The sequence below is a fragment of the Lepidochelys kempii genome, chromosome 3 (assembly GCF_965140265.1).
Source record: "Lepidochelys kempii isolate rLepKem1 chromosome 3, rLepKem1.hap2, whole genome shotgun sequence".
Taxonomy (NCBI): Eukaryota; Metazoa; Chordata; order Testudines; family Cheloniidae; genus Lepidochelys; species Lepidochelys kempii.
In genome coordinates, this window is record NC_133258.1 from 28,424,146 (window position 1) to 28,496,234 (window position 72,089).

The window sequence follows — 72,089 nt, forward strand, 5'->3', positions numbered from 1 at the left end:
CTGTGTTTGTAGAGCACCTAGCACAATGGGATCCTGGTCCATTACTGGGGCTCCCAGGCACAGTGGTGTGGAAATAATGAAGTGACTTGTCGATGGAGTTACACCAGTGTAAGGCAGAGCAGAATCTGGTCTCAAGCCTCTGGACTCAGTCCCCTGCTCTACCCACTAGAGCTTCCCCAAGCTACTGTATCTCTTTATCTCTACCTAATTTTGTAAAATATTGTTTCTTTAGCAGTTGACAAGAGGCACAAATGGTAGGATAGGGCAGTGTGATGGTTCTTGAGGTACCCAGGACTGTGAGTCATCCTGTTGTCTCCTGCCTTCAGATAGAGGGTTTTCCTTGTGGTAGTGGGTGTCCCTGACACTGCCAGCCCTTCAGTTGCTCAAGCACTTTTCTCTGGATTTATGTCAGCCCTTCCTTCACCTTGCACTTTAAGAATAGGTGCACCCCAATCCCTGAGTTCCCCTGTGATCTCCAGCCCCTGACACTGGCTACTCATAGAAATTCCAGGTGCCAAAAGTTAATGGAAGCCCCCCTCCATGAGGGGTTTTCCTTAGGCTATGTCTACACTCCACAGCTTTTAGCAACATGGCTGTATTGCTACAGCCATGCCGTGAAAAGTCATGCAGTGTAGCTGCTGTTTGTCAAAAAACTTCCACCCCCAATGAGCGGGTGTTTGTATTGTCGGCAGGAAAATGCTGTTTACACTGGCATTTGTTCTGACAAAACTTCTGTCTTTTGGGGGTGGGGGGGGAGGGTTAACACCTCTGAAAGACAAAAGTTTTGTTGTTCAATTGCCAGTGTATACATAGCCTTAGTGTATGAACCCAGGGTGACTTTCTCTACACTCTGTTATACTGAAAACAGTCTTTTGTTTCTATTCACAGGTAGGGCAAACCCAGGCCTTCATATAGAGTTTCTTTGCTACCTTTAAGTGGTTTCAATTGTTTGTTTTTGTCTCTGATGGTTTTCCAGTGACTGTGGCAAGGGTAGACAATAGAACCTTGCATTACCTCCCCTGCTGACGAGGAAGGGGTGAGAACTCCCTCTTGCTCAAGTGGATCATGATCAAAACACATTGTCTCCTGGTGACAAATTTCCACTCTGTCCATAAAGCGGCCTTTCAATATAAATGCATTATCCCTTAAATATTATCCACACATGCATCTTCCAATGATTGAGTCTTGACAAGTTATGAGCTTTCTGTAGATACCTTAAATGTGACTCTTTATAGATAAATATTTTGTAAGAGATATTTGGTGTCGTGAGTTGGTCAGGTCTTAAGTGAGAGCTATTTGTAAATAACAGGGGACTCTTTGCCAAGGGATGTATGTGTCACAGCCAGTGAAACCTTCTTTATTACATGTGAGTTCTGTTATCTGTTAGGGTCTGTAAATAGACCAAACAATGCTTATCCACAGAAACTGAAGTTTAAAAAAAAACAACACTGTAAAGTTGTTAATGCTGAATTAAGAATAAATGGCAGACGAAATGCATTATATGGTATTGGACAGAATAGGAAAGTACACGGTTACATCGTGGGAAATGGAAAATGACTTTTTACTTGGAACAAGGGCTAAAGCTGCCACGTGCAGGTGTGGCATTGGACTAAAGCACATCAATCTACATTTTGTGCCTGACTTTTTAAACAATACAGCTCCCAGTGGGTACAATTTGTTTCAAACATAATTACTAATCTTTTGACTGAAGTGTGCAAAACAGGCAGTTGGAGACCTAAAAGCTAGAATATGAACCTTCAATTTAGTTCTCAGAATTGACTGTGGATTCAAAATTGTTCACTTGCAAGGGCTACTGGCCCTCTGACACCAGTTGTTAGCATGTTTTTTTAAAAGATGCGGCTGACTTCTGCCATATCTACACTACCACTTATGTCAGCAAAATTTAGGTCAATCAGGGGTGTGAATATTCTACCTCCCTGACCGACATAAATTATGCTGGCATAAGTGGTAGTGTGCACAGCACTATGTTGGCAGGAGAGCTTCTCCCGTCGACATAGCTACCGCTGCTCGTTGGGGGTGGTTTAATGATGCTGACAGGAGAACTCTCTTCCATTGACATAGAGGGCCACACGAGATCTCACAGTAGTGCAGCTGCGTCAGTACAATTTAGTCTATGTCTAGCGTAGACATAGCCGTAGGCTATGCCTACATTGGCAGGGTTTTTTCGCCGACAGTTTGGTCAACGATCGAAAAGTGTTTTAAAGGAAACCATTGTTGCATGTTCATACTGTCATCTCTGGCAGCGTAGCGCATCCACGCGTGGGGTAGTCGGATCGACAGTGAGAGCAATGCACTGTGAGTACCTATCCCACCGTTCAGCTCTCCACCTTCTGCTGCTAGGTGTTGTGGGAAGGTGGAGCAGATTTCAGTGCATTATGGTTCTGGGCTCAGTGTCCCATGATGCATTGCTTTCTGTCCCAGCATTCCATGTGCTTCTGTCTTCAGTTCATGGCATTTTTCAACATCCCTTGTTTTCTGTTCGCCCCGCCATCTCAATCTGCAGGAATGGATCCCGTGTTGCTCTCCAGTGCTCTGCTAGCTGTCATTAGCACATCATGAATTGCAGTGGAATTATTCTTGAAGTTACGAAGACAACGGCAGTCACAGTTGCCTGATGTGCTGTCCAACATGGATAGCGGCAGCATTAGATTGCTTTTGGCATTCATGGAATGGGGGAACATCGCTTCTGGGCTCGGGAAACTAGCACTGAGTGGTGGGATCACATTGTTATTCAGGTCTGGGATGATGAGCAGTGGCTGCCGAACTTTCAGATGTGGAAAGCCACCTTCCAGGAACTCTGTGCTGGGCTCTCCCCAGGCCTGCAAGAACAAGGACACCCAAATGATTACTGCCCTCTCGGTGGAGAAGTGTGTTGCGATCTTCAGATTGCTACTGGTTGGTCACAAATCAATTTGGAGTTGGGAAGCCGACCATTGGGGCTGCATTAACGCAAGTGTGCAAGGCCATTAATTGCATCCTGCTGTGAAAGACTGACTCTTGGCAACATGTATGAAATTATGGATGGCTTTGCACAAATGGGTTTCCCTAGCTGCGGAGGGGTGACAGAGGGTGCGCATATTCCAATTTTGGCATTGGACCACCTTGCGATGGAGTACATCAGTGGTTTTACAGGCACTTGTGCATCACTGTGGACGTTTCACTGACACAAACATGGGGTGGTCCTGAAAGGTGCATGACACATATGTCTTAAGGAACATCAGCCTGTATAGAAAGTTGCAAGCTGGGACTTTCTTTCCAAAGTAGATTACCAGTATGTCATGGCTCATGAAGCCGTACATGGGAAACCTAGATAGCAGTAAGGATCGGTTGAACAATAGGCTGAGTAGGTATAGGATGACCATGGAATGTGCATTTGGAAGATTAAAGGCCCACTGGCAATTCCTTTATGGCATTTTAGACCTCATGGAGGAAAATATTCCCATGGTCATAGCCGCATGTTACATGTTGCATAATATTTGTGAAGGGAGGGGTGAAAAGTTTGCTCAGGAATGGTCTGCTGAAGCAGAACGCTTGGCTGCTGATTTCAAGGAACCAGATACCAGGGTTATTAGAGGGGCACAACGTAGGGCATTTAGAATTAGGGAGGCCCTGAGACAACATTTTGAAGATGAAAACTAATATTTGTTGCTATGCTTGGGACTGCAATGCTTAAGGAAGTCGAATTTTGGTAGGGTAAGAAGCCGTTGTGATTGTTCAGACCTAGGATTCAATGTAAGCAACTGATTAAACTGCTTGTTTACTTGCCACTCCCGTCTGCTATCATAACTTGCATGGAAACAAATAGAGTGCTTATGGTTCAAATAACTTTGCTTTTATTGCCAAAAAAACACAACACCACACACACACGCACACAATCTTGGGGGGAGAGGAGGTACCAGGGGAGGGCTGACTTTCAGAGCTGAGCATTAAGTCCAGCTTTCATTTGAAAAGGTGTCTGTGGGGGTGGAGTGAAGGAGACAGTGCGAAGTCCCAGAAATCGGAAAGGAATGCGCAGATGAAGTTTGGGGAGGTGTAGTGGGGGGGTCACCCTGCTCCGGCCCTGAAGGGCTGCAGCTGGGGAAAACAGTAAATAGGCTGATTGGGGAAGCAGCCACAGCAGGGCCACGCCCCAATCAGGCCACAGCTGGCCCTATAAAAGGGCTGCTAGGCAGGAGCTAGGTCTGTCTCTCTTTAGTTGTGGAGAGAGACAGACAGACCTGGCTGCCTGGGAGCTGAACAAGGTACCTTAGTAGAGCAGCACTGGGGAAAGGCAAGAGGGGCTGGGGAGTTCCAGCTTGGCAACTCCCCAGGCTGAGGCCTTGGATAAGGCCCAAAGCAGGTACTGAGGCTACAGAGGTGTAGGGGTTAGGCGAAGGCAGCAGGTCCAAACCCTCCTTGCCAATGATGAGTGGTTTACAGACTGCAGTCTGCCCCACTGAGCGGAAGGCCAGATAGTGACTGGCAGTAGCCACTGAGGCAAGGTGGGGATAGAGGGGTGGGGGTTCCCCTGGGAGGGGAGACCCAGAGTGTGGGGGCACTGTCAGGGGCAGCACCCTGAGGTAAAGGGGCATCGGGGTCCAGGAGGGACACGGGGCCAGCAGAAGGTGAGACACCAGCCTGCAGAGGGCGCTCCATACGCTGGAGAGCTAATTTCCTGGATGACCAGCAGGAGATGCCACACCGGTGAGTCTTGCCTCGCTACAGGAGGGTATGGGAAAGAGTTCTGAATTCGCTGAAGGGGAGAGCGCATGTATCTGCTCAGTCTGGAGCATTATGAGGGACTGCAGCCTGTCTGTTTGCTGCGCCAAAACGTTTATCAGCCTCTCCATGGCATCCCTAGTGTTCGCCTCACTTTCTTTTCGTTCGTGCTTGTCGCTTTCTCTCCACTGCCTGAGTTCTGTCTTTTCTGCATCTGACTCCTGCAGCACCTCCCAGCATATCTTCCTTGATCGGTCTTGGGTGCTTTCTTAGCCAGCGGAGATGCTCTGCTGGTGGGGTGGGGTGGGGGGGCGTTTTTCAAGGATATAGCTGCAGAAGCACAAGAAACACAATAAACAGAAGCATTATTGTTAAATACACATACAGCATTGAAACACTACATTAAAATGCTGGTAGTAATACACTGCTGGTAACATACCTATCCCTTTCTCACTGACCTTTCACAAGCACAGATGCCAGTGATCACCCCAAGCATGGTGAGTGTACCCAGGGGTGGGGGGGGGACATTGTGCATGTGAGAAAATCAATGCGAAAGGGTCACAAGGCACTTATCGGGGGGCAGTACTGTAAACTTTCCCACCATTTTTCACAGGCAGGGGTCATTGTAGCAGATATCTTACTACTGAGGGGAAGCAAGGGTGCATCTACTATACACCTGAAGCTTCTGCCCCGGTCCCTATGCTGCTCACTTGTGTGCCGCTCTAGTCCCTGCCCAAGTGATTGCAGCATGGTGTGGGAAAGTGTCCCTCAATGGGGTAAGGAACAAAGCAGCTCTGCCAAGGAACCTTTGGCAGAAAATTGCCAAGTACTTTCAGGAAAGTTACCTAGAGATCTTTCTGGAGGATTCCTGTGAAATCTCGGTGTGCATCCACACCCTGTTCTACCTAGCTGCACGGGGAAATGCCCAGCACACAGAAACAAAGCCAGCCGTGTACATTTCTCTGCCCTCAACCCACCTCCGCTCTTCACAAAGCAAAACCACTTACCGGGGTCTCGTTTTCTGCTTCTTGCTTGCCGGAGAGCGACTGCCAAGACTGGATAGACTCCTCCAGAGTGGAGAACAGCTCCTGACTGCACGCAGCACTGGGCGACCCCACCATGGATCCACATCTTCTGTCTCCACCTCTTCATCCATGACTTCCTCTGGGTTAGGTCTAGTTTCCATTGGCTCCAGCCCCACTGAAGTATCCATTGTGCTCTTGGCAGTGGAGGTGGGGTTGCCACCCAGGATAGCGTCCAACTCCTTGTAAGAACAGCAGGCCTGGGGCATAGCACCAGAGCAACAGTTTGCCTGTCTCACCTTCTGGTACATGTGTCTCAGCTCCTTCACCTTTGATCTGCACTGCACTGCGTCCCGAACATAGCCCTTTTCATGCAAGCTGCCAAAATCTGGCCACAGGTATCGAAATTCCTACAGCTGGAGCATAGCTGGGACTGGACAGCCTCCTCTCCCCATATACTGATCAGATCCAGTAGTTTTGCATTGCTCCAAGCGGGAGAGGGTTTGCTGCATGGAGCCACCATGGTCACCTGGGAAGATGTTATGTGAGCACTCCACACCAAGCAAACAGGGAGTGGAATTTCAAAATTTCTGGGACTTTAAAGTGGGAGGGCAGAAATTTGTTTACCTGGCTGCAGGGCAGCGGAGTTGGAACTGCCAACCAGAGTGATCAGGATGGGCATTGTGGGACACCTTCTAGAGGCCAATTACAGCAATAAAATCAAGCACAGTGTCTACACTAGCATTACGGCGATAAAAGTTTTGCGTAAAAAGCCTTATGACTCTCATCGGTTGGTTTTATTATGTCTTTGAAACGTAGGTGTTCCGTCAGCGAAAGTGGCTTGGCAGTGTAGACAAGGGCTTAGTCACTTTAGTGAGTGTATGTTCCTTCTGCTGCGTCCATATAATGAAAATATATCATTATTACTGATAACTCTCTTTGATTTTAACTGTTTTCCTAAAAAACCTGCCAATTTTTTGTTTTCGTTTTCCTTTAGTGAGGTTAAAACCAAATGCTGTTAAGAGTTATGTAATGCAAATTCAGCAGCTGCAGAAATGTGGTAATCAAGTTTGCCATTGTTGAACAGGTAGTAAATTTTGAATGCACATATATCTTTCCACACACGTACACCCCTAAATCTAGTTATCTCTGAATATTATATGTATTCACAATTGTATAATTATTTACTGTTCCACTGGAGAAGGGAAGGTGACAACTATATTTACAGTGGAAATGATTAATCGTAGTGGAAGGTTTTTCTGTATCTATAACTGACCCATCCTACTCCCATTGAAGTCCTGGGATCTTGTATGACCATAAATCTAGTTTTGAGAGCTAACTGCACTTGAGAGTGAATGAGGGGGGAAGAGTTACACAAAGGGGTCAGCACTGGAAACAACAAGCCATTAATTTTTTTATAGAAAAAACATTGCAGGCAGAAGTGGAAAAAAATAACTAGTTATCCTAGTGAGTTACAAAAAGCTAAATAAATGTATTTGCTGTTTACAAGCAAAGGGCCTGATCATGCCATAGAGATTCCTGGGTGGATCTTTCCCTGCACCTGATGGAAGTGGGGAGTCGGCTACATCTGTACATAAAGCCCTTGCCTCCCCCATGAAATCCGCAGGGTTTGGGGTGAGAATTGTACCCCATTATGCCTGGGTTTTTTACCTTTAGCTCCTTGCCCTGGGTTTACCACAAGAAGGGATGGCTTGCCCCATATTACTGGAGGGATGCGAGATGATGATGTGTGAATTATTACACGATACAGTGAAATGGCAGCAATGAGGATAGTGCATATAGTGAGAGTGTGTTACACATACCTAATGTAGTGAGATGCTCATGCCTAGTGTAATTCATCTGCTTCAGATGGCCTGCACCAATTAAGCCCCTACCTTTAAAGGTAGCCCTGGGAAGTATGTTATAACACAGAAAGCATAGTGTACACACAGCATAATGGAATACTAGTGTGTATACTATAGTGTTGTAGGAAACTAGCAGAGAGTATATGGCATATGTAACATTGTGGGATCCTAATATTTGCAAGTCAGTCAAGTGATTATTCGCTCTAGCAGGTATTTCCACAAGCTGTTACTATTTTTTCTTTTTAAACTGCAGCTAATTTGCACATACAAAGGAGAGAAATTCTTTCTGGCCTTTGAAAACATCAAAGAAAGGAAAGTGGCCGGTTTACAGGACAGATGATGAGAAAGTGGTGAAAGGAGCTGCCACTCATTGGTTCAATCCAAGTCCTGGTTATAACAAAAAGCTGTGAGCATTCAGGAATTCTTTTGTGGTCCTTGTGAAATGACTTCATAGCACCAGTCCAGTCCAGTTCCTGGCTGATTAGGTGTAGGCATCCCAAACACCAGAGTCTCAGCTGGCATCCTAGTTGGCTTTCTGAGCAGAGCGGTCAATGACTTAATAATCCTCTTGTTCCACATGTGATCTCTCCATGGATATGGATCACAAACAAGGGCAGGACTCTGAAACCTATAACAGTTAAACAGGTCCCAGCTGGTCACATGGCTGCTTGGAGGGGAATAGAAGGAAGGATGAAAGCTGGGTGTATCTTCTCCCCGTTCTAGCTGTCTAAAGCAGCGAAAGCCTCTGCAGAAATATTGCCTAGTCATTTTTCAGTTGGCTTGCCATTTGTTTTGTGATATGTTGATGGATTAAAAAGGAGCAAGTCTTTTTTATTTAAAGTCAGTTTTATTTCCATTCCTTGGCTATGGAAACTGCCCACCACCTTGCACTCTCTCTCTAGGGCAGTGGCTCTCAACTGTGGTCCACCGTTTGTTCAGGGAAAGCCCCTGGCGGGCTGGGCCGGTTTGTTTACCGGCCGTGTCCGCAGGTTCAGCCCACCGCGGCTCCCACTGGCTGCCATTCGCCGCTCCAGGCACATGGGGGGCGCAGGAAGCGGCACAGGCCGAGGGATGTGCTGGCTGTCCTTCCTGCAGCCCCCATTGGCCTGGAGCGGCAAACCGCAGCCAGTGGGAGCCACGATCGGCCGAACCTGCAGACGCGGCAGGTAAACAAACCGGCCTGGCCCCCCAGGGGCTTTCCCTGAACAAACGGTGGACCACAGTTGAGAACCACTGCTCTAGGTACTTATATGGTGCCCACTCCTATATGAGCAGTATTGGTACCAGTGTACCAGATAATTTGGATGGCTAATTGTCAGACTTTGGGTGGCTTGTGAATGGCACACATGACTCCTTGCTATTTCTATCTTACATTTGGTCACTTAAGTCACACTTAAGTTTGGCAGAATACAATTTTTATAATCTTAAGCATTTTTATCCATTGTATGCACAACTGTGAACATTTAATATGGGTATTAAGTATTTTTTATTTGATTTAATTTTTAAGTTGTGGAAAATTATGGGGCAGTGGTCAGACAATATTTTTTAAAGACAGTAGAAGTTGAGATTCAAAAAATTAAAGCTTTATAACTGTTAAAACACAAATTATCAACATCACATATCAAAATACACAAAACTGCTTAAATGAAACTCTAATAAGCTTTCAAGCAGCACATTTCTTTCTTTGCCTACCTGAATATTTTTATTGCTGAAAATATTTTTATCAATTTGTGTGTTTACAGTGAAATCCTGTTTACCAACACTTACTGATTCTTCCAAGCCTAGTCATATTGTATTGTTTCTGCTTCCTGACTGGATGACTGGAACTCTTTAAACCATAGAATAATAAACCAGGATTAGTGTGTCTCTGATATAAATTTACAGGCCAATAATCATTAATACTAAATCATGAATTTCAATTCTCTGCATAAATATGAGATTCCATAAATATAGCTAATCAGACTCATGGCTCTGATTCATTGATACATTCACAAATCAGTGATTCTCAGGAAAAGGAGTAGGAAACTGATTAAGCTACACAGACTGTCAACATGACACTGATGTGACAGCTTGAGAAGCTGATGTCAGAAACAGGTTGTTTTATAACTGTCATTTTTTCCTGTGAAAAGCTCAAGAGCATACAAGATTGCACCCTCTCTCTCGCCTGGTGAGTACTGGTAAAATTACCCAGGGCTGACAAAGGGTAGCCAGTAACAGGTGCAGCTGAACCCAGTTTAAAAGCAATTATAGAACTGGCCAAATCTGTATTCAGCACCATTACAACAGCCATGGATAAGAGGTGCTTGGAGCATTTTGCAAAAGATGCTGAGCCCTATTTGTCCAGGCCTACAATTGCAGTTAAACTCTACTCAGCATTGTTCCAGCAGCACTTGTGCTCATCGACTGCCAGCAACCGAGAAGACCCCTCTCTCTCTCTGATTGTTTATTTGTATTACCATAGCAGAGTTCTACTTAAGAGCTTTACTCATGGACCAGGACCCCGTTGTGCTGGGTGCTGTCTGAACAAGAACATGGTCCCTGCCTCCAAAGATTTTATACTCTTAGTAGGAGACAAGAGAAAACTAGACAGATAGGGGAGTACAGGGAAACAAGTATTAGACAATATATAACTTGTTATACTCTGTGGGTAATAAGGTCGTATTCCTTCACAGAGTTTTATCACCTCCTTTGAGAACCTTAAGACCTTCGATTACCATTATTAACTTTAGGGGATGCCTACAGTATAAGTGGATGTATGACTGTAGTGTGGGCAGGCTTATCCACGCTAGCTACCATGGGTAAAAATACCAGTGTAGATATGGGCTTCTGTATGGGCCAGCAACCAGAGTACAAACCCACTGAGGAACCTGGGTGTGTACTCTGACCGCTAGCCTACGCGGAAGCCCGTGCCACCACTTCTATGCTACTGTTGTTACCCAAGGCAGCTTTAATCTAGCTCTGATGGTATGCCTACCTGTGCTACGATCACACCTTCACTTGCAGTGCAGCCACACCCTTAGTGAGAGTTGACGGTGCCCAGCATCTGGTTTGTAATTGTTGGGTGGGATTTTCCACAAATCCTAAGAGAGTAAAGCATCTAACTGAAATTAAAATTCCACAGGAGTTCCTTAAACTCCAGAGGAGATACAGCGATGAGTGGGATTGTCAACTTCTTGCACTCTTCCACTGTCTCTTCTCCTGGTTTCTTTAGCATCTGTTAACTGTCACTTCCAAAGCCCTCTCACTATTAACAAAAGTGTGTATGTGTGTGCATGAACGTGCACGTTTCCACATCAGAAATTAGTTGAGGCAGAAAATTTACAAAGCACGGTCCAAACCCAGAGAGATTGAAATGAAAGGCATTTTCTATTCCAATACCTGAAATACAAGGAGGTGTGAGACAGCTACTCCCTCAATCATCAGGTTTCATAACAGCCTTCTCAAAAATCAATGAGAAGAGAGAATGAGGAGAAACTGTGCCTAACCCTGGGAAAGAATGAATTGTGCTCTGTAGCAACCTGAAAGGACATGGTGACAAATAGACTTCGGGATACCTGTTTGGGTTTTGATTGATTGGGAGGATCACATTTACGTATGACAGATACCTGACAGCCTGTCTTTTTTACACTGTGGCATCCCCTTGTATAGCTTGTTGTGCCAACAAAATCATATTGAATTATATAAAAACCTGCAGGAGAACACTTCAACCTCCCTGAACACACAGTAGCAAATGAAAAGGTAGCCCTCCTGCAGCAAAAAAAACTTCAGGACCAGACTTCAAAGAGAAACTGCTGAGCTTCAGGTGTCAGAGTAGTAGCCATGTTAGTCTGTATCCGCAAAAAGAAAAGGAGTACTTGTGGCACCTTAGAGACTAACAAATTTATTTGAGCATAAGCATTTGTGAGCTAAATTTGTTGGCCTCTAAGGTGTGCCACAAGTACTCCTTTTCTTCTTGCTGAGCTTTAGTTCATTTGCAAATTTGACACTATCGGCTCAGGATTAAATAAAGCCTGTGACTGGCTAGCCAACTACAAAAGCAGTTTCTTCTCCCTTGATGTTCACACCTTAACTGCTAGAAGAGGGCCTCATCCTCCCTGATGGAACTAACCTCATTATCCCTAGCCTGATTCTTGCTTGCATATTTATACCTGCCTCTGGAAATTTCCATTACATGCATCCGACGAAGTGGGTATTCACCCACGAAAGCTTATGCTTCAATACATCTGTTAGTCTATAAGGTGACACAGGACTCTTTGCCGCTTTTACAGATCCAGACTAACATGGCTACCCCTCTGATATTGAATTAAGTGAAACTAAATATGAATAAAAACATATTTGTCACTGCAGTTAAGCTGACAGCTGTAGCAATTTTCACAGAGCAGACACACACAGCTTGATGACCAAGAGGGATGCTTGTGTGGATTTCTAATTGCAGAGTTCTGTTGCAGAGGCCACCGATAATGGGCCTCTGATGTAAGAGGGACTAGGAGACATCAAAACCAGGTGGTTTGTTTGTATTTAATAAGCTTGGATCATTAGCAACATCTAACAGAGTTAAGGAAGAAGCTTTTCAGACTTTCTGGAGGAAGCAGAAAATATTATTATAAGTGTAGGATAGAAATATTCAGGGTAGGATACAAATAACTTGGTAACCCAAAATGTGTAAATGTATTATAGATATTGTAGGGGGAAAATCATTGAAAGCCAGTAGCAGCGGAGGGGGTATGCGTGGCAGAGGGTATTTTCACTTTCACCACCTTTTATTGATCATAATGATGGCTGCTGTCAGAAATGGCACAGACATAATAGAAATAAGCTGTTCTGATTTTCAAGTACAGTGTAAGATTGAGTTTTCGAATTCTTACTGAAAACTCTGACCTATAACTAAGGCTTGCAAGAAGCATAATAAGCTCCACATCTATTCTTTAGTTTCACCGTGAGCCATCTTCAAATCTCTGATCTTAACTATGGTAAAGGGCACAACTGTGGAAACTTTGCCTCTTTGAATAGGTCAATAAAGATCTTTCTCATATTCCACTTGTATATGATGAGCTGAAATTCTGTGTGTTCTTGGGTGGGTAATTGGACCACTCACTTTAAAATACATTACTCCTGGGGGGATTCTGCACCAAAAATTTCAAAATTCTGCATATTTTATTTGTCAAAAGAATGCAATATTATCACACCAGTTTCAATTGTTTTGGTAACTTATTTAAGCTACAAGACAGAAAAAAGTCACAATAGCTATTCAGCATTTCCTAAACACATGAAAGTTAAGTTCCAAACACTTGTTAACTAATACCCTGCATTCCAGTTACGATCCTGGATTTTCATTTAAATTACATTACAGAACAGCAAACAAAAAAGTACAATGTCATTTTAAATTGCTCAGACTTTCACACATGAAAGTCATACAGTTTTGCTAATCATTGTCCTGGACCTGGCTGGGGACTTTGGGAAGTGCTTGGTTCTGATTATCCTGACATTTTATTGACTGTTTGGTAAAAGTTTTATTTGCCCTCAAAGCCTTTCTTTTTAAAATGGGTAAGTAAAATAAATCCTGAGCTGTAATCTAACCCCATTGTGCTACTTTGGCACAGGAAAAAAGTGAGAAAGCACATAGATCTTCCTAGCTGAGGATTCCCTTGCTGTCATTTATAATAAGACTCCTTTACATCGCTCTGGCAATGTAGAGGCCTTAAAACTTCCACAGGTTTTATGCTCCTGGGGGAATTGACTGAGAATGGGAACAGTTAACTAACAATAGGAACAATAAGAAAAGGAGTACTAGTGGCACCTTAGAGACTTGGAAAAGACAGGTAGTCACTGAGGCCTGAATTTTCTACCCTCTCTTACTCTGCACATCCCAGATGTAGCCAATATTACAATATAAATATGTTCTTTTCCCACATCTTTTCCAAGATCCATCTTCTTTTTTCTGTCCAGACTGTTAATATTTTCATTCTCTCCCATCTTGGTTATTGTAATCTTTCTTTCTCTAGCCTTCCAATAGCACCTCTCGGGTCCATGTATAATACAGCTGCTAAGATAATTTTCCTTTATCACTCTGACTACATTACCATCCTCTTGAATAGTTTTACCACATCAAGTTCAAGTTTCTTGTGCTTATTTTCAAGGACCTTCATGTCTCTGTCTCTCCTTACCTGTGAGCTCTTGTCTCTATGTCCCCCCGCCGCCTCCTCTTTGCTAAGAGTGCTACCCTTTATGCATGGCATGCCCTATGTCACAGGTCCACTCGCTGCTAGGGTGCCTCCTCCTGGCTGCTTTGGGAATTAGCTCTTTCCAGGTCTGACACCCACTTCTGCCACTTGTGTGCCCTGCCACCTCTCTCTCACTCTCTGCAACTCCAGAGATTCTCCCTTCATGGTTTGACTCTCTGGTCAGGTCACTATGGTGTTTTCCTCCTTCCGGGGTTTCAAAGTCATTCCATGTCAACTGCCTCGGGGAGTCTTCTCATTCACTGCCCAAACTGTGCCACTTCCCCACTGGCTGGTAGGGGAACTGGGATCCACCCTGTACTCCAGGTTCTAGCTCAGGTACTTCTAATCACCAGCCAAGGTCTGCACCATCTTAAACCTGAGCCTTTTCCTCTCCTCTAGGTTTCCCTCCTCTCTCTCATGTCCACAGAGTGACTGTAGGTTCCCTCACTGCAGCCCCCTTCTGCTGCCAGCTTCCTGGCTTTACACTAGTGCTGCCTGTTCCCTTTCAGCTGGGTTCCTTCATCATTCAGGGGATTACTTACACACCTAATTCCCCCCAGCTGTGATCAATCTGGTTAATTGGCCTCTCCTCACCCTCATTAACCCCTTCTATCTAGTATGGGATGAACATCCCCATCACACCCTTCTTAAAATGATCTGTAAGACCACAACAATCTCCTCCTCCAAATCTTTCCTGAAGACACCCATCTTCTACAATGTCTATATGTGATTGGTGCTTATTTGGTCTATTTACAATGGTAAAGAATTCTATTAGCTACAGAATTTCCTATAAACCAATATTCTGCTGATAGACCCACAGAATAAAGTGCCATTGGGACCGAATCTGACCCATAAGGAGTAGATATGACTCTAAATGCACAAGAGGAATTGATCAAGAGCAAGTAGGTGCCTTTTATTACATAGTCCATTTTAATAGTAGCACATCATTTTAATATCCTTTTATGACTGCAGCAGATCTCCAGCACAATAATATATAATGATTGGTACTGAACTGACAGTTGAAATTAACACATATTTCACAAAAGGATTACATCTTTCCATGGGAAAAAAAAATTATATTCCAGGCCTGCCACCACATGGGGCAGCAATTGAATTATGAAAAGAAAATGTGCTTATTTCAGCCATCATTATGTTTTTCTATTTCACGCTCGTTTGTGTGTGTTTTCTCTTGAAACTGAGGGTTTTTTAAAAAACAATTTCATTATGAAAATAGTTTTTGCACTGTTGGGAGGCTGGGATAATTTAAATCAGATGCAAACTGACTGACTTGGATTTCAAAAAAGGCTTTCAAATGAATGAATCAGTACCTATAGCCCATGCATGCAACTGTGTTTTCATTTAACCTTATAGCTACTGAAAGATATTGTAGAAGAGATGCATGAAACTCAAATGAACATGATGCATTTTTAAGACCAAAATTAAGGAGGCAATATCTGCCAGAGCAGCATTTGAAAATCATCTCCGGTTTCTAGTTAGCCATAGAAAGGGGTTTCTGGAATTGTGACAATTAGTCCCCTCACCAGGTACATCAGAGACTCACACAGATGATACAAATACATCTTTCCTTCCTCGGTTGTTTAATCTGGTTGGCACTAAAAGCCTATTCACGTCACTTCTAACCATTTAAATTCAAGTTAGCTGATCAAAACTGGGGGGGGGGGGGTGGAGGGTTTAAAATGCATTATGAACAATAGGTTAAGCCTTGGACTGCTGATTAAATCAATTTCTCTGAGATAAAAATCATAATAGGCACTGGCTGTATTTATCTGACAGGAAACATGTCATTGGTAATGTTTTGTGCTGTTTTTAATTAGTCTGATTGTCATCTTCCAGCAGGGAGAGTGCAGGTCTGGGTGAATGGAATCACTTATCGATCGAGTTGTCAGGCCTCTCGGGCACTTGGTAACAGCAACATTAGTACATAAAATCAATGTGACAATGTATTTATGTGGAGGCTCCCCGGATTAGTCAGATGATTTGAAATTTTAATAGAACCAGCTACATGCTAGATACCATTTCCAAGGTTGTCAAGTTCTGGCTCAACAGGTTTAGAGCCCTGCAAGGATACAAAAATTGGGATCTGCATCCGATCCGTAACCATGATCATTAACTTCTATCCGACCCACATTCTTTATATGTAGTCGCACCCTCACCAGCACCCTATCTCACTGTATCTCTCAGGAGGAGGTCTGTATAAGAAAGCTATATAGGGATTAATAAATACGCACACTATTATTTACTATTTTATTGTATTTTATTTTAAACATCAGTCTTATTATACAACAGGCATCAGAACAAATAGCCCTTTTGATAAAAAATAATAAAACAAATGTCTCCGATCAATAGTGCTCAAAATCACAAACTGAATTATAAAATAGAAAAGTCAGCTGCCTATTTAGCTTGTGGCTTCTACCAGCCCTGAATTGCAGGACGTCGTCTTCAGTGTCTTCCTCAGGACAGCTGATTTTCTGTGAAATATTACGGTGTCAAAACATTACAGCATTCCCAGTTTCTGGTGTAGGTGAAGTACAGTTCCCATTAATTGTGTAACCAGAAACTGAGGAAGTGCTTTTGGAGGGTGCACTGGATGCAGGGATGGAATGCACAAACTGGTGTGCTTGTGTTACCTCCACCACTCCAGCAGTTGCACATCTTCATTTTTTGTCAGGTTTAGGGTGATATACTTTGACGCTTCGTCGTCACTTCCATATTTGCTATATGAATCCTCAAACTCTGTTGTGACCATTTTGTCTCCTTTGGTGATGGTGTCTGTGTAGCAGCTAATGCAGATTCACTGCAGGAATATTCTTGGTCTCTTGATAAACTTCCTGTCTCTCATCTTTAGTGAAAACTTTCATCCCTTTCATTCACGGGTGTGGGAAACTGCTACTCTGTGCATAGGCTTGATTTCAAACTTTTCAGTGAGGCGTTGCAAGGCTTTGGATTGAATTGACTTAAACCAGGGGTTCTCAGACTGGGGGTCATGACCCCTCAGGGGGTCATGAGGTTATTATGTGGGGGGTCGCCAATTGTCAGCCACCACCCCTAAACTCCACTTCGCCTCCAGCATTTATAATAATGTTAAATATATTTTAAAATGTGTTTTTAATTTATAAGGGGAGCGGGTCACCCTCAGTCTTGCTGTGTGAAAGAGGTCATCTATACAAAAGTTTGAGAACCACTGACTTAGATTATCCTTATCAGTGATAGAAGGATGGAGATGCTTTTTCAGCCTTCCATGCCACATGGGCACCAAGTGCAGACTGGGCTGTGATGACTGCTGTAGCGCATCTGACGCTTCCTTTAAGGGCTGCAGGAACTCTAGTAAGATGCTGAAGGTGTTGTGGTCAATGCTATCAATGAGCTGAGTATCCCCCTTTTCTGTCAAAATATCAGATATTCTGTCCCACTACTCCTCGATTGTCTTAAACATTAGTAGTTTGCTGCTCGTTCATGTTTCTACATCTCCTTTCAGAGACTTTTTTTACCGTCTGCTTTGAAGTCCAGATCTCCTGATGTAAGTAATGAGATCTTGGCATATGTGGATCAGTTTGGTCACTGCTTCCTCTTTCTGGTTTCCAGGTTTGGTAGTGTGGTTGAGTATGGTATTTATAATGTGCGCTGAGCAGCTTATTCACACAAAGGATTTGAGGGCTGCAACCACGTTCCCTCCTTGATCCATAACCAAAACTATCAGGTTGGTAATGCCGTGTATATCAAATCTTCTGAGTGCTTGAATAACAGCAGATCGAATGTTCTCTGCAAGTTTTGGTTTCCCGCTGCCAAACTGAATCACACAAAGCACCCGCTCCACCATTTGGAACGGTTGTGGCTATATGTAACGAACAGTTAATCCCAAATAGGCAACTTTTTCTGTAATCCTACGTACACGGATCGAGGGTAACCCCTCTATCCACTGTGCCAAGAATGTTTTTCAGCTCCATGGAGATTTGTTTTCTTTTTACTTCTGCCACAAGCTCAGCATGACGGGCTAATGTTGTGGAATGTGATATTAGCGCACATGCATCCATTTGACCATATTTGGCACCCATGTTAATCAAATATTGAGAATATGCAAGGAATCCCTTACCACTGGCTACCTCAAAAGGTCTTATGTCTGTTGTTACAAACTGCAATAAATCCTGACTCATAGTTGTCTTCATGTCTCGTGTGATATTGACACATTTCTTGGTGAATATCTTCAGCAAACTATATCCCGATTCTGATCTACATTTATGTTTAAGTAAGTCTGAAGTACCAGTTTTATGGCTAGTAAAAGCAAAGACTTTTTTTCATGTGACACATGCAACATATTCATCCACAGTATCACCATTTTCATCAATAAGAAATCTGAATGTATTCTAAATTGGTGATTTGCCTCATTTCCCTTCAAACTGTATGCACGACCACTTAATTTCTTTTGAATGTATTTCTCCATTGGCTTTTCAAATACAGAGTTTGGGATCTTTTCTGGAGGCAACCGGCAAGGAAGTGCAGAGAGGTGACGCAGTGATGATTTCAATTGGTGCTGATGAACTGACAATGGGATATAAAAGCAAAGTGAACTTTCACCGGTATTAACTAAATCTGAATAATTATACCTGCATTTATTCTGCGATCCACAAAGATATCAACAATATTAGCGCATCCTTGGATGAAGAGAATATACGCGGATTTTCAGGGCTTATGTTTAATGATGATCATGTTATTAGGTAAAACACTCTCTACATACACACATTATGTGTGAAGAAAATACAAACTAGGCTTATCCTTATTGAATCCCAGCCAGGTTCCACTTTAGCCAATAGATGCATTCGGCATATGTAAATTTCCCCTCTGTTTTCAGTAATTATTTTTATTTGTTTCCTGTTCATGCAGTGTTGCTGTGTGCTATTTGTGTCCCACCCTAGAGACAGTTGCATTTCAGTGGTGGGTGAAGTGATCTTTGTCCGTAGACCCAGATTATTCCCTGTGGCTCCATAATATAAGGAGGGGAAAGAGCTTCCTCTTACCCAGTGTGCTCCCTCATGTGCCCTTTGTGGCCCAAACCACTGCCGCGGGGGAGGGAGAAGGAGACAGAGCCCGAGCCCACACCCATACACAGTGAGCAGCAAAACTAGCTAGACACACAGTGGGGAGTATGCTGTGCCCACTGAAGGAGTGTAGCAGCAGGAGCTTTCCCCTGTTTCCCAGCAAATCTGCTGAGGCAGTGTTTCTCCCAGTGTTTCCACAGAACAGTAAAAGCATGATTGATTCCCATAGTCTGTTGAGGTATTGGGAATGAAAGATGCTCCTAAAGCTAAGGGATCAAGGAAATAAGGCATAAATTTTTAACAGTGAGGGTAATTAACCTTTGGAACAATTTACCTAGGGTCATGGTAGATTCTCCATCACTGGCAACTTTTAAATCAAGATTGGATGTTTTTTAAAATATATGCTCTAGTTCAAAAGGAATTATCTCGGAAGTTCTATGGCCTGTCTTATGCAGGAGGTCAGACTAGATGATCACAATGGTCCCTTCTGGCCTTGGAATCCATGAATCTATATGTTTTGTGCAGAACCTCTAGTGACATTTTTATGGTGTTGTAGGCAAGTGAAGTTAGCGAGGGTTCACTTGGTTTTTTGTGATACAACATATTTCCCATTTCTGTTTTTTTCTTCAGTATTCTTTCTTCTTTTGCCCCTCCTTTATTCCACTAAAACATCCCATCCATGTTTATTTCTCCTCCATTGTCTCATTGCCCACTCCCTGCTCTTCCCTCACTCCATCCCCTTAGCCCTACTGATCCTCTTTTCCCTTGCGTGCCCCACCCCAACCCGTTTGCCTCACATGTGACCCTCTAACTTACAGAGGGTCAAAACCAGACATGCCAAACCCGCGAAAAAAATGCAGAAATAGGGCTTATTTTTGGCTTAATTGGCTTGTGAGTTGCTTGTTGGCTAGTTTTTGGCTTTTAGCTTGTTGCTTATTGTAACTTGTTGCTTCTTTTGTTTGATCAGCTCCTGGGGAGCAGGAGCAGGCAGGGGCAAGCAGGGGCAATGGGGGGAGAGAGTCAGGGATGCACAGCGGACCCACCATAGTCCCAGACTGCACGCCGGGGGGATCTAGTCACATAGTGTTGGGCTTCTTAGGGATTGATTTGTTTTGGCCTTGTTTTGAAATGGGATTAGCTTGGTTTTTGGCTTTATTGTGAAAGTTGGGATGCTTATTTACCGCGTGAAAGTTGGCAACCATGGTCAAAACCGTTCGTTTCAACACTAGTCCCAGGAAGTAAGTCAGTTTTAGAGATTAATCAAGATTTTTTTTCCTTTTTAGTGGCTAGAATTCCAGCCAGGGCATGAAATGAACTGATGAGTCTGAGGCATAACCCCTTTCATTTATCTTCCTCATACTTTGTCCGTGCATCAAGTGTTTTGTTTCTTCACTCAGTGAGCTTCTTCCAGTGTAATCCATGATGAGTCTGATTCATTCACAGCATCCTTTAATAATAAAGAGGGAGGTAAAGCTATGCCAACAGTAGAATCCATATCATGTTTACAAGAGTTTTACGTATCAAGGCATTGGGGTTACATACGGTAATTTAAAGGAAAAAAGAGCAATTTATACCTAGCTTTCTACTTGGGCAGGTACTAGCTGGAGATATCAAGGGGAGAAGGGTTCTCCCAGGCCACAGAGCGGCTGCAGAGCCACTCCACACAAGCCTGCCTGTGGTAGACCTTGCTGCCCCAGCATACTCCTGATGTGGGAGCAACAGGAGGAACTGCGGATTTATCCAAATGTCAAATCCTGAAGCGTCAGCCCTGTGCGTTGCTGTTTGTGAAGTCCTTCATATCCATCACTAGCTCTTCTGCAAGGGGATCTCCCTGGCCATGGAGTTAGGACTGGATTTGTCTCTTAGAGCAGACTTTTGCCCACTTTCAAGCATTTTATATGGGCTCAATGAAGTGTTGCCTGAGTAAGGATTCCAGATACCATGGCAACTGCTGTACATTGCAATTGATATTTAGATTAAGATGAAGCTAGATTGCTAGATGGGGCTCATAATAAGTGACATAACAATTGCTGGATTGATTCTTGTGAAGTAAATACCAGAAATTCCTAAGCTAGTCTCAGGTTCTGAAGCTGTTATAACTAGTTGGGATCCCATGTGGCAATCCCCACACAAGCTAAACTCCCACTGACGCTGGTGAGAGTGTTGTTTCTGTGAGGACAGTAGGGTTTTTAGTTATGATGGCTGGTGGTGAAAGTGATGGCTATCTACAGAAGTGTAGTGTAGATTGAGATGAAACATGTGCGGTCGAATGTCAGCGCAAAAAAGAACACTTGTCATCAGCACCTTCGTGTTTAAAATGCCACGATCATCAGCGTATAATCTTCTGGCGCAATATTCAGGAGTACCTGCTTGTACCTCTGTGTGGACAGAGCACCAGACTTGAGTTCAGGAGACCTAGTTCCATTCCCTGATCAGCCACTGAGTCATTGCATGACCTTGTGTTTTATCTTTGTAACCTAGTGTCCCAATCTGTAAAGTGGGGGTAATAAGGCATATCCATCTTTTATAAAGTGTTTTGAGCTCTATGGATGAAAGGTACTATTATTCAGCTCCCTCATTCTGGAGGTCACAACTACATAGGCTTCATTCATGGTCGTCAGATACTTCAGAACCTCTTTAAGGTGAATTGAAACTATTGTAATCATGGCACTTAAAAGATGACAGTATTCCCGTTATAGTGACTGGGACCAGAACTGGCTATTTGGATCATACAGTTTGCAAAACTACTTGCATCATTTCCACTAAAATCTTTTCCCTAACAAGTCATTGAGCATCTGCAGTGATGACACCACTGCCACTTCTCAGAGTGATCTATTCAATGTCCTTGTTTTACACTTAAGAACCTTTTCATATTAAGCCTAACTTTTCCCTCCTCCCATTCAGGGGTTTTATCTTTTTCCTACCAAGAGCTAAGACAGTAAATACCACTAATTCTTGCATTTTATTCAACTGAAGTTTTCTTTTGTTTTTAAAGACAATGATTTGTCTGCTGCATCTTCTCTGTTCTTGACTCTATGGGTCAGACTCTTAGCTAGTGTAAATTGGCGTAGTTAGCAGCAATCGAGCTATAACATTTTTTATTATTATTAATTTGTATTGTGGTAATGTCTAGGAGCCTCAGTCACAGAGCAAAACCTCACTGTGCTGGGCACTGTACAAACACAGAACTAAAAGACAGTACCTGCCCCAAAGGGTTTTTCAATTGTAGTAATTTACACTATCTCAGTTTTGTAACTTGGCTCCCTCAATCTCTTCACATACATTTTTGTATTCTTGTTCCTCTATTATTTTGTTTCCATTGATCAGATATTCTTCAATAGGCTTTTAAACTGTGGGGAACAGAAATGCACTGATCTTTCAGGTGTTGTCATACAGGGCAATGTAGGGTGAACCACTGCAGTCCCAGTTTTACATGTGATCATCTTATAAGGCTGTTGTAAGAATGGGCATAGTGCTGTAAACTCATATTTAGTTTGCTACCTACAATCACTCTTGGATGTTTCTCTCTCCTGCTGCTTTCCAGATAGCTATTTCCTCTCAGTAGGTCTCTGTAAATCAAACTTGGCTGCTATCTCGCCCATGTTCAGATGACCCCGACATCTTGTTCCAACAATATCGCTAACCATTCAACATCTTTAAACACCAGAATAATTATTTTAAAAAACTAAATGCAGTTTCTCCATAAACAAACTTTCCTTGCCAGATACACGTATCACCACCTTCTCCCCTAAAAGAGTATAAAGAAACCATAGCACAGTTTTGGGAATGCTGTGCTGCTAGTCAGTGACATATTTGTCATGACTTTGGCATCATACTGCTATAATGCTGTGTTCTCCAAGTTACATTTTAATGACTTTTTGTGCATTCTAATTATTTCTGAGAGTCTATTGGTTAGATACAGAATCAGAAATGACTACTGTAGAGAATATGAACTATCATTTAAATTTTAAAATGACATTTAATTATCAAGACAATTCCAGACTAAATGAAAAAATTTAGTTGCGCAGACATTTCCATGTAGATTACGAACTTCTATGTGTGTTAAACAGTATGAATTGTGACATGATCCAGGGAACTTTGAAACCACACCAGTTACTTTGCATCTGGCATTGTACGCCATCTGCATAGTGAAAGCGCAGAGGGCTTTATGATTCTTGAAACTCATTTCAGTGCATAGTCACGTGAGTGCTTTCTATTGTTCGCTAGACAGATGGAAAGCTAGCAAATGTTCCAGAATTCAAACATGATTTGCTTCGGATCTTGTCTTGGTTTTGTTCTGTTTTGTTATTTTGGCAAATTCTGACATCAGAAAATCCAGTGTCTTTCTAAAGAGCAACGTAAAGTATAGATGGCCATACTCTGTTTTCAGTACCCAGTGTGGTTGTACCAGTGGAACTGAAAGGAGAATGTAGACCATAGTTTCTGAAAGGACATGTTACTATCAGTAGCCTCATTGCATGCAGTGGTTTGGAAAGAATCTGTGGCCAACTAAGGGAAGTTTTCTGAGCTTCACACCAACAACACACCTTTCCAAGTGCTGTGTCTCTTTGTGTCATAGTGGAACCTCACTAAACTGTAAAAATAGGGAAGCCCTGATGTGGATATTTCAGGTTTGAATACAAGCAACAGCAGGTTGCTGGTATGATGAAGTCATGATCCGCTTTGGCCAGTGTCATCACATAAATTGCTAATAACCCTGCACTACAAACTAAAAAGAAGTGTATTAAACCTCAGTTGTGACATGAGGAGTTAAACACAGTGAAATTTCTGTACGCAGCAGTGTATTTCAGAAGGAGGAAAAACAGTGAGTAAGAGTGCATGCTGTTTAAAAAAACTCAGAGCTGCTCTGGGAACTTGGGTGATGTCTTAAATACAGTAAGCAATTCACTGAAACCTTGATTTTCCACTGCCCTATACTTTGTGTCATCACTTACACCTATGCAAAGCAACCATTCCCATTTGGTAGCATTCTATGCCCATCTTAAACAGGTATAAATGGCTACGTTTGATGCAAGGCAGGGGACAATTGGGTCTTGTAGCTTTTGAATCAGAACCTCATCTTCTCTAAAGCCTGTTGCATGTCCTTCACCATGCAACATGAGAGGAATATGCTGGAATTGCCCATCCAATAGAGGAATGAAAGGACTGACCATCAGAGAAGAGTTTTTTATGTCTTCTTCTAGCTGCTGTGGATCTCACTGGGGCACAACTGCTTGCATATGCTCTCTCTTCTCCTCTGGATCTTCCTAGAATATTTGTAACCAGAAGCTTTTGCTGTTTAAAATATTGTAATATTTATTAAGCAAGTGCTGCCTCCTGATACCTGTCCCTGTCAGCTGCTTAGAGGAAAACATAAACATATCCTCCTCTGATATCAGCTTCATCTGATAGAGGTTTGGTCCTTCAGTGAGGAAGGGAAGGACTGGTTCAGTGGGGGAACTACATTTAAAAGTTGTTGTTAATACCTATCTTTTATCAGGAGAGCTCAAAGCATGTGACAAAGGAGGTCAGTATCATTGTCCTCATGGTGAAACTGAGGCAGAGAAGGAAGTGATTCTCACCAGGTCACCCAGTAGGTCAGTTACAAAGCAGGAATAGAATCCAGGTCTCTTGAGTCCCAGTCTAGTGTGCTAGCCACTAGGCCCCCCTGCCACTATTTTTAGCAATACCTTGGATTTTGTACTGAGCCTTTAAAATTGTACAGCTACTGCAACTGACACATGCTTTAATGTGGAAGTGTCAGGGAGGCAGAGGGTATGGAAGAAGAGTACTTCTTTATGGAAGGAATTTCCAGTAGAATTTAATAAAACTGCAACCTAATGAGAATTTAATTGCAGGATATTCTAGAATTTTCTGATCTTGTCTTTAGATTCTGTCTGGTCATGTCATGTCCCTTAGGCCTCAGTCCTACAAAGGCTTATGGATGTGCTTAACTTATGCACAGAGTAGTTCCATTGAAATGGATAGGGTTACTTACAGTGAATAAAGTTGGAAGTGGTGGCATTTTGGAGCAGCAGACTTACTTTGGAAGGTCCTTTCCCACTATGATCTCTCTCTCTTCCTTTCATCTCACCGTCTCAGACTGAGATGGAAGGGTATTTTCACAACAGGTCCTTTCACCACTGGCCAGAGTTCTTCGTCTATGTCCTAGGGAACACAGGGATTTTCTGGCATGGCCTCGTCCCCTAACATCTCCCCACTTCCTAGACTGGAGGATCTCCCACTAGCCAGCACGCTTTCATGCGCCCCTTTCCCACGCAACTTGGCAGGTGAAGAAAGGCAGATTTTTTTCCTTTAGGTGCAAATCTCAGACATATTCTTCAGAAGGTAATTTAAACTAAATGCAAATTGATTGCTTAATTATTTTAAAACACCTAGATGATGATAAGATAAGTAACAGTCAGCATGGATTTATCAATAACAAATTGTGTCAAACCAACCTGGTAGTTTTCTGTGACAGGCTAACAAGCCTTGTGGATAGAGGTGCAGTGGTAGATGTGGTATATCTTTACTTAAAAAGGCTTTTGATACTGTCTCGCATGACCTTCTCATAAACAAACTAGGGAAATACAATGTAGTTGGAGCTGTTATCAGGTGAGTGTATAACTGGTTGTAAAACCATTCCCAGAGAGTAGTTATCAGTGGTTCACAGTCAAGCTGGAAAGACATATCAAATGGGGTCCTGAACAGAAATATCCTGTTTTGGGTTCTATTCAATATAATCATAAATTATTTGGATAATGCCATAGAGAATATATTTATAAAGTTTGCAGATGATCCCACGCTAGGAGAGGTTGCAAGCACTTCGGAGAACAGGATTAGAATTCACAATCATAGAATCATAGAATATAAGGGTTGGAAGGGACCTCAGGAGGTCTCCAACCCCCTGCTCAAAGCAGGACCAATCCCCAACTAAATCATCCCAGCCAGGGCTTTGTCAAGCCTCACCTTAAAAACTTCAGAGGAAGGAGATTCCATCACCTCCCTATGTAACGCATTCCAGTGTTTCACCACCCTTCTAGTGAAAAAGTTTTTCCTAATATCCAACTTAAATCTCTCCCACTGCAACTTGAGACCATTACTCCTTGTTCTGTCATCTGCTGCCACTGAGAACAGTCTAGAGCCATCCTCTTTGGAACCCTCTTTCAGGTAGCTGAAAGCAGCTATCAAATCCCTCCTCATTCTTCTCTTCTGTAGACTAAACAATCCCAGTTCCCTCAGCCTCTCCTCATAAGTCATGTGTTCCAGTCCCCTAATAATTTTTGTTGCCCTCCGCTGGACTCTTTCCAATTTTTCCACATCCTTCTTGTGGTGTGGGGCCCAAAACTGGACACAGTACTCCAGATGAGGCCTCACTAGTGTTGAATAGAGGGGAACGAGCATGTCACTCGATCTGCTGGCAATGCCCCTACTTATGCAGCCCAAAATGCCATTGGCCTTCTTGGCAACAAGGGCACACTGTTGACTCATATCCAGCTTCTCGTCCACTCTAACCTAAGTGTAGGACTCTGCACTTGTCCTTGTTGAACCTCATCAGATTTCTTTTGGCCCAATCCTCCAATTTGTCTAGGGCCCTCTGTATCCTATCCCTACCCTCCCAGTATCTATCTCTCCTCCCAGTATCTACCTCTCCTCCCAGTTTAGTGTCATTTGCAAACTCGCTGAGGGTGCAATCCACACCATCCTCCAGATCATTTATGAAGATATTGAACAAAACCGGCCCCAGAACCGACCCTTGGGGCACTCCACTTGATACTGGCTGCCAACTAGACATGGAGCCATTGATCACTACCCTTTGAGCCCAACAATCTAGCCAGCTTTCTATCCACCGTTATAGTCCATTCATCCAGCCCATACTTCTTTAACTTGCTGGCAAGAATACTGTGGGAGACAGTGTCAAAAGCTTTGCTAAAGTCAAGGAACAACATGTCCACTGCTTTCCTTTCATTCACAGAACCAGTTATCTCGTCATAGAAGGCAATTAGATTAGTCAGGCATGACTTGCCCTTGGTGAATCCATGCTGACTGTTCCTGATCACTTTCCTCTCTTCTAAGTGCTTCAGAATTGATTCCTTGAGGACCTGCTCCATGATTTTTCCAGGGACTGAGGTGAGGCTGACTGGCCTGTAGTTCCCCCGGATCCTCCTCCTTCCCTTTTTTAAAGATGGGCACTACATTAGCCTTTTTCCAGTCGTCCGGGAATGATCTTGACAAACTGGAGAAATGGTCTTAAATAAATAGAATGATTAAGGACAAATGCAAAGTACTCCACTTAGGAAGGAACAATCAGTTGCACATATGCAAAATGGGAAGTGACTGGCTAGGAAGAAGTACTGCGGAAAAGGATCTGGGGATCAGAGTGGATCACAAGCTAGATATGAGTCAACAGTGTAGCACTGCTGGAAAAACAAAAAAGCAAACATCATTCTGGGATGTATTAGCAGGAGCAGTGTAAGTAAGACACGAGAAGTAATTCTTCCTCTCTACTCCATGCTGATACAGCCTCAATTGGAGTATTGTGTCTAGATTTGGGTGCCACATTTCAGGAAAGATGTGGACAAATTGGAGAAAGTCTAGAGAAGAGAAACAAAAATTATTACAATCTAGAAAACATGACCTATGAGGGAACATTGGAAAAAAATGGGTTCGTTTAGTCTGGAGAAGACTGAGAGGGGACATGATAATAGTTTTCAAGTACATGAAAGGTTGTTACAGGGAGGAGGGAGAAAAAATTCTCTTTAACCTCAAGATAGGACAAGAAGCAATGGGATTAAATTGCAGCAAGGGCGGTTTAGATTGGACATTAGGAAAATCTTCCTGTCAGGGTGGTTAAGCAGTGGAATAAATTGCCTAGGGCGGTTGTGGAATCTCCATCATTGGAGATTTTTAAGAGCAGGTTCGACAAACTCCTGTAAAGGATGGTCTAGATAATACTTAGTCCTGTTTTGAATGCAGAGAACTGGACTAGATGACCTCTGGAGGCTCCTCCAGTCCTACACTTCTATGATTCTATGACAAGAAAGGTCCATTAATCAAGTGATTGGGGATCTTCTTGTACATTTAAATGCCATATTCCAAAGCACAGATATTAGAGATTTTGTTTGTAAAAGGGATACTCTGTTCCTCCTTGCCTGAGCCAAGTTGTAGTTTCACCACGCAAAGTGAATTTTTGCAGCCATTTATAAAGTTTGAAAATAAGGTGGTGTTGGAAATGCTGAGTGACCTTCAACTACAACAACACACATGGCGTATCTGTAATAAGATTTAAGAGCCCTCCCATAGACGAGCAACTGATTTATTTTTGATGTGTACTAATTAGACATGAAATGAATGGCTTTAAAGTAACTGAAATGCCTTTTCATACTAGAATTTTTGCTTTGATTGTCAGGTAACAAAACTGTTTCTTTAACATCGGATACTGTCCAATGCTTTTGAGATCTGAATTGGCTGTATGCACCATGTTTTAGCAAGCATAAACATCCTAATGCGTTTCTCTGGTCATTAATCTCTGTGTCTTTCACTGAGAGAGTATGCTGTGGGCCTGATTCTGGTCTCACTTTTTCATCTTACCAGTGTACCAGGAGAATGAGGACTTCTAGGGCTGATTACTAGGAAGCAAAGGATGAGTTATTGGAACTTTTAATTAGAGCGAGAAGCTCAAACTTCAAGAATCAGTTCCATGTTAGGAACTGTCCAAGGATCCAGGGTTCATCATTTTATTTGGGCCCATCTCTACTTTTAGAGTCTGGTCCTAACCTGGTGAAAATCAGCATAGCTGTGCTCTCAGTGGAGTTATACTGATTTGTATCAACTGAGGATCTGGGATAACATTTTCAAAAGCGCTTAAGTCACAATGGGAATTAGGCTTTCAATGGGAAGTAGGTGTTTAACTTAAGCACTTTTGAAAATCCCACTAGGAGCCTATTTGCATCTATAGACACCTAAATACCATTGAAAATCTGGTCATAAATGTCTATCAATTTTGAAAATGAGAATGAGACACTTTTGAAAATTTTACCCCTGGCACTTAGTATCTCTCTGTCTTCCTCCATCTGTCTGTTTTATGTGGCACCAGTCACTGTTGTACCTAAATGCTGCATAAAATTAGGAGCAAAAAGGCTGTGACTGTATGCAGATTTATACATCATTCCTATTACTTTTGGAAGGTATTAAAAAACAAAATAGGATAGACAGCTATGTTACCTTAGTTTTGATCATTGTTATCTTATCAAAGCCTGTTATGAAAGGGTATGAGGCCACTGAAGTGGCAATTCCACCACTCTATAATACAGTGCACTAGTCTGCAGTTGGGCTTTAGATCTGTACTTATTCTAAGGGCTAGAAGTCTCTGGAAGTTTGGGTAAATAACTTCTGGTAAATTTTCATTTAGCAGTAACTAAAGGCATTAAACTAAGTTTTTGAAAAACTATAGTGAGGCATCTGATCTAATTTCTGCAAAGTCCATTCTATTAGTTCTATGTACTCATTACAATAGCAATTAACCCACTTGGTTAGACTCATAAGAGTGTCCTGTTACAAGATAAAATTATATAACCAGTATCTAAAATTGCATACACGTGGGGGGGGGGTTAATAGTCTGTCCTTAAACTATGATGATAAGTAGGCTATAAATGCAGTAGTTTAATGACCTGATCCAACTCTCACTGTCAATGGAAAATATCCCATTGCTTTCAAATGTGAGGTGGATTAGGCCTTAAAGGAAGTTTTTGGAGATTTACAAACTGTCCTTTGTTCAAATGATGATTTTTAAAGTAATAAATGCAAAACCCCACATAGCCAAGATAATGTACTATAGATCAATATACTGTAATATACAGGGGTATTATTTTTCTGACTGCACCAGGATGCATATGGGGCTTTTAGCTGATTTCACAAAATAAGCAGGAGTACCAGTTAAATGGCAGTGATGTGACAACAGGCACCAGGAGTGACTTGTTGTGATTACAGGCATTACTATCTTTTCAGAGAGAGACAGTTTTACTCTGCTTCACGCAAAGAGAATGCAGAAGTGCTTTTCCCCTGCTGCTTCCCAGACCCTTCTGTGCCTTAGCTTAGCAAATTTTCCAGTTAGTGTGTTTTTAAATTATAGTCAATATGGCAGATCAATTGAAAAAGTCAGGGGGAAAAATGGAGTAGATGGTGGTTTTTCAGCCTACTGGCATTTGGCCTCTGTCTCTCTCTTTTCCCTTCTATGCCCGTCTTGCTCTGAGCTGTCATTCACAGTGATTTGCTCTAACTCTGGTCCGAACTTGGTGATCTTTGGATCTTGGAACATGTCCCAGGGACAAATCACCATGTAGGTCTGAGATCACTAGAGGATTGTGTATACAATAAGGTGAACATTCTTCACTTGAAATGATATCCCCTGCTGTAGTTCAAGATGGAATCAGCCTCCTCGTTGATCTTGGCAGTTGGCTTGTGGAATTAGTTAGGCATCCTGTAGCTGTTTTGATGCTGTCTAAATTAACCACAACACCACAGCATCAGAAATACCTCAAGTTTTGCATTGGGTTGTTTTGCCTTCAGATACTTGGGAACCATGCAGCGTGAAGGCTGGACTCATGGCTCATTCCACCCGGGAGGAAGGAGCGGGGACAAACTCAACCACTCCACAATCCCCATAAAACAATGTGTGGGGTGGGGCACTGCAAGGAAATCTTCACAGATTCTTCCTTCTCACTTCCCTTTCCCATGGGAGAAGGCAACCAGGCACCTAAGCTTTGCATTTATCTATGGGACTGGAAAAGAGGAAGAGAGAGGACAAAAGACAGACCCTGGCTTTCACACTGCCAAGGTGTTAGCATTTCTAAGGAAGCTGCCAGCTCAGCTTTAACAACAGCAGGGCATATTCTGCTGCCACTCACCACGGTGCAGCTCCCACTGAAATAGATGGGAGTTGTGGCTCTGTTAGTGGGGTGCAAAATGGGGGTCAATAACTGACAGTCTTTTATGTTGTTAATCACCAAAGGGCCATAAAGATCAACTGAGTGATTTCTGCTCCCCTGTACACTGATCAAATAGTAACTGACTCCACAAACAGTCTTGTGGAAGTGAATGGAACTATGTGCAAAGAGTAAATGTATCAGACTCTAGCCCAGCGGTTCTCAAACTGGGGGGCTGTGACACCTCAGGGGGCTGCGAGGTTACTATGTGGGAGGTTGCAAGCTGTCAGCCTCCACCTCCAAACCCTGCTTTGCCTCCAACATCTATAATGGTGTTAAACATAAAAAAATGTGATTTTAATTTATAAGCACCCAGAGGTTTGCTGTGTGAAAGGGCTCACCAATACAAAAGTTTGAGAACTACTGCTCTAGCCCCTAATGAACGACTTGAGAACCACCACCATCAAAAGAGCGATGTGCTTCTTAGCCCAGAGATGGGATTCACAGTAAAAGGTATATCTAGGGAAACAGGGCAGTACAAATAACCAACCTCCAGTGCAACCACATGAGATAAGCACAGCTGATTCTGAAGCTGCCAGCTAAATGTCTGTTGCTTTTTATAAGAGGCCAGATGATTCTGGCAGCTACTGGAGAAAACATTCTCCACAGTTTAGCATCTGGATCCTCTAACTGCCTGCCTAAGTGAAAGGAGAACAACAGTATGAGGAGGAAAAGGAATGTTATTATTTGTATTACTGTAGCCTAGGAACCTACTCATGGACCAGGACTCCCATTGTGCTAGGTGCTGTACAAACACAACAAAAGAACAGGAGTGGTGCTATTTAGTATTGGCTGGGCTCATGGCAAGCTAGTGTGATGTGGAGTGAAATGTAATCTTAAAGCACAACCAGGAAGATGATGAGGGCACTGTGGGGGAAATTATTTTCCTGGACGGGACAGAATGGTGCTAATAAGATTTGTACCATAATATGAAGGTCTATATATTGTTTATCACCTAAAGGATAAATATTAATTCGTTTGGAATTCTGATAACTTGGATCAGGATGAATAATTGGTGCAGTATTATTAATATCCGTTGTCAGGGCCAAAGCCGTAGCACTAAATAACAATGAGTAAGAACCTCAGGATTCGGCCCTTGGCTGGCAGAGGCTCAGACTGCAACCCCAACAGCAAATGAGCCAGAAAGCAACCACACCTGGCATCATCTCCTGCCTAGGCACAGAGCCAAGTACCATACTTTGAATGGCAAAATACCTAGCACCAGCCTTATGTGCACATAGTTACCATAACTGCCGATCAGGTAATTGCATGCTTGTGTGTCTAAGTGGCTACTTGAACCTACCTAATATATATGTGCAATCATAACTGTGGGCAAATAGCCATGCAATAGCTCATGCCCGAAGAGTGACAGTAACCCTGTGCAGAGGGCCAGCACCAGTCTTATGCTTCATTAAAATCCCACTTAAGATGATCAGTGGTGCCCAAATCTTGTGCTCACTCTGCACGGAATCTTTCTTTCTTTTTTCCCACCTTTTGCCCTCTATGCACAGACTGGGCATAACTGGTGTATCTTCATTCAGCCCTCGTGGGATATCACCGTGAAAGGGACAGGAGGGAGGTGACTGCAGGGCCCTGTATCCTTCTGTTCTGGCCCCTTGAGTTTGCCAGGGACACTGGTGGAAACAGAATGCATCACCTTACAGGGGGAGTTAGCATGCATGCTTTCCTTGGGCCATGGAGCACCTCACTACCCAAAGGCAGGCCTCAATGTTAATCACGTTATCCAGCTCTTAATATTTGTAAAGTGCTTTGTGATCCATGAATGAATGTTGCAAAATGAGAGTAAAATATCAGTGAAGTATTAAAGTGTTACTGTGAATTATGCGGAAAGTTTATAGTATCAGTTTATGGGACCCATTTCTTGCTTCCTACCTGCCTAACAGTCACTTCAGAACAACTGCCACAATAAGTATTAAAAGTGAAGTGTTGCTGTGTGATCTTTAATGCTAAGCTTCATCTGTCACGTGGAACACATCTGTACTGTGTAAACTGCTTTGTCAGTATAGAAGTCTTGCCAGGCTATCCTCTTCCTATCCTGTGTACCCTACTGATATGAACATGTTGTCATACAAGTATTTTAAAATAGGTGTCTGGTGCCAACCGTAACTCTTCAGCCTTAAGGTCTTAGACATTTTGACTATATGCTGCCATCTTCAGTCTGTGGAAGAGGGAGTTGATGTACAATCAAGTTTTCAAAAGTGACTGGTGATTTTGGGGCACTGATTTTGAGACACCTTAAAGGGAAGTGCTTTTGGCTCGCAGACAGCACACTAGACTGGGACTAAGGAGACCTGCGCTCTATTCCCACCTTGACCAATGGCCTACTGAGTGACCTTAGGCAAGTCACTGCAATTATCTGTGCTTCATTTTCCCATCTGTAACGTGGGGATAATGATGCTCACCTCCTTTGTAAAACAGTTTGTGATCTACTGTTTTGATCTACTAGTGATGAGCACCTGTCCCCTGAAAATTGGACCCCTTTCAGGTGGCTGAAGTTGGACATGCAAAAATTGAGGAACCTCAAATCACTCATCACTTCTGAAAATCTTAACTCAATATGCCTGTTGATATACAGCTAGGGTCCAATTATCAAAAAGATCAAAGCAACCATTTTCTTGGGTGGAGGAGGGATGTGAGTTAACGTTTCCAGTTGCTACTGTGTAATAGTGACTTCTGGTTACCATGCTCTTCACATATATGACATGCAGAATTGCATACATGTCATTCATACATACAGTTCATAGCATTGGCTAGGAAAATAATGTGTCACCATTGTCACTGAGTCTGTCTCGATGTGGTAGTACTGAAATACTTGACATTTGCAGCTCTGAGTAAGTGCCGCAAAATGTTCACTGTGGTGTGACTATTCAGGGATGGCTGTTCCTTTAGAAATGAGGGTATATCCTAGTGACTCAGTAAGTTTCTATGATCCACTGTTCCGGGACAGCCCACCAGGCAACCCCAGCTCCCAGGCTCCTCAGCAGCTTGCCTGTGCAGGTATAGTGAGCCAGGGCTCACCAGGATCTGCAGCTCTCCTGGACCCCCGACTCCCTTGGAAGCCAGGTGCTAGCTTGGCCAACTCCTTAGGGAGCTGGGCGGCTGTTCCATGAAAAATTCCTAGACTTCTTTTGATCCTCTACAGAAGGGGAAAATCCCCCCAAATCTCAGAATTTTTCATGGAATGGAGAAATCCTCTTCCTGGTCAGCTTTAGTCAACAGAGTTCAAAGAAGCCATCTGCAACTTTCCTTTCTTCAGCTTCACATCAGCCTCTCTGCAGGAGTCCTGACTGAGGTAGAGAACCTTTCCCCATTTTCATTGTTCCTCTGCCCTCTCCTTAAGCGTTTCTTCCTGTTTCATCTCACCTGCTCGCTCTCTCTCTGCTGCTTGGAATAGCCAATAAATCAAAGGAGAGGCAGCCTTAGAACTTCTCTCTTCTTCTTCTTTTATTGAATTGATCATCTTGCAGTGACAGCAACTGCAGGGTGCCCCAGATTCACGATGTGTGTGTGTGTCTGTGTGCATTATCCCCAGGAAATGCTTTAAGTCAAAAAATGTACTTAGAATTTGTAAATAGGGAATAAAATAAGGAAACTGTACTTTCAAAAAAAAAAAGGGGGGGGGGGGTCAATTCCATTTCCAGAGCAAACAGGTGTGAACATTTTGTTCATAACAATCATCTGTATCTTAGACCAGGAACAGAACATGTTATTTTAAGGACTTTAGCCTATTTATATATGTATGTTTTATTAGCAATGTAAACAATATTTCTCAGCAGGATTTAGTCAATCGTTTGGATTCCTAGCTTGGATATATAATTTGAGCTCGATTTATATAAATAATTTTATTTTGTTTATATATAGGACCCTACCAAATTCATGGCCATGAAAAATGAAATCAGGAACCGTGAAATCTGGTCTCCTCCTGTGAAATGTCATCTTTTTTGTATACTTTTACCCTATACTATACAGATTTCACAGGGGAGACCAGCGTTTCTCATATTTGGGGTCCTGACTCCAAAGGGAATTGCAGAGGGGTCCCAAGGTTATTTTAGGGGGGGGTCGCAGTATTACTACCCTTACTTCTGAGCTGCCTTCAGAGCTAGGCTCGTGGCCAGCAGCCCCCATTCTCCAGCTGCCCTGAAGGCAGCACCGCCATCAGCAGCCATGCAGAAATAAGGGTAGCAATACTGCAAATCCTCCAACAATAACCATGCCCCCCCCCAAGCCTTTATGGGTCAGGACCCCTAAAATTACAACACCATGAAATTTCAGATTTAAATAGCTGAAATCATCAAATTTACAACTTTTAAAATCCCATGAAGGTTGAAGAGGAGAAGCCATGTACCCCCAAAGCTGGGAGGATCACACATCACCTCTCCCAGGAGGAAACGCAGGGTAGTGATGGTTGGAGACTCTCTTCTGAGGAGGATGGAGGCACCCATCTGTCACCCTGACATGATATTCTAGGAGGTATGCTGCCTGCCAGGGGCCCATATCCGAGACGTTATGGAGGGATTGTCAAGGATCATCTGGCCCTCTGACTACTACCCCATGCTACTCATCCATGTGGGCACTAATGATACTGCGAGGTATGACCCTCAGCAGATCAGAAGTGACTACAGGGCTCTGGGAGTAAGGGTGAGGGAGTTGGGAGCACAGGTGGTGGTCTCTTCAGTCCTTCCAGTCAAGGGTAGGGGCCTCAGCAGAGACAGATTCATTCTGGAGGTAAATGCCTGGCTGCGAGGATGGTGTCGCCAGGAGGGCTTCGGCTTCCTTGACCACGGGATGCTGTTTCAGGAAGGACTACTAAGCAGAGATGGGGTCCTCCTATTGAGGAAGGGGAATAGCATATTTGGCTACAGACTGGCTAACCTAGTGAGGAGGGCTTTAAACTAGGTTCAACAGGGGCAGATGACCAATGCCCACAGGTAAGTCAAAAATATGGAGACCTGGGAGAAGGGTCGGAATCTGGGGGGAGCATGGGCTGTTAAAGCAGAAATAAGGAAGAGACAAGACAGAACTGGGTGGAGGGTAATCAAATCAGTGTCTTATCTGTCTGTATACTAATACTTCATCAAGAAGTATGGGGAATAAGCAGGAATAGCTCAAAATGCTAGTGAATAAATACAACTATGACATAATTGGCATCATGGAAACTTGGTGGGATAATACGCATGACTGGAATATTGGTATAGAAGGATACAGCTTGCTCAGGAAAGACAGGCAGAGGAAAAAAGGGAGGAGGTGTTGCCTTATGTATTAAAAATGTATATACTTGGACTGAAGTTGAGATGGAAATAGGAGACAGACTTGTTGAAAGTCTCTGGGTAAGGATAAAAGGGGTAAAAAACCAGGGTCTACTACAGACCACCTAACCAGGAAGAAGAGATGGATGAGGCTTTTTTTAAACAACTAACAAAATCATCCAAAGCACAGGACTTGGTGGTGATGGGGGACTTCAACTACCCAGACATCTGTTGGGAAAATAACACAGCAGGGCATGGAATGTATTGGAGACTTTTTTTATTTCAGAAGGTGGAGAAAGCTACTATGGGGGAGGCTGTTCTAGGTTTGATTTTGACAAAAGGGAGGAACTTGTTGAGAATTTGAAAGTGGAAGGCAGCTTAGGTGAAAGTGATCATAAATGGTAGAGTTCATGATTATGAGGAATGGTAGGAGGGAGAACAGCACAATAAAGACAATGGATTTCAAGAAGGCAGACTTCAGCAAACTCAGGGAGTTCGTAGGTAAAATCCCATGGGGAAGCAAGTCTAAGGGGAAAAACAATTGAAGACAGTTGGCAGTTTTTCAAAGAGACATTATTAAGGGTGCAAGAGCAAACTATCCCACTGCATAGGAAAGATAGGAAGTATGGCAAGAGACCACCCTGGCTTAACCAGGAGATCTTCAATGATCTGAAACTCAAAAAAGAGTCCTACAAAATGTGGAAACTCGGTCAAATTACAAACAAATAACACAAGTATGTAGGGACAAAATTAGAAAAGCCAAGGCACAAAATGAGATCAAACTAGGCAAATATAGTGCCCATCTATAAAGAGGGAAATAAGGACAACCTGGGGAATTACAGACCAGCCAGCTTAACTTCTGTACCCTGAAAGATAATGGAGCAAATAATTAAGCAATCAATTTGCAAACACCTAGAAGATAATAAGGTGACAAATAACAGTCAGCATGGATTTGTCAAGAACAACTCATGTCAAACCAACCTGATAGTTTTCTTTAACAGTGTAACAAGCCTTGTGGATGGAGGGAAGCAGTAGATGTGGTATATCTTGACTTTAGTAAGGCTTTTGATACTGTCTCGCATGACCTCATAAACAAACTAGGGAAATACAAACTAGATACAGTTACTATAAGGTGCATGCATAACTGGTTGGAAAATCCTTCCCAGAGAGTAGTTATCAGTAGCTCACAGTCAAACTGGAAGGGCATATCAAGTGGGGTCCCACAGGGATCAGTTCTGGGTCCAGTTCTGTTCAATACCTTCATCAATGATTTAGATAATGGCATAGAGAGTGCACTTATAAAGTTTGTGGATGATACCGAACTGGGAGGGGTTGCAAGTGCTTTGGAGGATAGTATTAAAATTCAAAATGATCTGGACAAACTGGAGAAATGGTCTGAAGTAAATAGGATGAAATTCAATAAGGACAAATAGCAACGTACTCCACTTAGGAGGGAACAGTCAGTTGCACACATAGAAAATGGGAAATGACAGCCTAGGAAGAAGTACTATGGAAAGGGATCTGGGAGTCATAGTGGATCACAAGCTAAATATGAGTCAACAGTGTAATGCTGTGGGGAAAAAAAAGCAAACATCATTCTGGGATATATTAGCAGGAGTGTTTTAAGCAAGACACGAGAAGTAATTCTTCCACTCTACTCCGTGCTGATTAGGCCTCAACTGGAGTATTGTGTCCAGTTCTGGGCGCCACATTTCAGGAAAGATGTGGACAAATTGGAGAAAGTCCAGAGAAGAGCAATAAAAATGATTAAAGGTCTACAAAACATGACCTATGAGGGAAGATTGAAAAAATTGGGTTTGTTTAGTCTGGAGAAGAGAAGACTGAGAGGGGACATGATAACAGTTTTCAATTACATAAAAGGTTGTTACAAGGAGGAGGAAGAAAAATTATTCTTCTCAGCCGCTGAGGATAGGACAAGAAGCAATGGGCTTAAATTGCAGCAAGGGTGGTTTAGGTTTAGGTTGGACATTAGGAAAAACTTTATAACTGTCAGGGTGGTTAAGCACTGGAATAAATTGCCTGGGGAGGTTGTGGAATCTCCATCATTGGGGATTTTTAAGAGCAGGTTGGACAAACACCTGTCAGGGATGGTTTAGATAATACTTAGTCCTGCCTTGAGTTCAGGGGACTGGACTAGATGACCTCTCGAGGTCCCTTCCAGTTCTATGAATTCTACGAATGTGAAATTGACCAAAAGGACTGTGAATTTGGTAGGGCCATGTGTATATATATAAAATGCTCTGGAGTTAAAATGGATCAAAGAAATTTTCTTTAAGAATTTCTGTTTGCAGTAGCTCATCATATTCCACACACTTCCTCCTATAATTAACATATCAGAAAATAACAGTAGACAATGTTAAAACATTCAGGCTAAAATTGGCGCAAGATAAGACACTTGAAGATCTTCAGACACTAATCATAAATTCTAATGGATCTTAAATAGTCCACAGACTAATCAAGCACTTTGCCTCCATGGTACGCACTCCTGACAAAATAAAATGAGACCAGATGCCCTGCCAAATGCATATGTTTTAATAGTAAATAAATGAGTACCCAATATATCTTACAGCCAACAAGGGAACTAACTTCCAGCTGCTTTAGTTTCTGCTAACAGCTGAATAAATACATTCCTATTATAATAATACTTTCAGCAAGAAAATGATTACTCAGTAGCTCAAGTCCCAGATATATTCTGCATGCTGTTGTTTATCTGAAGGCAGGTGGGGTATGACCCAAGTACTTTCTAATAACTTTGTAAAATCTTATATATGGGGAATCTAAGCCAAAGGTGGTGGGGGGGGGGACGGGACGGGATGGTAATGAGAAAATGTTCTGAAGCCATAACTGGAATTTTTTTCCCCTCTAATAATATTCAGTGTGCTACACTTACTTCATAGGGCTAAACTGGAGACAAAGGATGAGATTTACCATGTTATGCTTATAGAAAATTTAAGGTTTTTTTTATTTTTTAAAACAAGAGCTCTGAGGGAGGTGATGCTTCATCTCCGCTCTAAGGCCTTGACACCCATACACTATAGGTAGGTACCTACCAAATTCATGGCCATGAAAAATGCGTCACGGACCATGAAATCTGGTCTTTTGTGTGCATTTACCCTACACTGTACAGATTTCATGGGTGAGACCAGCATTTATCAAATTGGGGGTCCTGACCCAAAAGGGAGTTTCAGGGGGTCACAAGGTTATTTTAGGGGGCTGGTGGTATTGCCACCCTTACTTCTGCGCTGCCTTCAGAGCTGAGCGGCCGGACAGCGGCAGTTGTTGGCTGGACACCCAGCTCTGAAGGCAGTGCCCCCCCCCCCGCCCAGCAACAGCGCAGAAGTAAGGGTAGCTGTACTGCAACCCTCCCACAATAGCCTTGCGAACCCTCCCCACCACCCCCCAACTCCTTTTTGGGTCAGGAGCCCTCCAATTACAACATCATGACCTTTCAGATTTAAATAGCTGAAATCATGAAAATTATTATTTTTAAAATCCCATGACTATGAAATTGACCAAAATGGACCATGAATGAGGCCATATCCTCAGCTGAAATAAAGTGCTCCATGGAGCTGGATCTAGCCCTGAACCTTTCTCAGTGTTCCAAAGTGTACCACTGTGTCTACACCTTCTTAACTAACCCTACTCCTGGCCCTAAAACACTGGCCCCATCTCTAAACTTCCCTTTCTCAGCAAACTGGTAGGGAAAGAAGTTCCAGTCATATCTCATGCAAAAAAATCCTTGGCTAATTTCAGTCTGAGTTACATTCCACACCTCGCTTGGAAACTGCCTCTCCTCTGTACATCTAACAGTAGAGCCATGCACAGTTTAAAACACTAAGAATTATTATATAATCTTTCTATGTACATACAATGTGCTCGTCAGCTGGATAGTTGAGAGATAGTATCTGCACAGTCCTATACTTTCAAGCCATTCAAACTGCAGCCCACTTATTAAGCTGTGTTTTACGCAAAGAGCACCTGTTATCTGACCTTTGTGACCTGCACTGGCTACCAGTTCATTTCCAGGCAAAGTTTAAAGTGGAGGTGTTGATCCATAAAGCCACAGAAAATTGAGAAACCACTTCTCTCCCCACCTGATAATGCTGCATTTGTGACTTTTCTGATGTGGTTAGCTACAGCTAAATGGAAGAGAGCTGACTGCAAGGTGTTCTTAGTGAGGGGTTGTTGGCTGTGGAACTCATGTCCCCCATTGACCTGCTAAATGCTAGATTTGATGACTTATCGCAAGGCCTTCTTTGTCCCACCAGGCCTCTTCACAGGGAGCAGAAGGATTAGAGGCAGAAGGTCATAGGATATTCTGTTCTGTTCATTTTATATTTTAGAGATCTGGGTTACTGATTTTGTAATGTGCCTAGAGTGTGTGACAGCCTCAACTGAAAAACCCAAGGAAATAAATGTCACTGGTGAGTCACATTTTCCTTCCATGTCACACTTTTTTCTGTACATACCTGAGACTCTCTTGGCGCTTGAACACATGTGGGAGAGTAACTGATGGAAAATGTGGATGCCCGTCCATTATTGTAATACCGGGCCATGCCTCAGGGGATTCCGTGGGGAGGAAGGGGCTTCCAGGCAGCAGAACTCCAGCTACTTTGCCTCTCCTTATAGAAGAGTGCTGCTGTCTCCAGCCTCTTCACTGGTGCCTCCTTGCAGTCACTTGGAGCAGGCACCCTCCTCTGGCTCCCTGCTTAGTATGGGTGAAGTGCATCCAGCACATCCCCTCCCTATGTGCTAATGACTTCCTTTTCCTTCTCCTCCCCGTCAGGAGGTATGTCTCAAATCTCCCACCTGCAAGGCTACAAACCCCATGGAGTGGGGATAAAGGAGAGCGGAAGCCAAAACAGACACACATATATCCGGGAATGGAGACAGCCATACCACACCTTCGGAAAATAGCGCGTGTGATAAAATCATGGGCAGTGCTGATAATGTTAAGTAGCAGTGTAGTTTTAGTTTGTTGGTGTAATCACATAATTCCATGCATAGTGACCATAAATATCTGAGAAGTGTGCTTAAACATGGTCATCAAATAGGTCTCCAGATTGGTTTGGCCTGCTACTGTGGACAGTGGAAAAACTTCCTAAGAACAGTTTTCAAACCCTGTGCTCAGGGGTAGGTAACAACCTAGCTATATTACTGTGTGTCATGGATGCACAGGACTCGTGCTATCTCCCAGCTCTGTACGGTCCCTGGGAGGAACCCTTCAGTACAACAGCCCTTCTCGGGGGTCCACTCTCTCTCTCTCTCTCTCTCTCAGGGGTTAAGCCATAGGCCCATCCGCCTCCTGGAACTGTACCTCTCTGAGCCTTCAGCACGCCTCTCTCTCACCGTGGGCCCCCTCAGGGAGTCCACTCGCTCTGGACCCCCTGGGCCTCTACCCCCAGAGGGAATAATGCAACCCAGCATAAAACAGAAGGGTTTATTGAGCACCTGAACCCAGCACAAGAAACAATCTGGGTCCTCAGGCCTAGCCTCTCTCAGCACAGTACATCCAGGTCTCTCCTGCATCCAGGTGGGCTCTGGCTGGTCTCTCTCCCCAGTGCAGCATCCTGAATGCACCCGATGAAGTGAGCTGTAGCTCACAAAAGCTTATGCTCAAATAAATTTGTTAGTCTCTAAGGTGCCACAAGTACTCCTTTTCTTCTTCCAGCAGAGGCATCCTATATCACTGGCCCCAACAGCTCTTCCCCTGTCCTTTGTCTTCCGTCACAGGTAAACAGATCATTGGAACCCTCTCTCTCCTGTCCTTTGTTCCCCTCTGGCTGTAAGTGGTTGGTCAGGTCAGCGGGGTCCTCTCTCCTCAGCCCTTTTTCCTCCCACTGGCCAGAACCAGCTGACTGCCAAGCTGGTGTGGGCCTCTTAGTCAACAGGTCACCGTTTGTTAGGGTACCCCATCTCCAGGCTGTTGTCCGGGGGTCCTGGCTGCTAGATGAGATCACACTTGGTCCTCTGCAACAACAAACCCTCTCTCACCACCTTGTTAAACAGGCAGCACACAGGGAAACTGAGGCACACACACACACTATTCATGTAAAACACTACAAAAATCCCCAACTTCATCACATCATGATAGCACATTTTGGCCCAGTCCACACTGGCAGGCCAAGCCTTGTAGGAATTTCCTTTGGCTACAAGCAGAATTTAAACTGCATTTAGACGTTATTTTCAAACTTGGTTGGAACTGGATTCTAGCTAGGCAAAACCCCCATTGACTACACCAGGCGTAGGGTCAGTCCTTAAAACACACAGTTCTGTATCTTGGAAACAGTTACATGGAAGCATGTAGTAAAGTTCTTGTATTTACTGTGCTGCCAATGGATGAGTTCTAAATATGCTCTTTCACTCCCATAGTGTATAAAATGGGAATGATAAATGCAAATGAATAAAGAAACTGATTCCTACAATTTCTAGGACCAGATCAGAGAGGGAGCTTCAGGAAATAAGCATCTTTGAGGATTTAGTCATTAATAAACTTTCTGTTCTTAATAATGCTTCCTTTTGGAATATCAAACTGTAGAGTAGTGATATGAATCTGTAAACATTTTCCAGAAGCGCTTCCACTTCTGTAAGATGTGATCTTTTTCCCTTCCACCTATCTGTCTATATCTAAGGTACAGCAAATACCATAGTAGACACAACTGACATTTTCTGCAAGGTTTGCTTTCAGATAAGTAACATATTCAAAGGGGGTAATACCTGAGAAATAATAGAGCCATATATTGCGTAGCTGACAATTAACTATTCAGCACTGCCTGGTTATGTAAATTCACAAATGCTGAAAGGAAGTTTCTTGAACCCTTTGAAATCTACATGTATCATTTCACCTTCCTTTGCTTGTTCTCATCCATGCAAATGCATTTTCTTGCACAGAAGACTAATGAATAGCATCAGTTTCCCCCAAATAGCTTGGTTATCCAGAACATGACAACTCACCTGCCATAGCATGAATGCAAAGCAAACAGGGTCAGGATGGAAATTATGAATCATCGGTTCCATCGTTTACAAGCTGGCCCTAGTCAAAAATCAAATGCATTTAGCACTGAGTCAGAGTGGAGCTTCTTGACTCAATGTGTGTGTGCAGTGAAAGGAAATCCTATTTAAAGGTAAACCTTTCTAAAAAGCAGATTAGTCTCAGCAAGATTTCCTGTGACATACAGGTGGAAGTATTGCTTTCTTTTTTCTTTTCTTTCTCTCTTTTTTTTTTTAGTTATTTATGGAACAATGGGGGTGGCTTTCAGTCAGAGATAAAAGGTGATGTGAGGTTTGACAACTGTATTGTTCAACATATTTCTTGGTGGTTTTTCACATACAGGCTGGTGAATGGAAACTGTGTTTTAGCACAACAAAAGGGGATGTCATTTTTTAAATGCCTCCTCACATTCAGGGAACAAAATGTTATGCACATTTCTTCACAGCCTACTAAAAATAAATTCAGCAGGAGAAAAGTAAGGAACTTTTTACAAAACAATCTTCTTCCAGTGGTGCTTTTGTGGAAAGGTGTCTGTAGAAGATTACAGAGGAAAAAAGTATATTTAAAAAAAACCTAATAAAAATAATAACAAACCCAAGACTTGCAACTTAGCAGATGCAAATTAATTAGTAATAGTTTGGGCTGGGTTTTTTTTTTTTGACCTCTCTCTCTCTCTCTCTCTCTCTCTCTCTCAATTTTTATATGCAAAATAATATACATGAGGGAAAAGGTGAAATGATAGTACATTTGTGCTAACAGATTTGGGTCTGATCTAGCATGCAATGAACTAACTCAATAGGAGGTTTGGCATTCTAATAGTGTTTCTTATATCTGTAGTGCTGACAACGCAAACTATGGCCCAGATCCTGCAAACACTTTAAACATGTCAGCAACTTTACTTGTGTGTGTTTGCAGGATCTGGGCCATGATTTGTTTGTTGTAAAGTGACATGCATATGTATAACTTTGTGCTCTGGACTCAGCAAAGTACTTAAAGGATTTGAGTCTTAAGTACATTCTTAAAGTTAAGAAGTACTTCCATGATTTCCTGAATTGGGGCCTATATAAATAAATGCTCCTACTCTGCTTGGTACGTTTGTAATTTTGTATTATTATAGACAATAATAGATAAGATATTATAGATAACAGTACACTTTTCACAAGTGCCTAAGTGACTGAGAAGCCTAAATCCCATTGACAGTCAGTGAAACCTAGGTTCCTACATGCTTACATCACTTCTCAAAATGGAATGTGGGCTCCTAAATCACTTAAGCACCTGTGAAAATTTTATCTGTAAGATTTATACTCTCTTCCTTGTGATCCTTCCTCAAAACCCACTTAATTCATGACACCTACAAGAAAACAGCCAAATAACATTGGCTGGGCCATCAAATGGTTATAGGTAACTGGTATTTTATTTCAAGACTTGAAAAAACAATCAAAGAATTTTAGAACCATTGAGTTCTACAATAAGAGCCCAGTCATGATTGGGCTCACAATACAAACACATAACACAATAATAATTCCTTTGTCCTGGGTTGTTCAATTCAAGTTTTTCATTGACTTCAAATGGGGTTGCATTAGAATCATAGAATATCAGGGTTGGAAGGGACCCCAGAAGGTCATCTAGTCCAACCCCCTGCTTGAAGCAGGACCAATTCCCAGTTAAATCATCCCAGCCAGGGCTTTGTCAAGCCTGACCTTAAAAACCTCTAAGGAAGGAGATTCTACCACCTCCCTAGGTAACGCATTCCAGTGTTTCACCACCCTCTTAGTGAAAAAGTTTTTCCTAATATCCAATCTAAACCTCCCCCACTGCAACTTGAGACCATTACTCCTCGTTCTGTCATCTGCTACCATTGAGAACAGTCTAGAGCCATCCTCTTTGGAACCCCCTTTCAGGTAGTTGAAAGCAGCTATTAAATCCCCCCTCATTCTTCTCTTCTGCAGGCTAAACAATCCCAGCTCCCTCAGCCTCTCCTCATAAGTCATGTGTTCTAGACCCCTAATCATTTTTGTTGCCCTGAATCCTAGAGCATTACCATGTAATAGCAAGAGGGAGACTCTAATAATGGAATGGAGTGATATCAGAATGACCGCTTGGAAACAGATGCTTTTTTTTGTTGTTGAAGGTATGAGAGGTCTTGGCAAGATGAGCTGGTGGTGATCTGTGTGTGCAAGGATGTGAGGGTGAAGCCACTGCTAACTTGGAGAGCAGAGTGCTATCATCTCTACCCTCTCTCTGGCTGTGGGTCTATACCTGGTAAGAACAATCTGTGTAATGTCATCTTTTGTGTGTTCATGTTTGTAGAAATGACCCCTAAACCAACCTCCCAGGTCTGAACACTACCAAAGTATTTGGGATCTGCACCTAAATTTTGCAAGTCAGGACTGTCTCTAGATATTTTGGGATCCATGTTGGTACATTAGTATAGGGAAAACAGCATGGCAGTGTGGAAAAGTCATTACCCATCACCACTTTGTAGAAACATCCTGAAGGAAAGGATTAGAACCATTTAAGTGCTTTTTTTCCATTGATTTCTGCCTATGTCTGAATAAAGATAGTACAGTACCATAGTCAGTGATCTCAAATACTGGGGCTAGATCCTGGAATATGAGCATGGCCAGAAGGTCATTCATCAGCACCACCAGCATTACATGCTCTGAAACCAAACTGCAAAATGTTCAGGATATTGGATATAGACTGATATATTTTGGAGACAGCTCTGAACTAGTTTCTTGATGACCTTGTTGAAGCATGGGGAGTTGGACATCATGTGGTAATTTGTCAGGTCTGCTGAGTCAAGAGCAGGCTTCTTGAAAACAGGCTAGACTGTGCCTGATCATTCATCACACGCAATAACACCAAACTCAGCTGCATTCTGGAAGATCGCCAATTTTTACTAATGCAGATACCATGCAAGGCTCCAGGCCACAGCTAATGTCCAGATAGGATACTGTCTCTGCACATGGTGAAAAACTGCTCTGGGAGATAGTCAGCCTCTGACTAATATCAGGTTATACACTGGGGATCCCATCCCACTTTTCTCCCTCAGGGCAGCAATAAATAGACTGACTAGTCCTAAAACCAGGTGCATTTCAGTGTAGCACTTTAATGTCTAAACTTAGAAGCTATACTACTTTAACTATACTAGTGTATTAAAAGTGATACAATCCCCTAGTGTGGATGCAGTTCTACTGCAATTAATACGGGAAGGAGGATAAGCTATAATGGTACAAAGCATCTTTATACAAGTATAACAGCATCCACATTAGGGGTTGGAACCCATATAACTTTATTGGTTAAAAATCACACACCTAAACAACATAGTTCTACTGGTGCAAATCTGTGTGCAGACCAGAGTTTAGTAAGAGTTTAATCTGGAGGCAGAAAACCAGTCTATTTAATCCTTTACTTAAAGTTCTACAAAACTACAGTGATTATGTGGTCGATACAGATCATAAATTTTGAGTGGCAAAGACAAAGGAAAAATACCTTTTTTGGATGAGCCTAACCTTTGGGTTGAAAGTTTCAGAGCAATGCTGGGGATTCAGCCATTTAAAATTATTGAAAAATGTTTAGGTATATCCCTTGCACTGCTTTGAAAATCTCAACCTTTGGGATTATGCTAAGTGTTGGGGGCGGGGAGAGTGGGGGGAGATTGTTAAGGTTTGTTTTTTCTTTTTAAAAAATGAGCTAACAAGTTTATCCAAACCCTTGATGACTTTTTTTGTGTTTACTTGGCCTTGGCTGGGCTGTGTTTATTCACTTCCTTGAAATTTCTGGCAAACAGGGGTTAAGTATTTTTATACATAAACACCCAGAAGGGATGGGATGGGTGAGTTTACATGCCCAGTTGAAAAACTTCAACTGAAGTAAATAAGTGAGTTTGCAGTAAGGTGGCTGTGAAGATAAACTACACAAGGAGGGGAGCTTGGAATGGAGTAGCACAGCTGTTCCAAAATTCCATTAGAATGTTCAGAGCTGTTGTCTGCTTTTTAACAGCAGGGAGGTGCCTAGAAACAAGGTATTTCAGAAAACTCTTATTATTTTGTTTAGACATTAGAGGTAAGGTGAGTGAGGAGCCTACAGAATGTTTGAAACTATGCCTTGAGATGCCTTCAGGAACTGCTGTATTAGCTGTGCCTTATTAGCAACATTTGAATAATAATACCTAACTCTTATATAGTGCTTTTCATCTGTGGATCTCAAAGCACTTTACAAAGGGGGTAAGTAGCATTATCCCCATATTATAGATGGGGAATCTAAGGCACAGAGAGGTAAAATGACTTGCTTAAGGTCACCTAGCCGGCAAGGTTTAAGACTATCATGGCAGCATAATGCAAATGCCTGGGTCAGTTTAAGATTTTTGTCTTTTTAAAAAAACGCTGCTGAACACTGTAAGACTGAGATACTTTTAGAAATGATTCTGTATGTGTGGTCCCTTTGCTGAACAGGAGAAAATTTCATGGCCATGTCAGTTTCTTGTTGGGAGAGAAATTGGTGGCAAAGTTTCAGAGATATTTTTAGAGTGCAGGGCCAAATTCTGAAACATTTACTCACAGTAAGTAGTACCTTGGTTTACAAATACCTGTACTGAAATCAATGGAGCTTCTATGGAGAAATGTACTATTCAGCATGAGTGAGGGATGTCAAAATCTGGCTCTTTAAATGTACACAAGACCTGCTGTGTATTGAATAGAGGTAGCTAAACAAAAGCAAAACTGCTCAACATGTCAAGAAACCGCAGCTAAGACACCACTTAATCTAACCCTACTGCCAAGAAGCAGCTTCCTTTCACTCGCCTTTGGTCTCTGTCTCTTGTTTTCAGTTCACTGTCTGTACTTTTGTCTTCCCACCTGTGAAACCCCTTAGCCTAAAGTCAGTAGCTGTGAATCATATGGAAATGCATCCGATGAATTGAGCTGTAGCTCACGAAAGCTTATGCTCAAATGAATTTGTTAGTCTCTAAGGTTCACAAGTACTCCTTTTTTTTTTTGCGAATACAGACTACCATGGCTGTTACTCTGAAACCTGTCATATGGAAATCAGTGATCTCAGTACTAAGCATTGATTAATTTAGGTGGGCCTGGTCACACACTTTTGTTTTGTACAGCAGCTCTGCAACATGAACTTTTGACACAGGGAAATTTACTAGCATAACTATACCGGTATAATTATAGCTCGGTAGTTAAACTGGTATATAATTCCCACGTGGATTCTCTTATTCTGTAATGAGTACCCACACAGGGAGTTATATTGGTATAACTAGAAGGGTATAACTATACAGGTACAATTATGCTGGTAAATTTCCCTGTGTAGACAAATCCTAAAACCACCTTGGCTATACTCAGTGCTGAGGGGAGACTTTCCTAGCCCACATGCAGAGGAAAGAGAGTGCTTAACCTACGTTAAATACAGCACTGAAAAGTTCTCTCATAACCAGGCAGGCAGCATTCTGTGATGATACTTGTCCATATCTGCCAACATCTCCACCGAAGTTTAAGTGACACAGACACTTGGGTGACACTTGTGATTTTAGAGTGGCATTTGTAAGCTTAGCCATACTCAGACTGTGTCTTATGTGTTTCCAAACAATGACCTACAAGCAGCAGTAGCATTTCAGAGGTCTCAAACTCATTGCAAACAAGCAAACTCCTAGCTTGTGCTGTATGATACAACCCTTGCAGTGGTCAGGATGCTCAGTGTGCAAAACAAAGAAGGTGACACAGTTTTGCATAATGTGGGAGGGTGTGATGTTTTATAAAATAACAATGAGTGTCTCAAAGCTTAACGGAAGCTGGTCATGCAAATCCTATTAAAGGAACATTTCAGCAAGTTTTTTTTTTTAAATAGTTTCTTTCACTACGTTTTTTCAAAAATTTGTTATTTAAAGATAGGTTTAAAAACAAAATGTGTGGCCACTAGTGACCCTTGAATAAAAACAGGCTAGTAACTATAATGCTTGTGTGTGTACTAACAAATTACTTACACACATGTATTCACTTCTCACTTGTGATCAGGGTTAGTACCAACTTCTCTAGAGCCAGAATTATAATGGTACATTGAGGGATCATTCACATACTTCCCTTAAGTGCTCCTGTCCTCTCCCACTCAGAGATCATCCACTGACTTCATCATTATAACAGATTTACAATGTGAGTTTTCCAGTGAAGTGTGCTTGCTATCACAGGACATTCAGTTCTTCATTTTAGGACATAGTCACTACTGCACGTAAGCTTCATGGGTATCCAATATGTTCTTACAGTCTAGGTTGCCAGCAGGAAATTTGAGTTGCAGAAGAACAAACAGTGCTCCCCAATGTAAGCAATGGGTGATGAAATGAAATATCTTGTACATAACCTCATGCTAACCTAAAATCATATAACAAATGGTTAAAACAAACTGTTTCCTAAAAGGAATAAGTCTATAAATTTGCTGCACTGTCAACCCAAGAGATTACATAAATCACAAAGGAACAATGCTCTAATTCTGATTTAGCCCACAAATTATTTTTAATAGAATCAGAGCCACTGTCATTTTTAGGTTGGCCAGATGATAACAACACTTTGTCATAGATTCTAAGACCAGAAGGGACCGCCGTAATCTTTCAGTCTGACCTTCTGTGTAAATAAGGCAACAGAATTTCCCTGAAATAATCCCTGTTTGAAGTACAGTATATCTCTTGGGGGGAAAAAATCCAATCTTGATTTAAAAATTGTCAGAGATGGAGAATCCACAACAACCCTTGGTAAATTATTCCAGTGATTAATTAATTTCACCATTAAAAATTTACACCGTATTTCCAGTCTGAATTTGTCTAGCTTCCATTCAAACCATTGGATCTTCTTTTGCCTTTGTCTGTTGGATCAAAGAGTGCCCTGCTATCAGAAATAGTCTCCTGATATAGGTATTTGTAGATTGTGATCAAGTCACCACTTAACCTTCTCTTTGTTAAGATAAACAGACTGAACTTAAGTGTATTATTATAAGGCACGTTTTCCAGTCCCTTAATCATTCTCGGAGCTATTCTCTGAACCCTCATCAATTTTTCAACATCCTTCTTGAATTGCGGATGCCAGAACTGGACATCGTATTTAAGTAGCACCGAAACCAGTGCCAAATACAGAGGTACAGTAACTTCTCTCCTCTTTCTCGAGGTTCCCGTTTATGCATCCCAGGATCACATGATCTCCTTCTGGCTACAGCATTGCTTTGGGAGCTCACGTTCAGTTGCATGAGTGGGGCTTATAAGAGGCTTGGGGAGGATAAGCCTCCCCAAAATAAAAAAGGCTGGTGAGGCAGGAGGCAAGTGCCAGATGCAGTACGGATCACTTCCCTTTGGAGCACCAGAATCTCCCTAGAAGTGGGGGAAGGGCGGGGGGCTATCAGCATTTGGACTGTGGCCTGCACTCTGCCATGGGGTCCTGCCCTACCTCTGCCCTGCCCTTGCTCCTCCTCTTCCCGCCCCCACTCTGTCACTTCCCCCCAATCCACCCACAACCTACTGCTCTCTCCTCTCTGCCCCCTCTCCCCCCTGTCGCTCACCCTTAAGGCAGGAAGAAAGTGAGGAGCCCCCGGCCCCCCGTTCCCACCCCCCTTAGCTGAGTTGCTCTGGCATAAGCACAGCAAGAGTTCCACTCACTCAGCTAAGGGCCACTTTGTACCTGTCTTAAGGGTGAACAGTGGGCGTTGGGGGGGGGTGGAGAGGAGTGAGGGGTGGGCAGGGGGGCCTCAGGGGAAGAGGTGGACTGGGGGTGGGGCCTTGGGGGAAAAGGCAGAGCGAGGGAGGGGCCTCAGGGGGAAGAGGCAGGGCAGGGCCTCGTGGGGGATGGGGCCACGGTTCAGGCGCCACTGGCCCCCACCACATCTAGGGAGCTTTCCACACTCGCATAGCCTCCGCAAATGAAAGACTCATGGGCCACCTACGTTCAGCTGATTGTCCACCATAACTCCCAAATCTTTTTCAGAGTCACTTCATATTTATGCTTCCCAGAATAACGACCCCCCCCATTTTGTGAATATGACCTACATTTTTGTTCCTAGTTGCATATATTTACATTTGGCTGTATTAAAGCACATGTTGTTTGCTTGCACCCAGCTTACCAAATGATTCAAACTGCTCTGCATCAGTGCCCTGTCTTCTTCATTATTTACCATTCCCTCAATTTTTTGTGTCATTTGTGAACTTTATCAGATTTCGTTTTCTTCCAGGTAATTGATTAAACTATTAAATAACAAAGTGCCAATAACTGGTTCCTGCAGGACCGTACTAAAAACACAGCCACTTGGTAATTCCTCATCTACATTTATATATTAAAACCTCACAGCTTTTAATCCATTTAATGTGTTAATCCATTTAATGCATTATCGTTTCTATTATTTTTGGTTTTTTAATCAAGATGTCGTGTGGTACCAAGTCAAATGCCTTATAGAAGTCTAAGTATATTACATCAACTCTATTACCTTGATCAACCACACTTCTAATCTCATAAAAAAGATATCAAATTAGTTTGACAGGATCTATCTTCCATAAGCCCATGTTGAATGGCATTAATTACATTACCCTCCCTTAATTCTTTATGAATAGAGTCCCATATTAGCCACTCCATTACCTTGCTTAGGTCAATATCAGATTGATAGGCTTATAATTACCCAGGTTATCCCATTTATTCTTTTATAAAATATTGGCACAACATTAGCTTTCTTCCAGTCTTCTGTAACTTCCCTAGTGCTCCAAGAGTTATTGAAAATCAACATTAACAGTCCAGCGAGCTGCTCTTTTAAGACACTTGCCTTTGTTTTCCAAAGAATGTCCATAATCTTTGGAGCTACCATCCACATATTTCTACTGGTCACATACTACTCACTCTTTTTGATGATCTGATCTTGCCAACATTTTGCTATCGATCAGATACTACTACCAAATTTTCCTTTAAATCCTTTCATGAATTAATGATAAATAGAAAATATCAGGCTGGCTTTCTGGTTTTTATTTAAAAAGGGAATTCATAACTATCTCGGGTTGTGTGATCCATGCCAACCTGCACATTTCTTGGGAAAATAAGTTAACAAAGAGCCATCATTTGGCTGAAGAATAGCTGCATAGGAAGAAAAAAATCACCACTATTTGAATTTATAGCACTCCTTTCAGGCTTGATCCTTCAAAGTGCTGAGAATCACCTTTCAAAGTGGGGAGTGTGTCCTCAGCTCTTACTGAATTGCCCAGAGACCCCAAAATGCTTTACATACTAAATATATATGAATCACGTCACCCAAAACTCAAGGTGCCTCTGTTTTACATTCCAAAGGTGCCTGCTCCAGCAGCAGAGTGTCTTCTGATGTGCTAAAGCATTGCTTTTAAAGAGACATTATTAAGGGCACAAGAGCAAACTATCCCAATGGGTTACCAATCCCACAGGAAAGATAGGAGGTATGGTAAAAGACCACATTGGTTTAACAAAGAGATCTTCAATGACCTGGAACTAAAAATAGAGGCATACAAAAAGTGGAATCTAGGTCAAATTATGAAGGATGAATATTAAAAAAAAAATAAACCACATGACCATGCAGGGACAAAGTTCAAAAGGCCAAGGCACAAAATGAGATTAAACTAATGAGGGACATAAAGGCTAAGAAAACATTTTACAAATACATTAGAAGCAAGAGAAATACCAAGGACAGCCTAGGCCCATTACTCAATGAGGAACGAAAACAATAACAGAAAATGCACTGATGGCCAAAGTTTTCACCAAAAAACCAGAATCAGTTTTTGGAGGAGTGGCATAGTGCACATCAGTGCAAATGGGGTAGGATCTGAGGCTAACATGGGAAAAGGACAAATTAAGAATTACTTAGGCAAGTTAGATGTCTTCAAGTGAGCAGGTCCTGACGAAATATGTCTGGATTACTTAAGGAACTGGCTGAAGAGATCTCTGAGCCATTAGTCGTTATCTCTGAGAACTTGTGAAGGATAGGAGAGATCCCAGAGGACTGGAAAAGGGCAAATATAATATCTATCTATAAAAAGGGGAATAAGGACAACCCAGGTAATTATAGACCAGTCATCTTAACTTTGGTACCCAGAAAGATAATGGAGCAAATAATCAAGCAATCAATTTGTAAGCACCTAGAAGAAAATAAGGTAATAAGAAACAGTCAACATGGATTTGTCAAGAACAAATCATGTCAAACAACCTAATATCCTTCTTTGACAGGTAACAAATCTTGTGGATAGGTGGCAGCAGTAGATGTGATATATCTCAACTTTAGTTAGGCTTTTAATACAGTTTACATGACTTTCTCATAAACAAACTAGAGAAATGTTGCCTAGATTAACCTGCTATAAGGTGGGTGCACAAGTGAGTGGAAAAGCCTACTCAGAGAGTAGTTATGAATTGTTCACAATCAAGCTGGAAGGGCATATCGAGTGGGTTCCCTCAGGGATCTCTCCTTGGTCTGGTTCTATTCAATATATTCATAAATTATTTGGATAATGGCATAGAGAATATATTTATAAAGTTTGCATATGATGCCAAGCTACGAGGGGTTGCAAGTACTTTTGAGGATAGGATTAAAATTCAAAATGATCTGGACAAACTTGAGAAATGGTCTGAAGTAAATAGGACGAAATTCAATAAGGACAAAGGCTAAGTACTCCACTTAGGAAGGAATAACCAGTTGCACATATACAGAATGGGAAATGACTGCCCTAGGAAGGAATACTTCAGAAAATTATGTGGGGGTTATGGTGGATCACAAACTAAATATAAGTGAAATACTGTTGCAAAAAAGTGAAAATCATTCTGGGATGTATTATCAGGTGTGTTGTAAGCAACACACGAAAAGTAATTCTTCCCCTCTATTCAGTACTGATATGGCTTCAGCTGGAGTATTGTGTCCAATTCTGGGTACCATACCTTGGGAAAGATGTGGCCAAACTGGAGAAAGTCCAGAGGAAAGGGCTAGAAAACATGACCTATGAGAAAATATTGAAAAATTTGGCTTTGTTTAGTCTGGAGAAGAGAAGACCGGAGGGGGGAAGAGGGAACAACATGATAACAATCTTCAAGTACATAAAAGGTTGTTATAAAGAGGAGGATGAGAAATTGTACTCCTTAACCACTGAGGACAGGACAAGAAGTAATGGGCTTAAATTACAGCAAGAGAGATCAATGTGAAACATTAGGAGAAACTTCCTAACTGTTAGGTTGGTTAAGCACTGGAGCAAATTACCTAGCGAGGCTGTAGAACAGGGATCGGCAACCTTTGGCATGCGGCCCACCAGAGTAAGCCCCTTGGCAGGCCGGGCCAGTTTGTTTACCTGCTGCATCTGCAGGTTTGGCCGATCGCAGCTCCGGCAGCCCCCATTGGCCTGGAGCTGTGAACCGCGGCCAGTGGGAGCTGCGATCAGCCGAACTTGCAGATGCGGCAGGTAAACAAACCGGCCCGGCCCACCAGGGGCTTACCCTGGTGGGCTGAGTGCCAAAGGTTGCCGATCCCTGCTGTAGAATCTGTCATTGGAGGTTTTAAAAAACAGGTTAGACGAACACCTGTCAGGGGCGGTCTAAATAATACGTAGTCCTTCCTCAGTGCAGGGGACTGGACTAGATGACCCACTGACGTCCCTTCTAGTCCTATATTTCTATGATTCAGAGGGGAGTGTTCTCTACACCTCCTACTGCAGTCCGGGTTCTCTCATTGTATTGACCAAATTAAACTTGCTTAACCTGTAAGAACTAGCAATGGGGTAATGGTTGCAGATGAAGCATTTGGCTTTTTATTAATCTAAAACCCATTACCCAAATACTTCATAGATAGTGCCCTTCTATGTATTTATAAAAACTGTGTTACCACCCCGGAACTACTGGAGGTGTTCAGTGGCTCCCAAGCAGAAGTCATCATTTATCTGTCGAGAACAAAGACAAAGAGAAATACAATGTTGCTGAGGAGCAAGAAATCTAGCAAGATGCTGCAAATATCTGGTTGCATAATCACACTGGAGAAACTGAAATGGGACTCTGACCCTTTGGATATGTTTTAGGTTCTTTCCAAGATATTAGCAGACAGTAGTTAGGTCCAGATTCCAGCTATGCTTCTTCAGGCATTTGAGCCAGTCTGAAAACACACCTGTGAGCTCTTTGTCTGATATATCTACATCAAAGGCCAAGAAGCTGTGTGCAGTTTCTTTCTCTTTACACCACTGCCAAGTCTGTTCCAACATATAATACCCCCAGGTGTGAACAAAACTCTCCTTGGCAGTGGTCTTAGCTGAGATAGTATACTTGATATTTCCAGTATTTCAAAATACTAGATCAGTGTTTCTCTGACTTTTCTGGCTAGACCCTTTCTTCTACCCCACCTCACCTGTGTCATGCCCCTGTGTAGTGGATGCACAACTCATCATTTGTCCAGTCAGTTTTCTTCCTCTCCTGACCTTTTTCTTTTCTCAATTCCTTTCCTGCCTCCCCCCACCCCCAGCAACTTCTTTTTTCCCCTTCTTTACCTTATACTCTTTCCCCCTATGATCGTTCCTCCTAGGGTTTTTGTATCCAGATGTTAAGAATCCAGGTGCTAGTGATTTGATTTATGTCATCTTCCATCCTGTGCTGATGAAGTTTTGATTCTTCCGTACTTTGCGGGGAAAGAATCAGAATCTGCTTTTTCGGCTAGTACAGAAAATGTTGGACTACAATATGTATCCCCCATAATAATCCAATTTTCAGTTCCGTTTCAGTTTTGGAAGTAACCAAATGAACCATGGTTCCCTGAACTGATACAGGAATGCTGGAGGGAATTCCAAGGATGGCAGCCATGGCATGTACACTGTGTAAATCCAGACAATGTCTGTGTCCAACACATTCTTGTTGAATGCTGGAGTTGGCCACACTTTATTTTTACTGCTAAATTACCAAGACAAATTTTATTTTATGGCACAGTCACTCAATCTGTATATATCTCACATTTTCCTCCCTTTCAAAAACTGTTTCATCTCCAGAAATAGCCACATCAATGATTAATTTTGCTTTCAAGTTTTTTTAAATAAGCCCATGTCATGCTGGGCTTTCTCTACCTGTATAGCTGTTGAGTCATACAGAATTTATATATCATTATTCTGAAGTAGTTCTTGGTGTTATATCTCCATACTTCATCACATTCTCATTTACACGTCAACAATCCCCAGTGCAGATGATTTTCACCTGCCTGATAGCGTAACTTGTCAATGAACCTGCAAAGATTGATCATCCAGTTGTAACATGTTGAATTATTTCTGATTTCCTATTGCACAGACAGCCCGCTGGCAGGACTCTTACAGACAGAGGAATGTCATGGGCAGAAATGAGTCATATTGCGAGCTGGGTTGCATATCCTTTTTTATAAAGTTCCAATCTCTCCAAACTATTATAATACTAAGAGAATAATGTTGTGTGAAGGTTTTTCTTTTCTTAATTTCTCCAATGACCAAATACATTGGGTTGGGACAGATACATACAATTATATACTGCAGTCATAACGGATATAAGCCATCCCAACAAAGTATGGTGACCTGGAAATTCAATAAAAATGCAGTTCTCAAAATATTAACTTAATAATTAAAACTGGATTCTTCTATCCAAAACAGCACAAGTGGCTGTGGTTGATCAGCTAAAATACAAGACACATACCAATAAATCTAGGTAGAACTTCCCTCCAGCTAATTGCATGAAAAACTTTTTCACTAGGAGGGTGGTGAAACACTGGAATGCGTTACCTAGGGAGGTGGTAGAATCTCCTTCCTTAGAAGTTTTTAAGGTCAGGCTTGACAAAGCCCTGGCTGGGATGATTTAATTGGGGATTGGTCCTGCTTTGAGCAGGGGGTTGGACTAGATGACCTCCTGAGGTCCCTTACAACCCTGATATTCTATGATTCTATGAGCCAACTTTTCTTCTATTCCCAAAAGTGCAGGTCTAATATCTAATACTAAAATTTCTGATCGTAAAATGACTGCTTGGCTTTGTATTGAGTTCTCTCTCATCAGCTTTCAGCATGAAGGAAGGGGGGGAAGAATTTAGAAAAATGAATAGAAATGAAATGTCAGTGATAGAGGAAAAAATGTTTATTATTGGGCCTGATTCCTAGGTCCACTATGGTCCCTTTGCACCACTCTGCCATCACAAAGGGATCATAAAGCTGGCTTAATTAACCTAAGCAGGACCCTCAGATGATGTAGAGCCGCCAAAGCATCTCCATACCTGCCTTATTGAAGTCCCATCCTTGGTGTGGTCAGGGCATGGTTTCCCCACTATTTTCTCCTGCCCTGGTACAGGTAATAAGCATATGGAATAAGTTACTAACTAAGCAACAATGGAATGAAGGAAGGGGTATAAATGGAGTTCAAGGGATCCCTCCTTCTTCAAAGCAATGAAATTATCGAGAGTGTAAGATGAGGAGAGTGGGTTAAGATAACGTCAAAATCAGAAAAATAAGAAGAAATATGTTGGATTGTTTAAGGCTCTTTTCCAGTTCCTAAAACTTTCTATAATCTTAATGAGTTATTTCATATTACTGAGCTGGCCATGCTCCTTTTTTCCTTTTTAATTAAATTTTAATTTAAAGTGCTGCTAATGATGTCTCAAAAGCCGTCAAACTGAATGGTTTTTTTTCAACCACTTAAAGAAGCATATCTCCAAATTGTTAATACTTGCTCATCAGAGTGAAACAAAATGTCTAGCATCTTTTTTCCCCCCTGTCTCTTTTATGAGGAACATTAGAGAAGGGAGACAGAACAATGAACTGAAGTGTGAAGATTTTAAGATTTCCTTCTTCAAAATAGTTTTTTAGGAAAGAAGATAGCTGTCTATCCATGTTCATTAGCTGGTTAGAAATTGTCCATCAAAACCTCTTTTTAATGGAAAAGGCTCTTTTGTTAAAATGGAGATTTCCTGTGGAAATCTCCATTTTCAATTACATTTTTGAAGAAAAACTGACCTTTTTTGTTTACATTTTCAGCAACCATAAACTATTTCACTTGAAAACCTAAAACCTTTTGTTTTTCAACAACCCGCAAAAATATTTTCATCTGTGGTTTTTGTTTTTTTGGCGAGGGGGGTGGGGGGGAAACTAATATTTCCTGATCAGTTTGAATGGACATTGAGGCCCTGATTCAGGAAAGCATTTAAGCACATGCTTAACTTAAATCCCATTCAAGTCAATGGGACTTGGGCGCATGCTTAACTTTAAGCATGTGCCCAAGTGCTTTTCTGAACTGGAATGAAACTAGCCATATGTCGAGGAGTTTTCCTAAATCGTGGCCTCAATCCTCCTCTGAATCTATTAACAAGGGAGAAAAGTGCAAGTGAGTTTTGTAAGTGGGATAATAGTTCTAGTGATGTAGACACTAGAAACTGAACTGAGATCACTAAACATTTTAAAATGGGCCAAACATCTAATAGACAGTAACCGCTTCAGGCATTATTGGTGTGTGGTAAATTTGTCATTAGGACTGTTCAGGAGGCAGCCATTTTGGAATTTTATTTTATTTAGCAGTTGAGTTAAGTAACAATAATTACTGGTCAGAAAATGGGAGATAATTCAGTGACATTTCTGTTGAAATACTCTTAGTTAAAATTAGAAATTCTGACAATATTTTCAAAATTTGAAAATTTTGACCGCCTCAAGTATTGTAATAGTCACCATTAGAGGAAGCTCTCATATATTTTTTTTAAATATTCTACACTCCACTTATTACAATGACAGAGATCAGAGGCTCCATAATTTGCTACTAATCTAATTCGTTCAGTCTTTCCTAAATTTATACTCTTAAGTATAATAATATTAAAAAGTACTCTAGAGATGCAGAGAAACAATGGAAAGGCAAATCCCAAAGCAAACAACTTTGCATGTCTTACATTCCATAAGTAGCCTGCATTCAGAGTATATGGAGAATTACTATATGCCCAATAGACAATTATATTGAAATAATGCTGTTAAATGAAAAATCATTTATCACAGCATGCCCAGCACATGAGCTGAAGCCAGTCCTCTTTCTCACTCACCCCCTCAGCTCTGAGTCACAGTGAGATTCTGTACCCTTTTCCACAAATTGGATTGTTTTGGCTGGAACTAGAAGGAAACATATGTTACCACCTGCTGCACATTCTTTAGTTCTCAACTTTTACAACAGCTTGGTTTTGATCTTTGAACAGTTTGTTCAGTGGAGAAAGTAGAAGCAGGAGGATAGCATGCTCCTCATATTGCTCCTGATACTGTGAAATAAATACTATTCTGGTTTTTCCTCAGGCTGGTGAAATAGTTGCTGTTGCTAGCTGATACCTGAGTGTGGAGGTGGTAACAGAGGCTATAGGGTTACTCTTCTACCATTCTACAGATCCCACGCAAGTTCCTGAACATGTTTGTTGAGCCAGTGTTGGAAAGAAACTCCACATGCTTTACGTTGACTCTTTGAGTCAAATTTTACATTCATCTCTAAATATGCGTATGCAGAATTTTTGTCAAAACTGGAATTTGTATGCCTGTTTGTGTGTGCAGATATGGTTTTGTACATGCAAACAAAGGCATGCATTTTTCCGGTGCAAATTTAGAAAGAGCAGCTAACCATTTGGCCTCTTTCTCTTGCCAGAGAGTTCACTTCTAGTGGCAGTAGATGGAGCAGCAACAGTATGCATTCTTGTCTCCTTCTTTAATGTATTTCTTTTGCCACTTTTCACTCTCTGCCTTTTTATACACACACAACAGTCCAACCATGAGGTCAACCAAACAAAAAGAATCCTGGTCAAACTGAGAATATGACACAGCTCCAATGACTCCTCTGTTAAAATTCATTCAGCTTGCTGGCCTAATTTCTCACATATACAGTTGTAGTTAGAGCTGGCCAAATAGTCAAAAAAGTCTGAGCCACAAAAACCTTCATGAATAAAAAGCACTCAATTTAGTTTGCTATGGTTTGTGTGATTGTATTATTTATTGTTCGTGAAGACAACTACTAAGTATTTGCAAATATATTTTTATAATGCTGAAAGTGTCATGACTTTTAGCATCCATGATTATCTGTGCAAAAACTTATATCACAGAAAAATGCTTCCTTATTAGTTCTATGGTTAAATGATTCAGCCATCCAATCAGGGAGCAGGGACAATACCACATGACTTGGGTGATCAGTCACAAAACAAAAACAGTGAGAAGCTGAACAAAAAGTTCACGCACCAATCTGAACAATCACACACAATGTGAAAATGGTTAATCTAAAGTATTTAGGAAATACGTATGAATAGCAAACACAGTCAAAAACAGGATGGATATGTGCATAACTCACTAACTAAATAAGAGGCTAACATCCATGTTCAGTAAATATGTATATTCTTAATGTTACACTCATGCTTGCAGGTTCTGGGACCCAAGCACTTGATTTTGATTAGTTAATTATTCAGGCACTCATCCAGATATTCTTGAAATAGATGTTTGTAAATATTCAGTGGTATTGCTAACCTGTGTAAGCGTTAGCTAGATCAGGGCCTAGCTCTATGATGAATATTATTTTAACATAATTCAACCAGCTCAATTTGTATTTTCTCTTATGTGTGACATGTTATACTATCCTAGTTACATTTACAACTGTCCATTTTGAATGACTGCAAACCTAACTTTAAACATTTAAGTAGTTCCATTCAAGAATATGTACATGCTTAAATACTGTTCTGATCGATACCTTGTCACTATTCATAATCCATATACAATGACATTTTCTTAATAGATGAGCTAAATGGGAGTTGTTTTATAACAAACACAAATAAAAAGTTTGACTCAAAATGGTATAACTCTAATAAAATATAGAAATGTAAAAGTAAATTATGATTGGCTACTATGCCACACAGTGTTATAAATCGTTTCCCTTCCTTTAATTTAATAAATGGGGTTTAATTGTAATAAATTGTGGCTGGATTTAAAGGTATACATCTGTCATTTGACCATTGATAGTTATACTGATCTTTTACTAATATAATGTCTTTCAACCAAATGGTTCCCAAAGCACTTTAGCTGACAGTACCAATGTATGAAGGAATTGCCAAAGTACAAATATCTCTGAGTGCAGAATATAACATTAGCAAGACTACACAACAGTTTAGGACGGAATACCATATCTATCGGGAAGTACAGGGGCAAGTTCATCAGCGTTTACTCACCTATTCATTGAAAAAGGTCCATAGGATTTAATATATACAGGCAGTAAGCTCTTTACATTTTGTATCTCATCTGAAAAGATGGCCACTTACAGTTCCCCTTAGCATTGGCAGTGTTGTTGTAGCTATGTTGGTCGCAGGATATTAGAGAGACAAGATGGGTGAAGTAATATCTTTTATTGGACCAACTTCTGCTGGTGAACGAGACAAGCTGTTGAGCTTACACAGAGTTTTTTTTTCAGGTCTGAAGAAGCTGGTCCAATAAAAGATACTACCTCACTCACCTTGTCTCTTTAGTTCCCCTTATCACCATACTGAAGCATTGACTAAATATTTATTCAGTGGGAAAGATACCACCTACTAAACTACTAACATTTCCCTTAGCATATGGATTTTTCTAGAGATTTTCAATCCAGATATTGAGTAGTGTGACAGTCTGTGCCTCTATGTTCACCCCTTTATACCAACTATGATAAATCTTGTACAAAGTACACCTTGAGAGGTATCATTTGAAAACTCATAATTTGCTGATAATTAGTAGCCTGGTAAAATGTGTGTGGCAACATTGTATGTACATGTATAAGATTCTACTGTGTGGTATTTCTGAAACATGTTCCAAGTCTGGGGAACAGCCACAAATGAGTTCCTCAGAGACGCAAGGCTGGCCAACACCTCAGCCAGGTGTCAACAAAATTAATTGGGCCATCACCTGGTTAAGTGCAACATTGTAACCCGTATGTTGACTCCAACACCATGGCTACCTGTTCTGTCTAACGTTTCTCCTCCACTGATATGCCAAACTGCTGCAACACTCCACGAAGCGCAGCGAATCCAGGAAAACAGATGTCTTCCTATCCTCAAATGCTGCCCCCCACAAAAAAAAAGTCTTAAGTCCCACAAGGCTTTCTGGAACATTCACTTAGCCTCATGCAACCAGGCTATGATCAGAAAGAGGCCTGGAAAGCAGATTGGGCTAAACAAGAATTAAAAAATAAGCACCTTGTTCTGGATCCCACGCAGAAGGTTCCTTGGTTCTATGTTTCTTGGTCAACTCTGAACTGAATCCGAACTAACCATGGTAGATACGGATGTCAAATGCACAAATAGAAAATCAAAGACTCCCTGGCGTGCAAATGTGGCTCTCCACAACAGACCATCAAACATATCGTCACCTACTGCCCAATTTATACATATGAAAGAGGAATCACTGCAATACATTCTGCTACTCCTGATGTCGCCATTTGGCTTGATCAACTTCAGGTGAAATTATAGTTGCTGCTCTATACCAGCCATACGACACAAGAAGACCTGGTTAAGTAGCCATTCTTTGACAAAGGAATAGCTGGATTTTCCCATCCACCTAGACCTTTTGTCTCCTGAAGCTTGGCTGGGGATGACTCACAAAGAAGGGAAAGAGCTATGAGAAAGGAGTGGAGATGTTCCAAGTCATCTCTCCCTTTCTCTCTACTCACAGCATCAACAACACCTGAAGAACAAAGGTAGCAGCACTGGACTGGAGGAGAGATCCTGACTGAAAGGAGTTCAGCCAGTAAGACTGATGAGACAGAGAGAGACCTTTGCTTTGAATTCACTTAGTTTTGTCAAGTTAGGTATTAGCTGTGTTTTACTTTTATTTTCTTCTAACCAATTCTGACTTTTATGCCTTAATACTTGTAATCACTAAAAATCCATCTTTCTGTGGTTAATGTGTTGTTTTATTGTTTTATCTAAACAAGTGTGTTTTGAATTGATGTGTTTGGGAAACTCCATTTGGGATAATAGGACTCGTGCATATCATTTCTTTTAATAAAAGACGGACTTTATAGGAGCTTGTATTGTCCAGGAGAGAACTAGGTAGTACAAGACAGACATTTCTTGGGGAAAGTCTGGGACAGGGGATTTGCTAGTGATGCTCTGCAGTGTAAGTCAGGAGTGGCTGGCCATAGCACTCATAACTGGGACAGATTTACATGCTAGTGGCTGGGTGTAAGCAGACCAGGAGTGGTAGCTTTCATAGCAAAGCAGGTTGGAGAACTGAGGGTGACACAGCTGTTCATCAGTCCAGACTGTACCCTGGGCAATGTCTCAACTGGAATTTCTGGCAAAATAAAAAGGTGACAATTTAAAAAAAAATCCTCTTTTAATTTCAAGTTGTTGACCTTTTAAAAAATGTCAAAAGTCAAAAACAGTTGGGTGGAGAGTATTATGAAAATGTCACCAATTTTCCCCACTATTTTTGAAAAATGTTGAATTTTGAAATTCCATCAACATTTTGAAATTCAAAAAATTTTGTTCCACTCCATTATTGACCCAAGCAAATTCTCTTTAGTAGTTGAAAACAGAGCTTATAGCTACATTACTAGTAGATATCCTCTTGTGATTTTTAAAAAAATCATTATTTTTATTACTACTGCATATAGAAGAAAAATCAGTGAGTCTGAAAGATTGCCATACTTTGCAACCTGTGGCATGTTTGCAAGGTCTGCTTACTGCAAAGCTGCAACATATGAAGTCATTCAGTTTGTTCCTTATGTTGAACCTCTCACTCAGAACTGTCTTACTGCTGTAGTCAGAGCAACGGAGAGAGTTTGTGCTTGTCCTTTTATTTGATAATGGGAAAAAAAAGATGGGCTTAATTTTCCGCTGGCTTTGGTCTTTGCTAGCCTGTACAAACGGAGTATAAAATGAAACCATTCTGAACTGGAAACATTTGGCACCTATTCTGCAGAGGAGGATTTGTCTATACAAAGTTTAAGTCTGTAGAGAATCAGGCCGGATGTTTACTAAATACACTATACACTGTTCTGTATGTTTCTGGGGAGCGGGGCGGAAGGGGGGAAGAATTGGTGTGAAAGTGAATTCAGCCAGGCAGGAAGTTTTCACTAATCTATTCGTCCCTCTACCACCTTCCCCCATTGGGATGTTTGTGTTAGGAGTGGCCTTGTTCTCCTTTGTCACTAAAAGTTGAAACTTTTTTTAAGTTAATAAAAGCCTTAACATTAAAATTATATGGGACAAAATGGCAGAATAGGCAGTAAACTGCTCCAGACATGAAGAGCCTGCTTCTGGTTTGATACAGTTATGTAATTGTTGAAGCCCTTGATAGATTGGCCAGTCTTAAGGTGTTAATCACTTTAAAGTCTAGTCAGTTCCCATATGTTGGTTGTGGGTCTTAACAAGGAGACATGCTAGGTAGAGGAATGGTTTCTAGCCTTGGAACATAGGGCAAAGTAGGGACTCTTGTCTAGTGCATGTTCAAGCAGACTTAGTGTCCCCTCTGTTAGCAAACCCCCCTTATCCCCTCTCCGTCTTTCTCTCCCCACTGCTCATTCTTGGTTGCTATCTCATTGGGAACCATTGAGAAAGGCGGCGGGAGGTAGCATGTCTGGTAAGAGCAGGTCTTGGGGGAGAGTCAGTTGCAGAGTCTAGAACAGTTCCATGCTTAGATGTTGAGCTAACTCTTGGGAAAAACAGGGTGGAGAACCTGAGGCTCCCCACCTACTGGGATTTCAGGCCTAGGGAAGGCTGAGGAGAAGGCAGTGGTCTTATTGGGAGTAGGGGAGAGCCCAGAAGTGAGGTGGGGTCATTTCAAGCAAGTGGAAAGAGGGTGAACTTGGATCCCATTCCTCATCTTAGAATCCTAAAGACCAGGATCCTTACATTTCTGAAGGTTTAAAGTGAGTGTGAGTGTGGAAGAGCGAGCTGTAAGGAATGTAACAAGTACAAGGCAAGTTTAGTAGCTAAAAGACTAATATTGTAAAAATGGAAAATATTTGGCATAATGCTAAAATTGGACTGGCACACTGGTGTGGCAGAGTTGACTAACTTAGAGGATATACTGCCATTTTAATTAACAGGCCAGATAAATTTAAGGAAAGTGGAAGGATTAAGATAAATGTACTGAAATACTGGTCTTCTGTTCTTTTCTATACATGGAGGATGAACATGTGTGCTGTATTTTGGATTAGAAGTTTGAAAAAAATAAACATCTATAAAACTATTCTAGCAGCTGTTTGCAGCATATGGAAGGAAATATATCATCCTATCACCCATTCTTTAAATTATAAAGTACAAATATTTCCAGTAGTTAACTCAGTTACAGAATACCGATAGTAGATTGAAGGTTTAGCAACTTAATCCAAGAGATGAATTATTTCCAAATCACTACATTTATTAGACTGATGAGCCCCTCAAAGACTAGATGGTGAATGAGTGTTCTCTATACTCAGTCTGTGTGATATTTTCAAAAGCACTCAGTATTGGCCTAACTCTGCTCCCAATGAAGTCTATGGGAATTTTCCATTGACTTCAATAAAAGCAGATTTAGGCCAGTTCTGAGCACTTTTGAAAATCCCACCCTTTATTATACACCATCTAACACATCTCTTTATCTGTCTCTACTGATGGTGGTCAGTGTGAGAAGCACTGATATCACAGCTACAGTGCAGGTGCAAATATCCATTGTGGTGCTGGTACAGGCAATACTCTTCTTTTGTTTTAAACTATTTTGACGTTCCCCTCTGGTGTTGTCTGGACCAGTGATCTGCTAGGTCGCTACAATCCTTGACTCTGGGAGCCAGCCTTACCCTGCTCGGCTGTGAGAACCCCCACTCCTGGGCTGTTCGCACACAGCCTCTGGTGTGTAAGCTGCTCCCAGCTACTTGCAAGCGAATGACACTAGCCAATGTCTCCAGACCCAGAAACAACCCTAGGAACCTCCATCTTGCAGTGTCCAGTTATGCCTGCTGGACGCTGCAAGGTTATATAAGTTCATCAATTTAACAAAGAAATTGATATGTACCAGGCTTGTTCTCCCAAGGGGAGTCTCTGACACGCTGCAAACCAAATGCACTGCTTCAGGTAGAATAAACAAACAGATTTATTAACTATAAAGGTAGATATAAGTGATTATAAATCAAAGCATAACAGGTCACATTTGGTCAAATGAAATAAAAGAAAAACACATTCTAAGCTTATCTTAACACTTCCAATGTCCTTACAAACTTAGATGGTTCTCACCACAGGCTGGCTCTTCAGCCAGGCTCTCCCATTTGATCAGTGGTTCAGTTGCGTGGTGGTGGTGGTGTCTGTAGATGTAGGCGGAAGAGAGAGAGCATGGCAAAATGTCTCTCTTTTATCATGACCTTTCTTTCCTCCTGGCTTTGCCGCCCTCCCCCGCCCCCTCCAGAGTCAGGTGAACATTACCTCATTGCAGTCCCAAACTGACCAAATGAAGGGGGTGACTCCCTCCAGGGTCTAACAGATTCTTTTGTTGCTGCCTGAGCCAGTGTCCATTGTTCCTGTGAGGCTGGGCTGGGTTTGTCCCATCCATGCCCTGACGAGGTGTGAACTGCCTCTCTGTTCTTCGAGAGTTTTTCAATGGGCTTGCTTTAAGCCATGAGGATACATTTTCAGCCTCATAACTATATACATGAAATTATAATCTATAACCTTACTATATAACATTACTGTAACAGGTTTCAGAGTAACAGCCTGTTAGTCTGTATTTGAAAAAAGAAAAGGAGTACTTGTGGCACCTTAGAGACTAACCAATTTATTTGAGCATAAGCTTTCGTGAGCTACAGCTCACTTCATCGGATGCATACTGTGGAAAATACAGAAGACGTTTTTATACACACAAACCATGAAAAAATGGGTGATTATCACTACAAAAGGTTTTCTCTCCCCTCACCCCACTCTCCTGCTGGTAATAGCTTATGTAAAGTGATCACTCTCCTTACAATGTGTATGATAATCAAGGTTGGCCATTTCCAGCACAAATCCAGGTTTTCTCCCCGCCCCCCCCCCACACACAAACCCACTCTCCTGTTGGTAATAGCTTATCTAAAGTGATCACTCTCCTTACAATGTGTATGATAATCAAGGTGGGCCATTTCCAGCACAAATCCAGGGTTTAACAAGAATGTCTGAGGGGGGGGGGGGAGGAAAAAACAAGGGGAAATAGGTTACCTTGCATAATGACTTAGCCACTCCCAGTCTCTATTCAAGCCTAAGTTAATTGTATCCAATTTGCAAATTAATTCCAATTCAGCAGTCTCTCACTGGAGTCTGGATTTGAAGTTTTTCTATTGTAATATCGCAACTTTCATGTCTGTAATCGCGTGACCAGAGAGATTGAGAGTTCTCCGACTGGTTTATGAATGTTATAATTCTTGACATCTGATTTGTGTCCATTTATTCTTTTACGTAGAGACTGTCCAGTTTGACGAATGGACATGGCAGAGGGGCATTGCTGGCACATGATGGCATATATCACATTGGTAGATGTGCAGGTGAACGAGCCTCTGATAGTGTGGCTGATGTTATTAGGCCCTGTGATGGTGTCCCCTGAATAGATATGTGGGCACAGTTGGCAATGGGCTTTGTTGCAAGGATAGGTTCCTGGGTTAGTGGTTCTGTTGTGTGGTATGTAGTTGCTGGTGAGTATTCGCTTCAGGTTGGGGGGCTGTCTGTAGGCAAGGACTGGCCTGTCTCCCAAGATTTGTGAGAGTGTTGGGTCATCCTTCAGGATAGGTTGTAGATCCTTGATAATGTGTTGGAGGGGTTTTAGGTGGGGGCTGAAGGTGATGGCTAGTGGCATTCTGTTATTTTCTTTGTTAGGCCTGTCCTGTAGTAGGTGACTTCTGGGAACTCTTCTGGCTCTATCAATCTGTTTCTTCACTTCTGCAGGTGGGTATTGTAGTTGTAAGAATGCTTGATAGAGATCTTGTAGGTGTTTGTCTCTGTCTGAGGGGTTGGAGCAAATGCGGTTGTATCGCAGAGCTTGGCTGTAGACAATGGATCGTGTGGTGTGGTCAGGGTGAAAGCTGGAGGCATGTAGGTAGGAATAGCGGTCAGTAGGTTTCCGGTATAGGGTGGTGTTTATGTGACCATCGTTTATTAGCACTATCGTGTCCAGGAAGTGGATCTCTTGTGTGGACTGGTCCAGGCTGAGGTTGATGGTGGGATGGAAATTGTTGAAATCATGGTGGAATTCCTCAAGAGCTTCTTTTCCATGGGTCCAGATGATGAAGATGTCATCAATATAGCGCAAGTAGTGTAGGGGCGTTAGGGGACGAGCGCTGAGGAAGCGTTGTTCTAAGTCAGCCATAAAAATTTTGGCATACTGTGGGGCCATGTGGGTACCCATAGCAGTGCCACTGATTTGAAGGTATACATTGTCCCCAAATGTAAAATAGTTATGGGTAAGGACAAAGTCACAAAGTTCAGCTACCAGGTTAGCTGTGACATTATCGGGGATAGTGTTCTTGACGGCTTGTAGTCCATCTTTGTGTGGAATGTTGGTGTAGAGGGCTTCTACATCCATAGTGGCCAGGATGGTGTTATCAGGAAGATCACCGATGGATTGTAGTTTCCTCAGGAAGTCAGTGGTGTCTCTGTCAAGGTTCCTCCCCCACTCTGAACTCTAGGGTACAGATGTGGGGACCTGCATGAAAAACCTCCTAAGCTTATCTTTACCAGCTTAGGTCAAAACTTCCCCAAGGTACAAAATATTCCACCCGTTGTCCTTGGACTGGCCGCTACCACCACCAAACTAATACTGGTTACTGGGGAAGAGCTGTTTGGACACGTCCTTCCCCCCAAAATACTTCCCAAAACCTTGCACCCCACTTCCTGGACAAGGTTTGGTAAAAAGCCTCACCAATTTGCCTAGGTGACTACAGACCCAGACCCTTGGATCTTAAGAACAATGAACAATCCTCCCAACACTTGCACCCCCCCTTTCCTAGGAAATGTTGGATAAAAAGCCTCACCAATTTGCATAGGTGACCACAGACCCAAACCCTTGGATCTGAGAACAATGAAAAAGCATTCAGTTTTTTACAAGAAGACTTTTAATAAAAAAAATAAAAGTAAATAGAAATAAAGAAATCCCCCCTGTAAAATCAGGATGGTAGATATCTTACAGGGTAATTAGATTCAAAAACATAGAGAACCCCTCTAGGCAAAACCTTAAGTTACAAAAAAGATACACAGACAGAAATAGTTATTCTATTCAGCACAATTCTTTTCTCAGCCATTTAAAGAAATCATAATCTAACACATACCTAGCTAGATTACTTACTAAAAGTTCTAAGACTCCATTCCTGGTCTATCCCCGGCAAAGACCAGCATATAGACAGACTATAGACAGACACACAGACCCTTTGTTTCTCTCCCTCCTCCCAGCTTTTGAAAGTATCTTGTCTCCTCATTGGTCATTTTGGTCAGGTGCCAGCGAGGTTACCTTTAGCTTCTTAACCCTTTACAGGTGAGAGGAGCTTTCCCCTGGCCAGGAGGGATTTCAAAGGGGTTTACCCTTCCCTTTATATTTATGACAGTCTCGAAGGTAGCTGGGAGTGCTGGTAGCGTAGGGCCTGAGGAGGGAGTCTACATAGCCAGACAATCCTGCTGTCAGGGTGCCAATGCCTGAGATGATGGGGCGCCCAGGATGTCCAGGTTTATGGATCTTGGGTAGTAGATAGTGTAACCCTTCTGCCCGTCAGAGTTGGCAGCAACAAGGGCCGGGTTCAATATCTAGGGGTTCCATTCCAATAACACAATGCAAACCGGCTCGAGCCCCCACCCAGTGACCTGGGACAAATATATACCACCCCCGCTGGGCGCCTCCAAGAGGCAATACTTCCCCTCTCGCAAGCACATAGTCTGAGTGTAGCAAAAGTCTTTTAATAACAGAGAGAAACAATGTGGCATTATGTTGGGGAAACACCACCAACAGGATTCATAACACAACCCATGAGCAAAAAAACCCACCCCAGGCAAATTGGGGCATGCCCTTTTCCCTTTGGTTCTTGAGTCCAGCAACCCCAAATCACCCAAAGTCCCAAAAGTCCAATGCCCCAAAAGTCTCTGTCCCTGGTCAGGGCAGCCCCAGAGTTCGAAAGTTTATCTGCGGAGCTTTACCTCCCAACCTGGGTGGGAATGGGACGGGGGTAAGAGGCACCTTACGTGATCTGAAGCTGACCGCCCCATAGCTCCATAGCGGCGCTACACTCCGCCAGCCGCCCCACAAACTCCTTCGCTCAGCTGCGCTCCGCTCCGCCAGCCGCCCCACGAACTCCTTCGCTCAGCTGCGCTCCGCTCCGCCAGCCGCCCCACGAACTCCTTCGCTCAGCTGCGCTCCGCCAGCCGCCCCACGAACTCCTTCACTCAGCTCCATGGCCCACAAGCAGCTCCTGCCATCCACACACTGCGCCGCGTCGAACTGCTTCACCAGCCGTCCCGCAAACTGCTCCACAATATATCTTCAGGCTCCCCCACTACTTAACACAACACTCAGTGATTTCAGCTCTTAGGTGAATTCAGCTTATAATAGGGGAGCCCCAGTGCTGGTGCACTGTCAGCCCAAAGTGAGCTCAGCAGCCTATAACTAGACTTCTAATGAAATCAAAATTGGCTCTGATATTCCACAGTGGAGAGAGGAGGAAGTGCAATTAGCATGTAAGGCCCTCACCAAGGGGCCCATGCCACCAAGTATTAATACTTGTCCCCAGCCTCTCTCCATTCACACAGTTTTGGAACCCATGACCCTTGCCTAGCGAGTGCTACTTAGTTGATGGTGAATCCCTCCATCATAACAAAAGGCCACATACAGTTCCAAACACAGTTCCCATAATCAGGGTAATAACAATTTATTCTTCCTGCCCCAATAACAGAGACACTGGGGATCCCACAGCAGCCAAAGTGACCATTTGGGCAGCTATGGTCTCATTCTAGGCGTGGTGGGTGTGCCTATGCAAATGAGATCGGCCCCTGAAGTTCTTTTCCACAACTTGCCACACCTCACCACCAGATGTCAGGGTGGAGCTCATCCTGACACTGCTTACATCAGAATATCCCAGGTCGGGGTTCCAGGGGTGTGTCTGTGCGGATTTGATCTTGTGCTTTTTCACGAAGTTTCTTGAGCAAATGCTGTAGTTGCTTTTGGTAACTCTCAGTGGGATCATAGGGTAATGGCTTGTAGAAAGTGGTGTTGGAGAGCTGCCGAGCAGCCTCTTGTTCATATTCCGACCTATTCATGATGACAACAGCACCTCATTTGTCAGCCTTTTTGATTATGATGTCAGAGTTGTTTCTGAGGCTGTGGGTGGCATTGTGTTCTGCACGGCTGAGGTTGTGGGGCAAGTGATGCTGCTTTTCCACAATTTCAGCCCGTGCACGTCGGCAGAAGCACTCTATGTAGAAGTCCAGTCTGCTGTCTCGACCTTCAGGAGGAGTCCACCTAGAATCCTTCTTTTTGTAGTGTTGGTAGGGAGGTCTTTGTGGATTAGTATGTTGTTCAGAGGTGTATTGGAAATATTCCTTGAGTCGGAGACGTCGAAAATAGGACTCTAGGTCACCACAGAACTGTATCATGTTCATGGAGGTGGAGGGCAGAAGGATTTGTGCTGGAAATGGCCCACCTTGATTATCATACACATTGTAAGGAGAGTGATCACTTTAGATAAGCTATTACCAACAGGACAGTGGGGTGAGGGGAGAGAAAACCTTTTGTAGTGATAATCACCCATTTTTTCATGGTTTGTGTGTATAAAAACGTCTTCTGTATTTTCCACAGTATGCATCTGATGAAGTGAGCTGTAGCTCACAAAAACTTATGCTCAAATAAATTGGTTAGTCTCTAAGGTGCCACAAGTACTCCTTTTCTTATTACTGTAACAATTACTGTAACATCACTATAACAACCTCGCTCAGTGCATTATGAGCCTTCCGAAGACACCCAACATGACAAATTTTGCATTGGATA